Below are 72,089 nucleotides of genomic sequence, written 5' to 3' on the forward strand. Positions count from 1 at the left end.
AAAACTCAAAATCGACCAATCGAATCACGAATTCCTGCTATGGGGAGCCTAAGAGACTTACCCACGACACTTGTGAAGGTTAGTGGCCGCCGGGTGATGAAGGAAACGGTGGGAAATCGAAGAATTCTGGCGTTCTTCACTTTTCAACCCTAACACCAAAAGACATCCAAATCGGCTCAAATCCTTCGGGAATGAGCAAACAAATTGGAGGAATGGAATGCTTGTGAGCTTGTGATCGCAATGGTACCACATGCATACCTCGATTCGGCTCCTAGAGCGCGGATTTGAGGGAGAAAGGGAGAGGGGCTTGAGAGAGTGAGAGAGGGAGGGGGCTCCCTTGGCTTGCACGGGAGAGGCACGGGAGTGAGGTGGGGCTGCTGTGGAGTTGGCAGCCGAGTGAGGGAGAGAGAGTGAGGTGTGGGGCCGGCCAGCTGGTGGGTCCCACATGCTAAGGAAAAAGTCCGCTTTGACTGCAAAATTCATTCTTTTCGCTCCCGAATTCGATTCTCTCATCCGATTGACATGAAACGAATTGCGCTGGAGTTATAAAACAAAATTACACAAAATTAAACATAATGCTTAAGAAGCATAATTATGCTTAATTATGTGATTATGGAATTTGGGACGTGACACCACTCTAGATTGAAGGAATTTTGTGAAGCTATCTATCTCTTTTGACATACGTTTAAGGGGAGAAAGTAGTGAAGATATCACTATTAGGGCCTGTGACAATGCATCATCGATTTTGTTGCATAGTCATATACTGCTATTCATGGCAGCAAAGGATATGAAATCCTCAGATGTAAGATAATTACATAGTCTTTTCATAGCTTTTTTTATTCAATACAAATATCCGATGATAAATTAATTTTGCTATTGCATACTTTTTTCATAACTACTTTTATTCAGCAGGAATTCAGCTTATCGGGTGGCAATATCGAGGACTCTGCACTCTCCAACATTCGAGCACATATCACCTCATTCTTAATGACCGAAGTCGTCTCTTCGAAAGGCAAGTTCTATTGTAGGGAGGCAGGGCTCTGACTTATGTAATTTGTGGTTGCACTTTAGACTTATGTAATTTGTAACTATCTTGATGTAGACTTGCACCGTTATACGTTTCGAGGACTTTTGATTATGTAATTTGTGGTTGTATATCTCGTGACTTGGCCCTTACAATGTGGATATATATCTTTAAATGAATAGTGATTATGGCATGAATATATCTGGATGTGTCTTATTTGCAGGAGAAGACGGCTGTCAAATCCTGACATTGCTGCAGGATGCAGCTAGAAAACTGATAAATCCCTTCGGGGGATGAAAAATATCAGTGACAGATGGTAAATTCACCCGTCACTGATGACCGAGTCTTAGTGATGGGTAGTTTTCCAACTCGTCTCTGAAACTCAGTCATTAGAGACAGGTTGGAAAGATACCCGTCACTAATGACTCATAACACCCTGACACTGATGACTCGGTCACCAGTGATGGGTTGTAGCTACCAGTCACTGGTTCTAGATAATTAGTGACGGGTGGTAAATACATCCGTCACTAATGACTCGGTTACCAGTGACAGATTGTTGTTAGCACCTGTCACTAATGATAGAGTCCAAAAGGCGGGTTAGAAATGTATCGTCATTAATGACTTAGTAACCAGTAACAGGTGGTAACAACTCATCATTGATAACTCAGACAATAGTGACGATTTATGGTTAACCCGTCACTAATGACTGAGTTCCAGAGATGGATCGAAAAACTACTACCCGTCACTAAGGATTGATAATTAGTGACGGATGATACACACCCATTACTAATGATAGTCATAGTGATGGGCAACAGGCTTGCTTAGGCCATAAGAGACGTATTTTAGAGATGAATTTAAATTATAACTCGTCACTGATGATTGTCATTAGTGACGAATCCTAACTCGTTACTAATATATTATCATTAGTGATACAATAAAAATAAGTTACAATAACTATTATTAATAATAATAATTATTCGTCACTAATGTAATATTCTGCGAAACGGTCGTCCGTATCCTGAGTCCTGATCGTCGTTAGCCAGAACGCATGCATGGCACTACACAAGGCGGCGGCGACGCACGTCGTCCGCCCGGCGCCGTACGTGCTCGTTGCATGCACCCGTCGGTCCAGACAGATGACGCGCGCGCGCCTATACGCACCGGAAAGCCCGGCGCCGTGGCACAAATGAAATGGATGTGGATGTGAATGTGGATGTGGATGTGGCTGTGCGCGACGTACGTTCGTGTCTGCACCTCGTGCGTGCGCGAGCGTACGACGGCCGTACGTGAACTGAGCGCGCGGCCGGCCCCCAGCGCCGCGCGCGGCCAGTGAATTGCGTTTCGCCCGCCGTGAATTGCGTTGCGCGGGGTATGGGCATTGCGGTACGGACGCATGAGTACGTGGATCGACGCATGCAGGAGTCGCAACGGCAACAACCGTTGTATCGACCGATCCACATATAAGTGATAGTGTTTCTCCCATAATATTATATTGAATACACGAAAATAATGTTGTTAGATTTATCTAGGAATACAATTTACAATAGATATTTTTGTAATGTATTCCTTTTTATAGATAAAGATAAAAAAGTGAAAAGAATAAACAAGCTGCAATCAATGACGTATGAAGTATCTTTCTCTCTAACTTCATAAAATTAAGATATTCTCGGCAAAAAATCTAAAATTAGACAATATATGTGACCGTATTTACCAAATAGACAACATATCAGCGTATTTATAATTTTAGTATCCGTATTCGGCACACCGCGTGTCGAAAATGGCACTGTAGCCCCTATTCGGCATACGGTGTGCCGAAAATAGCACTGTAGCACCATATTTGACGCACGGTGTGCCAAAAAAGACACTTTAGCACCATATTCGACACACGGTGTGCGGAATACATCCTCCGAAAATGAACAGTACCGCGGATGAACAGTAACAGCAGTGCGTTTAAATTTCGTTTTCCCTCTTTTTCAAAACGGTGGTCTTCTGTTACTCCAAAAATGTTAAAACTTTTTTTTACATATTCCATAATCTATGTGCAACCCATTTTAAATGGATTCACCAAAAAATCCTTTGTATATTTAAAACTAAAATTCTCCAAAAAAAACTACTTTTATAACTTGTAATAATTGTTAGTGTCTCAAATAAATTTCAAAAAATCTAGAACAATTCACTAATATTCTTCTTATGTAATGGAATAATTTCTAAAATTATTTTCAGCCCTAGTTTATATGATGAAAAAGTGAGTTCCTTTGTAATGCTTTATTATGTAAATAAAGCATTACAAAGGAACTCACTTTTTCATCATATAAACTAGGGCTGAAAATATTTTTAGAAATTAGTCCATCACATAATAAGAATATTAGTGAATTTTTCTAGATTTTTGGGAATTTATTTGAGACACTAAAAATTATTACAAGTTATAAAAGTAGTCTTTTTTGCAGAATTTTAGTTTTAAATATACAAAGAATTTTGCGGTGAATCCAATTAAAATGGGTTGCACATGGATTATGGAATATGTAAAAAAAGTTTAACATTTTTGGAGTAACAGAAGACCACCGTTTTGAATAAAAGAGGGAAAACAAAATTTAAACGCACTGCTGTTACTGTTCATTTTCGAAGTATGGTGTGCGAAAATGGCACTGTATCCCATTTTCGGCATACTGTGTACCGAATACGGTGCTACAGTGTCTTTTTTGGCACACCGTGTGCTGAATAGGGTGCTATAGTGCCATTTTCGGCACACCGTGTACCGAATAGGGGCTACAGTGCTATTTTTGACACACGGTGTGCTGAATACGAATGCTAAAATTGTAAATACACTGATATATTGTCTATTTCGATAAATACAGTCGCGTATATTATCTAATTTTGGATTTTTGCCGATATTCTCCTATGATTGCAATGTCATGCATGCCGTTTTGTGGGGAATAAAATCTACTAGGTGACAAGGAGCAACATAATTTTGATTTGACGAGCACACCTTCAACCACTCTTCTATTGGTAGGCTATTGTTTCATATACCAAATGTTATGTCAGTTAAAAAAAAAAACCTGGAAGTTGGGAAGAATCTGAAAGCAGGACCCCTAGCTAGATGCCTTTGTCAAATCACTGTGTACCTTGATGTGATAGAAAGATTAATTGGCACAGAATAGGGCTAATGAGGAACTAATAATTAAATAACTAATTAAGGATTTATCAGAAATATGGTATATTCTAAAGATAGATTATCACCGTACACGTATCTTTCATATAATATAATAGGTTTCATGACCGATGTAAGGTAGATAAGATATGCGTCATTATTCTAGGCAATTCATCATATTCAACAAGGAAATGATCTTCGAATGAAGAAGGTTACACTCTAAAAATGATACATCTCCTTGACCCGGCTATAAAGAGGGGATGGGCACGTCCGGGGATGAAGTGATTTCAAGCGAGATAATCGGATTCCGGACCATAGAGAGAGCCATTGAACCAAGAAAAACAAGAAGCCAGATAAGCAATGCAGAACAAGCTTAGTTGGATAGGAGTAGAAAATAACTTATTGAGATCCACAACAGAGTCGTTCCATAATTAGATTCATCCGACAAGGGTTTCAGGATTTAGAACATGAGAGAACTCGCTGAAATCCTTAGGATTAGATCTAGATGCACCCCAATTATAATTATATTTTTTCTAAGATTAATCAAGAGGAAAACATGATGTATAACTATTATTCTAAGGAAGACTTGAACCTATATAAAAGCTTATTATTCTCTTCTTCAATATATACAGTTGATAACCAAGTATCCTTACTTTAAATAAATATTTGCATAATTAACTATAACAATAGTGGCCAACGGCAAACAGTGCGGCTCCTATTATTGTTGCCTTGTTCGGCCATTCTTGTGGCTGTACACTTGGACTCACTATGATTCTTTAACAAAGATCAACAACCTTCTTTTTATTTTCTTTTTCATGATGCCAGTTTCCCACCATAAATTGACACCATGTATGATATTCTCTAAGCTTCTTTGCTGAGTGAGCATTCGGTGTTTCTAACATATGCTCAAGCAATTCTATTACTATAGCGTGGCACACTTTCTACAGTGGACAAATAAGAAAACATTTACCACTGTCTAGGGATGATTCCTGATAATGAATCCGGGGTATATCGAATGATGGACATGTTGGTCTACGTTTCTACTGAATGTATCTCGAACTAGATTCAAGAACATAAGGATTTATACAGGTTTAGACCTCCCAGGGGACAATAGCCCTACGTCCTATTTATTGTCTTGTGAGTTGGGTGAACTTGTTACAAAATGTGTTCTCTTGTCCTTACAGGTTCAGGTTGCTCCCGGGGGATAATAGGCCTGGTCACAGCATCTTGCTTTGCGACCAGGGGGCTGGTCGCATGAGCCTCACCCTGGTCGCGCGATGCAGTTGTGGTCTTGACAATACCTGTTGTTGGCTGACACTTGGAAGCGTAGGACCCACCTCGTGGGGCACCCTTTTGCCTATTACACCAACAGTAGCCCTCCACTCCCTCATGGATATGGTGGATTGAGTGGTTCGCCGCATGGGTTCATGGTCGCTGCATGTCACGTGGTCGTGGACGAGTCTGGTCGCACCCATGGGCCTCAGGTGATCATAAGTTTTCCCAAGGAGTGATCACTGCATGCCACGTGGTCGTGGTTGGGTCTGGTCGCACCACTTAGGTCCCAAGTGATCAAAAATTTGCCTAGGGAGTGGTCATCGATGCAGCCCACATTAATGATCGACTCAGGAAACCGTATCCCAAGAGGGGTTAAACATCCACAGAGAGAGAGAAACATGGGAGAGATAGAGAGGAAGACATGGGAGAGAGAAATATTAATTGTTATTGTAGTAAAAATGACCCTATTAAACTATGATTATGATTTTGATGATTAATGATAACATAGTCATTGGGACTAACATGCTTGTCAAGAATATATGTTAGTAGGTCTCATGGATGCAATATATGAAGAAGCCACCAAAGACGGGATAAAGTTTGGACTGAATTGGACAAGTCCAAGAAAAATGACTACACCGAATAGTCCAGTGCTCAGGATTTTGTACACACCAGAGTATTCCCCCAGGATATGTTATATTCACCGGATGGTCCGATGCATAGAAAGCTATACACACTGGAGTGTTTTCACTCAGAAGAGAAAAATGAAGACCTCGTCGGATGGTCCGGTGATCAGAGTACTACACATTGGATTCCTACACCAGAGCATTTAACCGAAGTTGTGCAAATGAGGAAAGGAAAGATTTCAACACACCGGATGGTCCGGTAATGAAGAAGCCAACACACCAGAGTGTTTTCTAGGAAGATGTCAAAGCGGAGACGGTCAACACATCGAAATGTCTGGTGATCAGAAGATCTACACACCAGACTAATTGCACGGAGAAGAAGTGGCTCGGTTTGGCTCAAGGCAACGCACCAGATAATCCAGTGATGGAAGTGAAAGATACACCAGACAATCCAGTGTTCAGAATGTATTTGAGTGGGGTTCTAACGGCTAGCTGCTGATGTTGTACTCACCGAATAGTCCGGTGCTTGTACTACTGTTGTCACCAGATGGTCCAGTGTTCATAGTAAAATAGAGCCATTGGAGCAACAGCTAGTTAGCGGGTTTAAGGCTATAAATACTCACCTACTCGGTCATTCGAAGGGGCCAAAGTCTAGAGAATGTCATACACACCTGAGAAGACATCCAAGCTATCCAAGTGCTTAAAATGTTCATCTAAGGCAATTAAGCATAAGATTAGAGAATGATTAGTGCTTATAGGCCTAGAGAGAAGTGTTGCTATGTGTCAGTAACTTATTGAACCTCCGACTTAGTGTGGAGCGGCAGCAAGAAGATTGTACAGGAACGCGGAGGCCCTTATCTTTATGACTAAAGCTCTGAAGTGAAGACGACGTACAAGTGATCGGAAGAGAGGTTAAGGGTAAGACCTCGCCTTGGTGGCTTGGTGGCTCATCGTGCTTGAGGTCTTGTCTTGGTGACTTGATATCTCAAGAGTTGTGACCGGAAGAGACTTGGTGATCGGCAGTATATCCTTTGTGGAGCTCCATCGTAGACTAGGGGCGGCTTGTGTGCTACCGATACCACGGGATAAAGTTTCCTTGTGCCTTCCTTGTGCCGAGTGTGAGGAACGGTGACGTCCTAAGAGGGAGGTGAATTAGGATATTTAGAAACCTAAGTCAAATTGGCTCCAAAAACTTCACAAGATAAACCTATCTCAATTTCTACATAAATATATTCTAGGTTTATCTAGTGTGTCTACTCTACTGCTCAAGAGGATTATAACCTACTCTAGCAAGATAAATTGCACGTATGTAAATGTGGAAACGTAAATAAGGTAGAGAGACAAACTCGACACAAGAGATTTTTATTCTATGGTATCGATGGCATGAATGCCACCCCTAGTCCACGTTGGAGGTCCATAAAGGATATGCTCCCGGTCAGCATAACTCTTTCGGTCATGGCTCTTGAGGTACCAACTCACCAAGGCAAGGTCTCAAGCACGATACGGTGCGCGGCGACCACGAGAGAGGAGAGGTGCAGCCAGGTGGCATGAACGATGACTCTGGTGCCGGTACGGGGCGGCTACAGCGGAGTTAATTGGATGGTGGTGGTTTGTGGTTGGACGGGTGGCAGTTGGCTCGACGACGAAGTCTAGTGGCGGTGGCCCAGTGTGAGCGTGCACGCGGGCGCTAGAGGAAAAAGAAAGAGGCGACCGGGCCTGGCTAACGCGCGCGCGGACCGCAGGAGAAAGGAAAAGGGAGTGGGCCAGAGGGGAGTTGGGCCATGGGCCAAAGAGAGAAAAGAAGAGAGATGTAGTGGGCTGGCTGGATTGGGCCCAAGAAGAGGAGAAAAGAGGAAGGTTTTTGGAATATATTTTTTTTAAAATGATTTGAACTGATTTCTTTTGCAAATGTAGGAACGAGAATGGCGACTAGAGGGGGTGAATAGGCATCTCAACAAATTTCTTTCAAAATAGATGGCCTTTTCTTATTTCTCACACAACGCACCTCAAAACGCTCAAACGAAAGCAAAAGAATTAGAGAGACAAAGTAAGAAGACTACTTCCATGGCAACATGACTCCACAGATGGAATATGAACCATAGGTTCCATTCAGGACCATTAATCGAACGGCCGTGGCGCCTTCTTGACTTAGCTTCGCCTCGACGTAAGCTTCGTGATGGTGCCACATACTCCTCCAGTCCTCCCACGGTTTTGAGGCCAAACCGCGAAACCACCTGCACGCTTCTCAAAGCGTGACTCACCGCCTTGCTTACACCTTAAGCAAGCGTTTCGATGTCGACGCGTGTACTCCGTCATGTGATCTTGACCGCCGGTAAGTCTCTCCCGCACCCGATCCCTCGGGCTGCCTTGTCACTTGCACCATCATCCCCTTCGCTTGACTTTATCAACACGCCGTCTCCATCCGCCTTCAATGCTTTGCTTGACCTCCACGTATTCAGCTAGGATCACCCTTGACTCCGCCCGACCTCCTTGATCGTCTGGCACAAAGCACTCCGCTCGGCCCCGATCATCCCGCCATCAACGGCCAAGTTGCATCCATCACCTGCACACCATGAGACAAGCAAACACATATCTCCAACTCCAATTCCAATTAGTACATAATCATTATGCTCAAATAAAATCTCAAATCAATTCAAATCACATCAAAGCTCATACAAAACCGAAGATCATCAAGCCAAATAAATGACAATGTCAATTACTCGTCACAAGAAAACCAATGCACATTACAACTTGGTTTCTCAATCTCCCCCTTGATGAGTGCATTAACAACCCTCAAAACACAAAGATTTTTGTTTGAAGAAATTAAAACAAGATAAACTCATTCAAGTGACCAAAAACTCGAGAAAGAGCAAAATATGTCACTTGATATAAGAAAGGTTGCAAAAGCCTTAAGAGCCAAAAACCTCAAAAGAGCAAGAAAAACTCAAAAACCCCAAAACACATCCCTTGTTGAATATTTGAGCATAAAATTTTTGGGCATATTTTCTCCCCCTTTGGCAATGCAAACATCAAGGACAACAAACTATGCAAAAGATGTGCAAATGAAATGCAAGCCTACAAAGCTTCACATATAGATCACAAAGCACTTGCAAGAACTAGAGATGTCAAAGCACTATGAGAAGTAAACAATATAACTTAAATGCGCACAAAGTCTCGAAGTGAGTTCATGTCACAACCACTGGGAGTGAAGCAAGTTTTAATCCTGTTGTTCAATTATCCAAAAGATGTCACCACAAAAGCATCCGCAGTTTCATGATCAGTGCAAAGATTAGAGAAACTAGTGTTATGTCAAGTTCAAACTAGGCAACCAAGTTCAACCCGACGGAATATGCAAACACCCACATATCAATCCAAGCCTTAGTTTGATAACATAAAAAAGAACATTCTTAGCACATTAAAAAGCACAAGTTAACTTTCTCATTGATCATTTAACTATCCTCAAGTGAGTTTTAAGCAACCATGGGTTCACTTCTTTGGCAAACCACATGAAGCCTTAAGCCACCGTATTGGATTCAATTTTAGCTCAAAACTTGATTATTCATTTTATTAACTCAACATAGAATTTCAACATGTGCAATTTTTCACAAAGCCAAAATAATTTGTGCCTTTGTGACGCAGAAGAGCACATGCTCTCCTAAGAGTTAATCATGGGCTAAACATTAACATAGACAAAGGTCAAAGACCCCCAATCCGCTGAATTGAACAAAGCGGCCTAGCACAAGCTTTTCAAAAAACTAGCCCTAATTTAAGCACTGATTAAGCTAAAGCAAATACTCAAGGGTGACAAGAGATCATGTTCGAATTTCAAGTTTATTTTTTAGAAAGAGACTAAGCTTGCATAAATTGTTATACATCCACTACACTTAGCACAAATTCACAACTAGTACAAGAAAGTGCAAAGAACATATAAGTGAAGCTTGCTAACATGATTATATTACAAAATACTATGCAATCCAAATGCAATAAAAGTAAGATAGAGTATGTACAAAGGCAACTCCCCCTCACACAATGCTATAGGGATGACACACACCAAGCTCCCCCCTCAGAAAGGCAAATCTTGTTGCATCTAGAGGTTTGGTAAAGATATCGGCTAGCTGGTATTGGGTATCTATGTAGCTCAACTCAATGTCTCCATTCTCTTTATGGTCTCTCAGAAAGTGGAATCTCACATCTATGTGTTTGGTTCTGGAGTGTTGAACTGGGTTATTGGCTAAGCTTATAACACTAGTGTTGTCACACAAAAGTGGCACACTCTTGAAATTTAACCCAAAATCCCTCAAGGTAGCAACCATCCACAAAATCTGTGAGCAACAGTTAGCAGCAGCTACATATTCAGTTTCAGCAGTAGATTGCGCAATGCTAGACTGCTTACGAGAAAACCAACACACAAGAGAAGTACCCAAGAAATAACAAGTACCAGAGGTACTCTTCCTGTCAATTCTACAACCAGCAAAATCCGCATCCGAAAAACCTCGAAGAGAAAGCGAAGAGGAAGCAAAAAACCAAAGCCCAAACTCGAGAGTGTGCTTGAGATACCTTAAAATGCGCTTCACCGCTTGGCGGTGAGATATCCTCGGTGAAGCCTGGAAGCGAGCACACAAACAGACGATAAAGTGGATGTCAGGTCTTATCGCCGTCAGGTACAGAAGGGAGCCAATCATGCTCCTGTACTCCCGCTAGTCCACCTCCTCACCATCTTCATCCGGATCAAGCACTATCGAGGTAGCCATCGGTGACGCCAATGGCTTTGCATCGCTCATGTCGAACTTCTTCAGCAAATCCCTGGTGTACATCGTCTGATGGACGAATGTATCTTGCTTGCATTGCTTGATTTGCAGCCCAAGGAAGAAGTTGAGCTTGCCCATCATCGACATCTTGAATTCCCTGCTCATAGTTTCTACAAACTTGGCCACAAGTGCATGAGAGGAGCCAAAAAAATGATATCATCCACGTAAATCTGAACAAGTAAGAAATCATTTCCATACCTAAGAGTGAACAAAGTTTTATCAGCTGACCCCATCACATACCCATGCCCTAGCAAGAAAGACCTAAGCCTATCATACCAAGCCCTAGGGGCCTGCTTAAGCCCATACAAAGCTTTCTGAAGCTTGTATACTCTATGTGGGTATTTGAGGTGCTCAAAGCCTAGGGGTTACTTGACATAGACCTCTTCCTCTATGAAGCCATTTAGGAAAGCACTCTTGACATCCATTTGATACAACTTAAAATCTCAGGATGCCGCAACTGCAAGAAAGATTCTAATGGCTTCTAGTCTAGCTACTGGTGCAAAGGTTTCTTCAAAGTCTATCTCCTCTACCAGAGTAAAACCCTGAGCCACTAGTCTAGCCTCGTTTCTCACTACAGACCCATCCTCCCCTTGTTTGTTTTTGAAAACCCATTTGGTGCCTATGGTGTGAACATTAGAGGGTGACTTTACAAGGACCTAAACTTGGTTTCTCTCAAAGTTTTTAAGCTCTTCATGCATGGCATTGACCCAACTCGAATCAGACAAAGCATATCCAACATCATGGGGCTCAAAAGAAGAAACGAATGAAGAATCAGTAAAATGAGCATGAGAAGCGGACTTGGACCTCGTTACCCTCTTCTCAAGATCTCGAATCATCATGTGTGGAGGGTGTCGCCGCTGAATGTGTTGAGGGGCCTTACGCCTAGAGGTGAACTCCCCCTCAACCTGTGCGGGTGCAGGCTTGAGAGCAGCTGAAGTGAAAGTAGAGGCTGCAGGACCCTCTGCTGGAGTAGAAGAAGCAGAAGCAAGCCCTGGAGCAGGTGTGGTCGAGGGAAGTAGTGGATCATCCTCGTCATCACCGAAAGCTGGAAGATCACCATCTACAAAGATGCTCTCGCTCATCTCCTGATCACCTGCATACTCAAAGGCAGAACTAGCACAGGGGGTTGATTCATCAAAAGTCACATCACAGGATTCCATGATGGTGTTAGTGTCAAGATTATAAACCCTGTAAGAATGACCATGAAGAGAATACCCCAAGAAAATACCATCAGAAGAACGCAACTCGAACTTGTCAAGATTGCCACGCTTTAGGATGAAACAACGACAACCGAAAACTCTCAAATGTGAAACCTTCGGCTTCCTCCTAAAGCGCAACTCATAAGAAGTCAAATTTAAGATCGAGCGTAAGAAAATCCGATTAGAGATATAGCACGCTGTGCTAATGGCCTCAGCCCAAAACTTCCTAGGAGTCCTATGCTCATCGAGCATCGTACTAGTCATCTCCACCAAAGTCCTGTTCTTTCTCTCAACCACGCCACTCTGCTGAGGAACGCGTGGGAAAGAAAATTGATGTTCAATGCCATGTTCAAGGCAGAAGCATCAAAGAGATAGTTCTTGAACTCGGTGCCATTATCACTACGAATTGCTTTCAATGCACCAGGAAGTTCTGTGAACAATCTCAAAGCTAAGCTCCGAAAGTGTGAACACACCGTCTCCATCCGCCTTCAATGCTTTGCTTGACCTCCACGTGTTCAGCTAGGATCACCCTTGACTCCGCCCAGCCTCCTTGATCGTCTGGCACCAAGCACTCCGCTCGGCCCCGATCATCCCGCCGTCAACCGTCAAGTTGCATCCATCACCTGCACACCATGAGACAAGAAAACACATATCTCCAACTCCAATTCCAATTAGTACATAATCATTATGCTCAAATGAAATCTCAAATCAATTCAAATCACATCAAAGCTCATGCAAAATCGAAGATCATCAAACCAAATAAATGACAATGTCAATCACTCATCACAAGAAAACCAATGCACATTACAACTTGATTTCTCAACAAATATTTTTGGAAAATGAATTTTATCTAAAAACTAGGATGTTACACCTGTCAGACCATTCCACTGCATTAAATGCGACAGAACTGGTCACAACAACTCTATCCGCCCCACGACCATGCCTCAGAGAAAGTAAGAGCCTGGGGAATGAAAATACTCGAATGGGCAGTATTAAATGAGATTTAAGTGGTTAGGTGAGGACATGCTCAGCGACCAGTAAAGGCTGGTTGCAAGATCTTACTTTGCCACTAGAGAGCTGGTCGCACAAGTCTCGCCCTGGTCACACGATACGCCCGTGGTCTTGACAATATCTATTGCTGGTTGACACTTGACGGTACGAGACCCACCTTGTAAGGCACCCTGTCGAGGGTAAATCCCTGACAGTGATTCCGGGATGTGTTGGTGGGTGCGTGAACGGTGTTTCAGGGAGAGAATGTGTCTATTCATGTAAACGAAGGATTTTGGGACACCGGGAGTTATACAGGTTTGGGTCTCCCGAAGGATAACAATCCTACGTCCTGTCTTTTCTATGTTATAGTAGATCTCACTTAGTTACAACAGTGTTCTAGAGGATTACCAGAACTGATCTGTCGTGCTTTACAATAGGGTCTTCATCCCTTTATATAGTAGGGAGAGGGAGAACTAACATGCCGGTTCTACACATATGGCCTCTTCTCATTCTAATATCTATCTCAGGTCATCATTACGGAGTATCGGGCATGTAACTTTGCTCTGACAGCATTGTACATCGTGTAGCCGCGCACCGTCTTTGCCTAGCCTGTAGAACCTTATCCTGCTGCATTTAATACGACGGGACAAAACGATGCACTCCTGCACCATTCCTGTGTGCTTGCCTCTGCGCGTCGTCCTCGTCCACTTGCCTCTGCGCACTGTCTTTGTCCACTTGCCTCTGTGTGACATTCTCGTCCACTTGCCTCTGCGCGCCGTTCTCACCCATTCGCCTCTACTGAATGGCTGATAACATCCCATCTGTCGTGCGGCGCTGCGCCGGCCTGTAGAGTCTCACACCGTAGCCTTTAAGGCTACGGGACGGGACACGCCCCTCTGCACCGCCCACGACCTTATCCATTGGGGCTGATGCCTGGTGAAGAGGATTGCTTGGGCAAGTGTCCAATTAGGTCCTGCGACCAGGGGGGTTGGTCGTGGGTTTGTGTGAAGATGCGGCGGGATTGGTCACTTGAGGCTTTGCACCGGTTGGCGTAGCTCATCGACTGACTAGATTTTTTAGGAGATGTTCCCCTAGCTGTTTGCGCCCTACGTGGGTCCGTTTAGCCGGGGTACCTCTTTACTTGGTACACCGACAGTAGCCCCCAAGTTCCCCCGTGATCGTGGTTCGGCTTGATCCTACCACCTGGGTCCCAGGGCCAACGCAGTTTGCCCCAGAAGTGGTTATTGTCCCCGTCCATCCTCAAAGTTTTAACCTTTGAGCTCCACATCATTGGGGGAGGTTTCAAATGACCAGAGGGATTCTTGGCTTTTTCTGCGTGCCCCTTCGGGTTTCGAGCGGTTTGATTGTTTGTTGTAGTCTTTTTTAAAGGACGAGTGTTTGAGGGTCCTCCGAGTCCTTCTTCTGCATTCTTTCCTTGTTTTGAGCACTCTTGTGCCTAGAGTCCGGTTTCTTCGTCCCGTCTCGCGCTCGGCTCCATAGAGTAGACGGACCCAGAGGTCATGGCAAGTTCCCTTCCTACCGGAGAGGTTGACGATTTTGGATGAATCGATGGAGGGGGTTTTTCTTCACTCCCCGGATCTACCAGTCGTGGTGCTTTCGGGCGAAACTTCTATCGCGGTCGTGATCACGAGATCAGGGATGATACCCGCCCAAACGGTGCCTGCGACTAGCAAGCCTATGCCGTTCTTTCAGAAAGCCAGCCTCTGTAGGGCCGTCTCGCTTTCCTGCCTGAGCGAACCCCCTGGCCGATGTCATTGATATTTCAGACGACGAGGGGGGGGGGATTGTTTGGAACCTTCTGGAGAAGAAGATCGATGAGGAGGAAGAGTTGGAGAAATTAAAACGAGGTCTTCGGGGCGTGCTGGGGCTGGTCAACAGCCTTAGCAGGGCTTTTGCGTGGGTCGCGCATCCTGGCCCCTATGCTAGTCGCCGCTTGACCCCGGGAGTAGCGAGCTGCCATCCCGGGGAGGAGTATAAGGGGTTCCTTGATTTGTCCAGGGGTGGATAGAGGTGAGTGTATGGCGGATTTTACACGTTAGCTTCACGCTGGTCTCCAGGTTAGGTAGTGGCCGTCAAACGGTCGAACGCTGTGGTCGGAGGTCCAATTTACGGCGAGTCCGTTTTTGGTCAGGAGGTCCTACAAAACAAGGAGTGTGGTTTTTAATTTGAGGACTTACATGTCGCATTCTACACTCGTCCGGAAGGTCCTACAAAAATAGAGAAACATGCCCTTTTCCGAGCGACCCGACACATAGAACCTGCGCAACAGGGCAATATTTCAGGAGTTGTATAACTCACGGCCGTCCTCCATGGCTAACTTGACCGTGCCAGATTGGGTGACATTGACCACCTTGTAGGGTCCCTCCCATTTGGGGGGAGAGTTTATTCTGACCGGTCTTATTCTGAATTTGCCTAAGGATGAGGTCTCCTACGACCAGTGTTCATTATCGTACCCTTCGATCGTGGTAGCGTTTGAGGCTCTGCTGATACCGGGTGGCTCGAATCAGAGCACGATCGCGGAACTCTTCGATCAGGTTTATGTCGTCCTCTTGTCGCGCCACTTGGTCATTGTCTGAGTAGTTGTTGACTCGGGGTGACTGGAGGGCAATTTCGGAGGGGAGCATGGCTTCCGCGCCAAAGACCAAGAAGAAAGGGGTTTCGGCCGTGGCCCAGCTGGGGGTCGTCCGTAGCGACCAGAGTACCGTGGGGAGTTCGTCCACCCAATGCTTTGAATAGCTTTTAAGCCGATCAAAAACCCGGGTTTTGATCTCTTGTAGTATCATCCCATTTGCCCTCTCGACTTGTCCGTTGCCTTGGGGGTGAGCCATAGATGCATAGCAAACCTCGGTCCCGATTTCTTCGCAGTAATCTTGGAAAGCACTACTGATGAATTGAGTTCTGTTGTCCATGATTATGCGGTTTGGACTGCCAAACCGCACTACTAACCCCGTATGAACTTAATCGCTACTACGGCGGTGATCTTCTTGACGGGCTCGGCCTCGATCCACTTAGTGAATTTGTCAATTGCTACGAATAGGAACTCAAAACCGCCTGGGGCCTTTGGGTATGGTCCCACGATATCGAGCCCCCAGACAGCGAAAGGCCAAGAGAGTGGTATAGTTTGCAGTGCCTGGGCTGGTAGGTTGGTATTTTAGTCGTGGTACTGGCACGACTTGCACTGTTTCACCAGCTCACAGGCATCCTGGAGGGCAGTGAGCAAATAAAATTATTGCCAGAACGCCTTTCTGACCAGAGTGCTGTATGAAACGTGGCTACCACATATGCCTCCATGGATATCAAAGAGCACTGTGCTCCCCTCTTCCTGAGTGATGCATTTCAGTAAGAGGCCGTTGCTCCCTCGACGGTAGAGCTATCCCTCTACCAGGGAGTATCTATGGGCTTGTCGTGAGACATTTTCTGCTGACGCATCATCGTCAAGATTGCTCGGTTCTAAAGGTAGTCCAAGATCTGATCCATCCAGGTTGTACCTGAACCGAGCAGGGCGACCACATGATGATCACCCGAGGTCGACAGCACTGAGGGAGGCATTGCCTCCAAAGGTGTTGCCTTGGGTGCTCCGTTTTTGAGCGGAGCATCCCCGTCACCTTGGCCCGAGGTCGTGGTGGATGGTCGTGTGAGTCTTTCTTTAAAGACTCTGATCGGGACAGATTCTCAAGAAGAAGCTAGATGGGCCAGCTCATCGGCTAGGAAGTTGTCCTTATGAGGGACGTGTTTGACCTGAAAGCCGATGTAGCGTCGCTCTAGTTTTCTCACTTCGGTGAGGTATGCAGTCATCATCAGATCGGAGCACTGAAACTCCTTTTGCACCTGTTTTACAACTAGTAGCGAGTCCCCTATCGCTAATAATCATTTAATCCCAAGTGTGGAGGCTGCTCGCATTCTGGATAAGAGGCCCTCATATTTAGCAGTGTTATTAGTGGCTAGAAAATACAATTGAATGACGTACCTGAGGATGTCACCAGTGAGTGAGGTCAGAACCACCCCAGCTCCAGCTCCCTTCAGCGTGAACGACCCATCAAAATGCAAGGTCCAGTGCTCGTCTGCCTCCGGTCCCTGTACCTGCTCGAGCTCAAAAGACAACCACTCGGCTACGAAATCGGCTAGCGCCTGGGACTTGATAGAAGTTCGGGGGATGAACTGAAGGTCGAATCCCCTAATTTCTACTGCCCACTTTGCTATTCTCCCTGTTGCATCTCTATTATGGAGATTTTCCCTAATCGAGAATGAGGAGATCACCTTCATTTTGTGAGCTTGGAAGTAGTGTCTGAGATTGCGAGAGGCTATCATGATGGTGTAAAACAGTTTCTGAGCCTGTGGGTATCGAGCCTTGGCGTTGTATAAGACCTCGCTGACGTAATATACCGGTCGCTGGAGGCCCTCTCGCTCGGTGATCAGGACCGCGCTTGCGACCTGTGGTGTGGCGGCAACACAGAGCAAGAGCTCCTCATCGGGCAGATGCGCGGTTAGTACGGGAGGGGTGGAGAGGTACATTTTGAGTTCTTGGAATGCCGTTTCTTCCTCTGGTGTCCACAAGAAGTGATCGTTTTTCTTCAGGAGTTTGAAGAGTGGCAGTCCCCTTTCCCCCAGCCTTGAGATGAACCTGCTCAGGGCAGCAATGCATCCTGTTAGTTTCTGGACTTCCTTTAACCTGGTCGGCGACCGCATCTGGTCGATGGCTCTGATCTTGTCGGGGTTTGCCTCAATCCCCTGATGAGATATGAGGAACCCTAGCAGCTTTCCAGACGGAGCCCTGAACATACACTTATCTGGGTTCAGCTTCATACGGTACTTCCGGAGATTATCAAATGTTTCTTAGAGGTCAGCGACTAGGTCTGTCTTGATCCGACTCTTGACGATCACATCGTCCACGTATGCCTCGACGTTCCTACCAAGCTGTGGTTGGAGAATGAGTTGAATGCATCATTGATAAGTGGCGCCGGCGCTTTTCAGGCCAAAAGGTATTTTTATATAACAAAAGACCCCGAAGGGTGTGACAAAAGCTATTTTCTCTTCATCCCCTCTACACATGCTAATTTGATGGTACCCCGACCAGGCATCTAAGAAGCATAACAGGTCGCTGTCAGCAGTTGAGTCAACTAGCTGGTCAATTCGAGGAAGGGGAAAAAGGTCTTTCGGGCATGCTTTATTTAGGTTGGTGAAGTTGACACACATCCTCCACTTACCATTGTGCTTCCGGACCATGACTGGGTTAGCCAGCCATTTCGGGTACTGTACCTCCCGGATGAAGCCTGCCTCTAGGAGCTTGTCGATCTCCTGTCAAAGTGTTTCCTTCCAGTCGGTCACGAATCGGCGCGCCTTCTGCCTGACGGGTCGTGTGTTCGGCCGTACGGATAGCTTGTGCTCAATCACATCCCTGGGGACTCCGAGCATATCAGACGGACCCCATGAAAAGACGTCCGCATTTGCCTGGAGGAAGGTGATGAGCGCGAGTTCCTATTTGGGGTCCAGTGAGGCCCCAATATTGACGGTTCGGGTCGGGTCGGTGTCATCCAGGCTTACTGCTTTGAGTCTTCGTCTGGGCTGGCGATGACTTGGACTTTTACCGGGCGTCTGCTGGGCTCGGGTCTGATGCAATTGCCCATACTTCCCGGACCACCGATTTATACTCCCTATTAGAGAAATACGTCGCAGCACCTCCGAAGATGTGATGGACCATGTGGTCAGCCTGTTGGTATCCCAGTGCTGATTGGTCGAGGGCAGCCTGATCTTCATCGTTGTCGCCGCGCTGGTGCTTGCGCTCTCCGAGCTCCTGGTCGATGATGCCTCGTACAACCTCGCATTCGGTTAGGTCGTGGGCATTTGTGCGATGGATCGGGCAGTAGCCCCGACCTTTTCTCCCGTCCTTCTTTTCGAAGCGTCGGCGTGTAAGGCCGGCTTGTTCGACTGCCAAGACGTCGGGGGATCCAGCTTTTCGCTTGCTCTTCTTATTCTTTCGGTCGGCTCCTTTGGAAGAGGCGGGCTGGTCGGCCGCCGGGCGCGACCTGTAGTCGATCTGCCGCTCTCGGGCCTCCGCAGCTTGTGCGCATTTGTTTGTGAGCTCGAAGAGCTCAGTGGTGTTTCGGATCACCCGAGTGGCCAGCTTCTCGACCATTTTCTGGTCTTTGACCCCCCCTTTTGAATGCTATGACCATGGATCCCCCGTGATCCTTGGAATGGTGTTCCAGCGCTCAGTGAAGCATCAGATGTAATCTCGTAGAGACTCTCCTTGTCGCTGTCGAACCTGATACATGTCGTCCTCGACCCCTGGTCAGGCATATGTTCCCTGGAAGTTGGCGACGAACTGGTCGCACAGGTCTTCCCAAGAGTGAACTGACCCACGGGGAAGATTCATTAACCAAGACCGGGCGGAACCGGTCAGGGCGGTAGGGAAGTAGTTGGCTATAACCTTCTCGTGTCCTCCGGTGGCCTGCACCATGGTGGTGTAGATCTGTAGGAACTCTTCCGGGTTGGTCGAGCCATCATACTTTTGGGCTAGGACCGGCCGTTATTTGTCTGGCTAGTGCACCTCTCGTAGCCTGCCGGACAGGGTGTTACACCCCGTCCCGTAGCGGGGCGCTGCCCGTTGCTAGACGGCGGAGCCAGGGGAGAGACGATGGTCTCTAGGCCCTGGTGATGGGGTGGAGCCGTCTGATGCTTCCCTGCAGGGGGAAGGCGTACGGTAGGGATGCTTGCCCTTTTCTAATACCCGTCGGGCCCTATTCTCCTCCTCTTTAGTGGCCACCTGGCTCTGGATTACGCCACGAAGGTCACGCTGGCGCATGGAGTCGCGTAGCTAGGAGGGTTGGCCACCCCGACTCGGTGGTGGCCCACTGGTACTTCCCATTGTTGGGGGAGCACGGGACCTATTCTGCCGCGGGCCCGGCTGTGACCCATGGCGACCGCGACCCTCACTGAACCTTGTGAAAGGTGCGGTGCACGCCGACGTGGTCTGGGGCAAGGCGGTTTCCGCCAGGAGGGCGAGATCACGTAGCCAAGGTGCCGTTGGCGAGCCTTTTGGTACGGGCACCAGCGGGTGGCTAAGGAGAACCCGTAGGGTCTGGAGGTTCTGTGCTGGCGTTATGGTCTCGTAGTCGAGATGCTGGGCGTGGAGTGGTGATAGGTCACGAGGTGGGGATCCCCTAGGGTTGGGGCGGTGCGATGGCCTGGGTGAAGATGCCACCGTAGAAAATGCCCTGTGCAAGGGCTCCTCGGGACGGTGCTGGGAATGCTGGGGCTGTCTTGAAGCTCCTGCCTGTCCAACGTCAGGTTGGTTTCCCCTTGGGCTTAAAGCCGGGGTGGTTCACCGCCGGTGTTTGAGGTGTGGGGCCCTCTAGCGCCCTCTGCGGAATGGGCCGCCATGCAGACCTCGCGTTGGGTCTCGAAGCTCCCTGATTCTGGCTCAGTGTCCCATACTAGGAGTACACCTTGTTCGTCCGGGTGGTATCCCATGACGAATACGTCGCGGCGGCCGAGGTCCTCGAAGCGGGACTCAGCGGTTGCCGTGGATTCGACCATGGGTAGCCTGATCAAGTTTTCTCAAACTTACTGCAACAACGAAAGCGCACCCCCCTACCTGGGGCGCCAAATATCGAGGGTAAATCCCTGGCAGTGATTACAGGGTGTGTCGGTGGGTGCGTGAATGGCGTTTCAGGGAGAGAATGTGTCTATTCGTGTAAACGAAGGATTTTGGGACACTGGGGGTTATACAGGTTCGGGTCTCCCGGAGGATAACAACCCTACGTCCTATTTTTTCTGTGTTATAGTAGATCTCACTTGGTTATAGCAGTGTTCTAGAGGATTGTCAGAACTGATCTGTCGTGCTTTACAATACGGTCTTCATCCCTTTATATAGTAGGGAGAGGGAGAACTAACATGCCAGTTCTACACAGATGGCATCTGCTCATTCTAATATCTATCTCAGATCATCATTACGGAGTACCAGGCATGTAGCTTTGCTCTGATAGCATTGTACATCGTGCAGCCACACGCCGTCTTTGCCTATCCTGTAAAACCTTATCCTGCTGCATTTAATGCGACGGGACGGAACGGTGCACTCCTGCACCGTCCCCGTCTGCTTGCCTCTACGCGCCGTCCTTGTCTACTTGCGTCTGCATGCCATCTTCGTCCACTTGCCTCTGTGCACGATTCTCACCCACTTGCCTCTGCTGAATGGCTGACAACATCTCATTTGTCGTGCGGCGCTGCGCTAGCCTATAGAGTCTCACACCGTAGCCTTTAAGGCTACAGGACGGGACACACCCTCCTGCACTGCCTATGACCTTATCCATCGGGGTTGATGCCTGGTGAAGAGGATTGCTTGGGCAAGTGTCTAATCAGGTCCTGTGACTAGGGGCTGGTCGTGGGTTTGTGTCAAGATGCGGCGGGATTGGTCGCTGGAGGCTTTGCACCGGTCGGGGTAGTTTATCGACTTACTAGATTTTTTAGAGATGTCCCCTAGCCGTTTGCGCCTTATGTGGGTCCGTTTAGTCGAGGTACCCTTTACTTGGTACACCGACACATCATTTACTTATTACACCGACAACCACCATAGACATGAATGTGATAAATGGACCAACCTAGCAAACTTTTCATTCATGCCATTTTTTTTTATTTTTTATTTGCTGGACAGAGAACAAAACACCAGTTTTAGGCTCACTGTATGGAAAGAGACAACGAAGACAAGCTATCTAAAGAAAAGATTCATGTACAGTTAAGGTTGCAATGTGTATTATAATGGAAGTATGGCTTTGGCCCTCTGACGCTGCAAATTGTGGCTGGCCGAAAATAAAGAGATTGGAGAATCTATTTGGGAGTTCAGAACTAACTAACGACCTTTGCAAATTCAATATATGTACGCTTATTCAACTTTCATGATTGTTTGGCAGATCAGTTAGATCAACACAAGTCCTGTCTCGACTTCGTAGCACGTCCAACCGGCAGGTGATCCACTTGACACTTGTAACGCAAAGCAATATTTTTTTAAGAGATCTCCCGCATACGACTCAAGTTGGTTAAGAATATCTCCCGACATGAAGAGCACCCCTACACATACAAACAAGATATTCACACAATTATCCGCAGCGCATGGATTGTCCCGTTGAACAAAGGAAATACACAGGAATATGGCATAAATCAATAATCTTGCAAGAAAACTGTTAGGAGTAAATTCCTATGTTCCAAACATGATCTCAATGTCTAAGAACAGCGTATAAGGATGTGTTTGGTTTTTCGAATCTTTCCTATATTGATCCAGTGGATACGTAGAATTAAAAAAAAGTTTGCTTAGTCGCCTGTGTCTAATGTTGCAGTTTTGTCTGACAGGTACAAATATACGACATCATTTTATTGGAGGATCACTTTGCAACCTGGTCCGATGAATGCAGGCTTTGTATCTATTTAGGTAGGCGGATCCATTTTTTAGTATTACAAAATCATCTTTATATGAGTAATCAATCATAATCTTAACTTTTGTATCAGCTCATATAATTTCAAATTCAATCAAGCAAATAAAAACTATTTTTTTAACAAACACTTTTTTTTCACTCAGCCTATTTATAAGATACAGCTCTTCAAAACCTCATTCTATAACCAAATACATGATAAAAAAATCATATATACACACTGACTCGTAGCTTAAGCCATAGCATAATCAAACATTAACGCTTTCTTTCGCTCTCTTTTGAGCTGCCCAGCGGCCAACTTGGGAGAAAGAGACATTCACACATCAAGTCACCACGCCCAGCGGCCACTTGCTTCCCTACTATTGCTTTCCGGGCCCATTCGCCAGGTTTACCAGTCACCGACATCTGGGCCCCATCTATCACGTCCCCGACCCGCCACGTGGCCCCCTCCTTCGTCCTATAAATGCCCGCTACCCCCTCGGGTTCCCACAGTGCCACGACCTTACCTCTTCTCTCTCTAAGCTTCTCTCTCTACTTCTTTCTTGATCGGCAATGGCGAAAGGCGGTCTGAGCAAGCTCAAGTGCATGATCAAGCGGTGGCACTCGTCGAGCCGCATATCGCGCACGCCGTCGGGGTTCTCGGCGCGCTCGCCCGACGCCGCCGTCGGCGCCGGCTGCGGGTTGGAGGACTCGTGGAGTCGGGGCGTCGCGGCCTCGGCCATCGTCAGCGCCGGCGGCAGGGGGTCTGCGTCGTTCCACGGCGCCGATGGCGTGCCCCCGGGCCTCCACCCGGTGTACGTCGGCAAGTCGCGCCGCCGCTACCTCATCGCCGCGGACCTCGTCGGGCACCCTCTGTTCCAGAACCTAGTCGACCGCTCGGGGGGCGGCGTGGGCGGTGCAGGCGCTGGCGGCACCGTCGTCGGCTGCGAGGTCGTGTTGTTCGAGCACCTCCTCTGGATGCTCGAGAACGCCGATCCACAGCCGGAGTCGCTCGACGAGCTCGTCGAGTACTACGCGTGCTGACCGACCGCCTTCTTAAGCCTGTGTCCACGGTGCCGACCGCCGCGCTGAGGCCGATCGAGCTCGCCGGAGCTGGAGGCTTCTCGAATGGGGTATTTGGGTAATCCGGTTCTTTATTTAAGATTAGGGGTAGTGTTGTAATATACGCGTACTGCGAGGGCGAGGAGTAAGACATGTGGAGATTTAGTTAACCTTGGGTGTTTGTGGTAATTTAATCTCGAGATTAGGAGTGTAATTACCGTTTGCCCAAGATGATGCTCTCTCGGGGCAGTTAATTATTTCTCTAATGCTTCATGTAATGGCTTTGCTTGCTTCTTCCTTCTCTGTTTCTTTTGAAGAGAATTGAATAAGATTTTAGGAATCGAGTATCGATGTACATTTGATCAATGTATAAACTCCATTCTATCTCATTTCTTTCCTGAGAATTTTTCTTCTGAGATTCTTTCACCTGGGCCATGCATATTGACAGAATGGATCACATATAGTTTTTAAACAAATGGTGAGCATAAGGCTTCATTTGATCTCCAAAAGATTTTGGGCTCCTCAGTAGAAGCTGAAGCATGTAGGCCACACGGTGCATTCTGTCAATATTAATACTCAAATGCAATTAATATTAGGTTGTTTCACACATGGAGAGAAATGGAAGTCAGGGACCAAGCAAATAGGGGTTCATTGAAGAAAAGTATCACAAGCGAAGATCAAAACAAGGGTATAAAGATCTTAAAATCTGACAGGCGCAAAGTTATTTGCTAGAAACTAAGGATACTGGAATTTCGCAGAATATCCTCTATTTTCACCCCAGTCTGTTCCACAAAGACATAACAGCTAGCTTGTTCATAAGCCCAAAAAAGCAACACCGATCCAATGATTAATTAGCCATCATGTGAGTGCTGAAAGCAGCATAAACTTGATTACCAAATCTTTGTATTCTAATAATCAGAGGGTTTAAATAGGAGTTTGGTGCACATCATTAGATGAGTTCCAATACTAGCTGTCACGGCCCTTCCTTTGCATGGTGTGTATGCATTCTTAATCATCTGTGCTTGATCCGTTTGATTGACTGGATGATGGCAACCTATGAGACATGCATTTGGACACACTAACTAGGGCCCATTTGTAGGTAGGTAAGGAAAAGCATTTGGTCCCCTGAAATCGTTGTTGGACCATACATGTTAAGTTATATAATATGTTGTTCTAATGTAATTTTCATTTTAGTTTGTTAGGAGGTGTATTCGACACGTATCAGAAATTTTATAGCTTGTATAAATCTAAAAAGCGTACCTCCAAGTGTATCAAAATACTAATATCCCCTTGTATTATCTAATTCCTGTCAATTACTCCTCTCAAATATTTTGGCCAGGTCCAAATAGAACATGAACCCGACAAGCAAACTAGAGATCCTATTTTGAGATACTCTGAACTGATCATTTACATGCAACTGACCCTCTGGTACAACAAAATTAGATGGTAAAATGCTACTGCCAATGATTGATCCAGTGGGACTCGAACACTAAAGCAATGTTAGGGACAAACATAACACCCTCACTGTTTAATTAAAAAGCTGGTAGACCAATACTTTGTTGTCAGTTTTACTGTTGCAAATTTAAAGAAGTGCTAGATCTAGTTAAGAAGAGGCTCGGCCCTCCCTCTAACCCATTAATATAAACTCATACGAGCACTTACTTTAATTCATTTATTTTCGTTTAAGTATTAAATTGATTAAGAGCACCATGGCATGAGCGCCACTCTGCAAACCGTGACAACTAGGGCTGTATCTTAAAGCATGACACGGCAGGGCGACCTTGTTAGCTAGAAGGATCCCCCAACCACAATGGCACACCCTTTTCATTAATTAGCTTCACTAAACGTTAAGCAAAATCTATGGTCCTGGCCAGTACAGTTTATTATGGGTTTTCAGAATGTTCGGCTTCACAATTGACTCGCAAAGATGGTTTTGACGGTTGGTTCCTACGTGCAGTGCTGTATCGCCGGCCCGCTCAATCAGAAGTTAGTTGGCGGCTCGCTCCAGGTAGGTCGCCAGTCCGCTCTCCAAACCGACCCGTCCGTTACACTGTCTGTGGCACCATGGTAGGTTCGGTCTATTGCAGTCTATCCAATTAGGAGTGCTGCTTGTAGTGTTGATCACCCTCTTGTAATTTAGGATGCGCACATTAGTGATCAAGACGTCGTTAGTTTGAAAGTACTTGATGCATTGGTAGCTACGTACTAGCTTTGTACTTAACTTGACAATCTTGTGTGTTTATATTGAATTAAGATTGATCAGCAGTTCTGCACCGCTAACAACACCACCCTCCTTTTAAGATCATCTCTAAATATATATATAGCTATTATATATAAGAGTTATACATGTCATTAACAAATAATATTGTAGACAACCTCTCTAATAGCTTAAATATAACATTGTCTGTAAAATTAATATATACCACTTGCAATAAATTGCGAATGAGTAAACTATCTACTAGTTAGCAGTCTAACTTTATCTCTCCTCATTATTCTCTTCTCCGTATAAACAAAAATATGATATGGGCAATCTTATAGGTAGCTGACATGTATTATTAGAGACATCCTAATGTCCTATGTGGTAGCAACTAAGCAATTAATAGTGGGAAAATGATGGATGTAAGCGTCCAATGATAGTTGGGGGCCTCATTGGAACGCCAGGAGATGCACAGATCGTGCTTAGATATGTTCATTACGGAACCACAACATGATCTGTTTATATAAAGCAAACACTAACTAGACTAAGGTCTCGTTTGTTTTTCTCCTGGATTTTGGATTGTGGACTATAGAAATTCGCTTTAAGTGGATTATGATTGTGCCATAATTCAAACATATATTTGTAGAATTTACTTTTAAAATTTGACTGTTTGTTTGTAGAATCTATAATCCAGTAACAAACAAACAAGACTAATTTATGCGTATCTCTGAGATCGCGACGCTGTAGTGTCGGCCAGCTGATGCTTGGTACCGGTATCTCCCTCGCACAGCTAGGATGCGAATAATGTTGGAGAGAGAACATAGAGAGATGAGCTTCTGACGAGGCGTTGCGTCGGCTTCAACGCTCTCGACCAATTAATGGATCAGAATGAGTACTTACGTGCTGATATTTCACAGCATACGTTCAGTGTTCATGAACCTTAATACAATCCTGATTAAAGAGAGCAATTTGTTGAGGAACAACGACATTAGCACCTCAAATAAGACAGATTAAGTGTGTCTGTACTTCATGAACGAATAGTCTGTTATCGGGTCGGGCGATCAGATTTAGAGCAGGGGAAAATGCAACCAGTAGTGACCGACCAATTAATTTCAGGCTTTCAGCAAGCGATTTTGTCTATTCTTCTCAAATAGAGCTGGTCCAATACCTGGTGATTAGAGCATCAGTGTGGGGTAAAGTGCAGTCAGTGACCAATCGGTTTCAGCAATTAACGTATGCGATGGAGACGGGCCTTGTGGCCCGTGAGTGCCTATATGCATTCGTGCGTGCGTCCATGGCAGCGTGCGCTGAAGGCGTCGCCACGACGATTTCGGAGATGCATGCGGAATCTGGCTGCTTTGGCGTTTCTAACATCCTATGCGTTTTGTCCCACGGAGAGGCCGGAGAACGGCAGCACGTTCATGAAAAAACTAAACATCATCTGCTAAGCTAAGCCGTTTGGAAAGTAACGCAGCCGTGGCCTCTGATGCGTACGTACTCGGTTGTCGTAACGTAGAACAGTGCGTCGTATGATTGCACCGGCGCATTTACTTGCGGTTGCACCGTCGCGGTTGCAGCCGTGACGCACCATGTGCGCGCAGCGCGGAACACGGGCGCAGCGCGATAACAATGCGTGCGCCCCGGCCCCGGCCGCGCGCGTCCAGGCGTCCACTCCGTATGGCCACTTGTGCGTGTACATGCGGCCGCACCGGGGCCGTTAGCGCACGACGCCCTCGGCGGCCGCGGGCCGCGGGTCTCGGCGTCCGGTGCCACATGCGTACGTGCAGGGCCGGCTCTGGGCAAGGGCAGCAGAGCGACTATATAAAGAGAGATTATGATTTAATTCAAGCCATTGACGGAAGGAGTCTATGCCTTTGGTTGTGTCCAATCACCTCTGAATTCATCCTCTCTCTTTCACAAAATCAAATAGTAAATCAATTCCCTTGTATTTTTCAACTTAATTATGTCGCCGTAACTAATTGAGAAGAAAATTTCGACTTCATAGATTCCTAATCTACTCAACTTCAATTACTTTCATCTGTAGTGGCTCTACTTCATAATCCGTCAATTAGCCCTTACATACAAGGTATTACTTCTTTCCTTCTTATTTGAGGCTTTGGCTGCTACGATATTCTATAGAAAAATATTATCTTAGTAGTTAAATACTACATTATTTACTTCTTAATGTATTATCATCGTAAAAAAACACATCTTCACAGTGAACTTCTAAATATACTATATATTTAATTTTTAATTAAAATTAAAATATAAATGTTACTGTATTTTCTTTACCGAGCTTCCAATTTTTGTTTCGCCGCAGGACCACCGGGCGTATGTGGCTGTCCCGTTCGTTCCCACGTACGTACGCCCGCGCGCGCGCGTACGTCTCGTGGGCGCGGGCACAGTAGTACTGCCGCTGCCCGTCTACTCTACTGGCCCAGTCGTGACGTCTACGCCACTGCATTTATGCCAGCTCGCTGCCCACGGCCGGTAGGTCGCGTTTGCCTTTCGCTCGTCGTGCCATATCGGCGCGTGTGCCTGTCGGGGCAGAGCGAGATTAGCGCAACCGGCCAAACTGATCAGACTTCTGTCACGGTAGAGACGCAGTCAGGCAGAAAATTAAGCAAGGTTTTATTGCTAAATCCTGCGTCGGTTTGCAACTACAGTTACATCCTTCCGACCACTGATTGGAGCCGGATATGTACTCCATGTTTTTTCGACACGCGCACGCCGAGCTAACGCCCGACACCCAACAGCAGTCGAGGTACACGGACAGACGGATGGATACGCCATCACACATCAGACATGCATGCACCAGCCCAAGAACATGGCGCGTGCGCAGGTGCAGTCGTGCAGACCTTGCAACGCCGGCGATGGGCCAGCCAGGGACGAGGACGATCGCCCCATCACGGGCCGGCCGACCAGTCGGCAGACTGAGTTCTGCAGCTACACGACACTGTCGAATCCATGGGGGCAAGTGCCTTCACTCCGAATCTGCAGCACCTACCCTTCGCCACGGGCATTCAATCGCCCGCGAGGATGGCGCGGGACCGCGGGTAGCTGCAGCGAAGCAATAGGAGCCATATTCAGGAGCTAGCCTAGCTAAGTGCAGCCATGACCAGTGACCACCGGCTAGGCTACGTTTTTATTGAACTTGGGGTACGGTCTAAAACTGGTAATGCTTGTGTTTATCCGTTCAGGAATAATCATACTGCGCGGAGTACGTACATCATTGAAGGAACGCACATGATCACAGTGTATACTTCATTGAAGGAGCGTACTCTCAACATCGGTAAAGTTAATTATGCAAAAATTTATTTGAAATAGGGATACTTAATTATTAATTGTGCGTATCTTCATTAATTGTGCATATTGAAGATGAGGATATCCGATTTTATAATAATCTTATTTCCTATTTTGCTTTGATTAATTAAAAAAACAATTATAATAAAGCTATATCTAGATCTAATCTTAAGGATTTGACAAGTTCTCTCATGTTCAAAATACTAAAGCTATTGACAGATTAATCTAATCGTGACTCGAATCTGCTATGTAACTCAATAGGTTACTTCTGTTTCGATTCGACTAGGCTTGCTTCATATTGCTCGTCTGGTTTCTGGCTTCAAATCTTGGCTCAATCAACCTCTCTCCTGGACGTACCCTCTCCCCTTCTTATATAATCGGGTCAAAGAGGCGTACTATACTCGGACTCTCTATGTATAACATTTCTAGATTATATTACTATCAAATATCTAGACGACTCTTCCCTAATCTGCAGATGATTTTTGTATAGAATACAATGAATTGTCACGGGTATCTAACATGTCTTATGTACCTCATGGCGGCCATTATGAAACATACCGTATCGGATGAATGACATATGTACGATGATGATTCATCTTTAGTATTTCTAGTAAATTCATAATTATTTAATTTTAAAATCATCATCAGCTAGACCCTAATTCCACTCAAAAGATGGTGATTGGATTACACATAGTCAGGAATCTGACCGTACTAGAACTCACATATTTAGAAATTATTCCTGGCCAAAAATTGTTCTTCCTAATCAGGAATCATTTTTGACTGAATAGACCTTTTTTCTAGTTGAAAACATCATCTAACCGAATAGAGTTCTACTTGTAGAGACCTTCCTAGTCGGAAATTAGCTCTGACCATAGAAGCCTAAGTGTCATATTCTCTTTTTTACGTCCTTAGAGAATATTGCATTAAATATGTATAACTTTGAGGAAAATTGAATCAACCATATCACCTATGAAGGTAACTTTGGAATTCGAACAGCCATGGATATCGTTATTGAGGTAGTTAATGCTAACGTCCATTATGGGATAGTTATTAGATCACTCTCCCTTATAAAAAGGAGAGGACCCCGACATTATATTCTCAATCGCATTCGCACTCTCGAACTCTTTGCTTTCGATCAAATCTTTTCCTCGGGTGCTTTCGATCAACCTCCAGCCACTAACTCTTTCAATGGCATCCTTCAACAACTCATGGGCCACCTCTAAATCCTCGGGTGCTTGCATCTAGAAGCTAGAGAAGGAAGAATTGATCTTTCCTAAGAGTTTGATCCCTTGGAAGTAAGCAATGGAGAAGTTACTTCTGACCTAAAACATTGAAGAAATCATGGTGTTTGAGGCCTTCTTCCATTGCTGCTTCTGCCTCCCTGCTTCAGATTTCTTTAAAGAGATACTTTCCTTCTATGGCATCATGCTCATCAACCTCATCCCTAATTCAATCATGATTCTGAGCATATTCACTCATCTCTGCAAGGCCTTCATGGGCATGAAGCCACTCATAATCCTCTTCCACTACTTCTACCAGCTAAACCAGTTTTTAGCTTTAGGAACGCACGGGTTCAGCCGGCTTCTACCTTTGTGAGGGCTACGTCGGTGAGTACATCGACATCACCATGAAGTCTATTGCAAGTGGTCAGGATGGAACAAGCGGCGATTCTACTACGAGTGTTGTGTGTTATGCACGCTCGAGGACATGGCTATTCGTCCAAAGCAAAATTCTAATTGGCAACAACCTCCTATCGAGGTGAGCTAGCAACTTAAAGTTTTCATCAACTGCATCAAGGGCCTCAGGACTTGTGGTCTAATAGCCTATGACATGGTGCTGGATTTCATCTTGCCTCGCCTTATTTCATAGAAGTCTTGAGTGCATCTAGCGTGGATGTACTTGGAACGCCAAGACCCGACAAGAGACAACACCGAAGGTAAGCTTGTTGTCTCCTTGTTATTGTCCTTTATACACTTGCAAGATTTAATTGTATTTATCTTTTTTGCAGAGCTATCATTACTGATCGTGAAGAGGAGAGTCAAGTTTCTCCTCGACAAGGCTCCGATAGAAAATCGGGAAGATGCCCAGACATCGCCATGTGACTTGTCGCGCGAAGTAAGGGTGACGAAAATTCAAATAGTTCTTCTTTCACCTTTTTTGTATCTTCGCTATTAACCTCTGAGTCATATAATTTATTATTAGTCCTTGCAGGTTCTTCCTTGGATTGAAACAACTTCAGGAGTCAACTCGATAATCCCTCTAACATGGGATCCAGTGGTAGAAGGAGAAAGAGTACAAGGTTTCCCTTAGTCCAAGGTAGCCCAGCCTTGACCCGAGCAAGGAAGAAGGCAAGGGTCGTAGCGGATGTAGAGATGGAATCTGAGGATGTGACTATCTGCATCATCCTTGATCCAAGCCCTGCTTCGAGCATGGGAGCTATACCTGAGGTAATCCTCAATCCCATGTATTTTAAGTCCATCCTAGTCTTGTAAAAAGACTTGAACAACTCTGAGTGGTTCTCGTTGATAATGCAAATCCAAAAGGACTTGAGTGCGCCTCAGGCATAAGCATTAGGGGAAGCAAAAGATGCCCCAACCGCAACATCGATGCCCCCGACAGAGGAGTCACTAATGATCCCCACTTCTGAGTCCAACATATGACCTGCCAACTCAAAAGTTTCTTCAATGAAGGTGAAAATGAAGCCCTCTTTTAGGCTGAAGATTAAGCCGCCAAGGTAAGTTTCTTATCTTGTATTTAGATCAAGTCTTTTTTTTTTGGTTCTTTTCCAATATTCTTATCAGTATTTTCTCTACAACCATGTGTCTTTGAGCTTAGTTAATGTTTTTCAAGGTGTGTCGGAGGCACTAGATCCCATTGCTACGCCTACAATGACTGCTACAACAACTTGAACCACCACCATATTTGATCCTGATGAAGTCCTCCTAGGAGTAACGGAAGAGATTGTGGTAGTTGTCTCCGAGAAGGGAGTGCTACGACTATGATTGAAATCCTCACCAGTCCATCAACGACTGGTGGTGAACTCAACGTCAACCCACTCAAGGGCTGGTTATTGCCAAGTTGGTTGGAGATCATCAAGCAATCTAGCTCGACTTCCCTACCAACTCTTCCAGATGATAGTGCTTCGGTTGTCATCCAACTTAAACTTCCAAAAGCTCTTATCTTAGCCTAATTATTTTCTTTACATTGTAGGCCACTCTCAGCTCTGCGACATCTTTGAAAATGTTGTATGGCCGACGTGCTGAGCTTGAGGCTTGTTAACACCCATTATCTATTTTTTAGCATCAGTTTCTCTTAATGTATTATCGATAAATCATCATTATTATTGATTATTGTCGTTGACCTTGATGGTTTTCGTATATAGTGTTGTTTGAGCATGTATTACAGAATCAATAGAAAAGATGAGGCACATTTGGACTTCACTGGAAAAATGATGACCATCCACCAGGACTTGGGCAACTTGGGGGCCAAGCCAGGAGTTTGCCGTATGGCACTAGGCATGGTGCCACATGGCACTATCTTCCTAGGGGCCCTCTCGGCCAATCCAATGCCGAGCATTTTCCCCTCGCATAAGTCTTTTAGAAGCTACTATGATCCACTACTCAAGATACTTCAAAGCATCAACAAGGAATCCAAAATCACCAGAGTTTTAGATTTATCCTCAAAAGTCTATCTCAATAAATCTATGTGCATTAGGACCACAAAGAAGCTCATGGGCATCTTCTTGAAGGAGGAAAACTGACATACCGGAAGGCGGTGGCCGCCAGTGTAGAGGTTGACATGTGCCCATGGCATAAGCCCTTACTGCACATCAACCGCTAGGGTTTTATCCTAGTGGCCGCCACTGCCTCCCAGCACTATAAATAGGAGATGCCCTACATGACCGGGGATCAAAGGTCTCATGTAGAGAGCCAATCTTGGTGAAACTCACTTCACTTTAGCTTTAGTTGTCTAGGCTAGTTTAGTCTAGTCTAGACAGTCTAGTTAGAAGTTCTAGTTTTAACTAGATCGAGGTTCAGAGACAAATCTACCACCATCCAGTTATGCCACGATGGTGATTATATTGATATTCCAATGAAATATTATCTATTGTTATCTTGAGTTAGTGATATTGTTTTCTCTCGATCATAATTATCATAAGTATGCTTTGTTATTTAGCTAGTTCACAACTAGATGATTAGCTAGTATATATAATCATGGTGCTTAAATCTGTTAGTCAAAATAATCATAACTAAGGTATAACCTAAGTGGGTATGTTGCTAGTCTTTACTAAGCTTAACCTGGTTAGAACGTCTCTGGTAGATCCTGGATTCTACACACCTTATAGACTTCCAGGAGCTGTTTAGTATTTTCTAGTAGCATATCTATCTGCTTAGGTTGTATTTAGTAAAAAAAATGAGAGAATTGAATTACCCTACGACACTATAGGGAATTAGGGGAGTTTTTGAGAGCTTGGTAGGTGATAATCAAGAGAAATAATAGATTTAAAGGTGCCTCTCATAAATCATGCAATTGCATCTTTTGGCTACGAACCACAATTATTAGCTACTGATATAGAACTTAATGCATATATAACTATAGCTTGTAGATCTATGTTTTGTGTTGTATCTACTTTCTCACAACCTTTACAACCACCGCCATTATCTCTTGTGTAATTACATTATGTTGCATGTTTTATTTATATATTTTTTTTCCAAAAATTGCAAATATGTGTGTCCATTTGAAAAATGACGGATCTATACACATGTTGCCCATTCACTGGGTGACAAGAACACGCCACATGTTGTTTAAAAAAAAATGTATGACCGGTAAGAAACACTATTGAAATTATCATGATTTTTTTAAAAAAAATATTGTGATGTAGAGGATGCTATCATCTAACTCTCCAAAAATTTCATACAAAAATATGATTTGTAAGATAAAAAAAAAAGACAAACTTCTGGGATGCTGAATTTTGTCCTTTTTATTTATCATTGTACAAGTAATTATTTGAGTTGAACTTTTTTTTTGAGCGCTAGATTATAGAACCCTCAACACCATAATGTTTTTTAGAAATTTTTATGAATATTTTCATAGTGTTTTGTATTGTGCAAGCATTAAAATGTTGCATTTTTATTTTTAAACTTATCACCCCGGTGGATGTGTGATAAGTTTAAAAATACTCTCAAATTTGAAAACACTATCGAAATTGTCATAAAAAATTCTAGAAAAAATTTGTGTTGTAAAGGATGCTATAGTCTAGTGCTCTAAAAATTTCAACTCAAACAATTACTTGTGCAATGATAAACAAAAAGGACAATTTTCAGCAATGCTGAAAATTATGATTTTTGTTTCTCATCTTACAAGTCTTATTTTTTGTCTGGAATTTTTTTGAGAGATACATGATAGTATCATCTACACCACAATATTTTTTTAAGAATTGCATGACAAATTTGATAGTGTTTTAAATTTTGAGAGCATTGGAGCATGACATTTTTCCCATTCAATGACTGATTGGTTCTCGTCGCCCACTGAACGGGCAACTGCTGTATAGATTTGTCATTTTTCAAAATGGATGCACATACTTGCAACTTTTAGAAATAAAAATATATAAATAAAAAATTCCGCTGGAGACGATGTCATGAAGATATTCTCTAAAATGGGTGGATGTTTATTAATAGAATTGATTCTTGATTTATTTCCTTCATGTTTTGGTCACGTGGACTATTGCTATTTATTGACATTTTCCTCATAACCGTTGGCTGAAACCTGTATAACGAATGATTGAGTGCATGTGTGATGCAGAGGTCGAAATAGCTACAATATGGTGAAATTATCATAAAAAACATAGCTACAATATTAGAGAACAACATCTCTATTTTCAAAAACATTTTTCACAAAATTGCACCTTAAGCATTGCCTACAAATCCAACGTCCAATGAGTGGGCCCACTGGTTAGCTCACAACGATGAAATGACGGCATTGCTGGTTTTGTGAAACATTATGTGAACAAAAACATGATTCTGTCAAACTTTATGCAAATAGAAGTGCGATTGTTTGAAATGGTTGCTTAAAGTATGTTTTTCTAAAGAATTATGCAAAATTGTGGATAGCAAAGTAAGGCATGTATTTGAGCCTAATGTGTGAACTGATCGAGAAAGCCTTCTGGCTTTATTTGGGCTTTATCTGGTATCAGCTTCACCTTCACCCATTGGACGAGGCTAGTGCAGCCCGCTAACCCATCAAGATCCAAAACCCTACAAGAATAGGCTGGATCGTGTGAGGTCGCGCGGCCACGTCTCCAGAGTGCAGGTGCGTCGGACAGTTGTGAGGGCAACAGAGGATGCAGAGGAGCAATTTGATGCAGCTCACAAAGGAGATGTGGATTTCCAATCTAAGGAGGAGGAAGATGTGATTGAAGTAGATTTTGAGGAAGTTGGGGACCAGGTAAAGTCACCTTGGATGGTTTTTGTGCAGTTCTACTCAAATCAGCCTTTTAGGGTCCGTGCTTTGTTTGAGGATATGGCTAAAGCATGGATATTAAAGGAAAGAATGGAATATAAAGTTCTGAAGGAAAGAAAATTCCTGATTGAATTCAAAAGTGAAGAGGGTCTCAATTTTGTAGTGCGGGGTGGTCCTTGGTTACACATGGGTGATACTCTCATTATTGCCCCTTATGATGGAAAATCAAGGCCATTGATGGTGAAGTTCGATAGTATTTTTCGCTAGGATAATTTCTGAATTTGCCACCCTTAACAGGTGCCAATTTTCCACTGAGGTTGACATGCGGGCCATCCTGAGTCTATGAAACTAGGCCCGGGTGGCAAATTGCCTGCCACTTGGTGGTTAAGAGTGGCAAATCCTGAAATGCCCCTATTTCGCTATGGGTACAAATTCATGATTTTCCATCGAACATGATGACACAGAACATGGGTAATCTACTTGAAGATCGGCTCAGTAAAATCCTTGATGTTGATGTTGAATCTAATGGTAAAACCAATTGATAAGCCTTTACTGCAAAAGTTGGCAATTAGAACTAATGGAGATAGGGATGTGGCTCGCTATGAGCTAAAATACGAACATGTTCCCCACTTTTGTGTGTGTGTGTGTGTGTGTGTGGAAGAATAGGACACTCTGAAAAAGAGTGTTCTCAACCTCAAAAGAATGGCCTAGGTCTTTTCTTTGGCACTTATTTAAGAGGTCCTCCTTTCAAAAAGTTTGACCATACAACATGGGTGGTGGACCCTTATGTTCCAAAAGATGGTGCTTTTAATATTAATGTTGGAGCTAACTACCCTAGGAGGGAAGTTTTTTCCTCTAGTGTCATTCAAGAGAGGCAGTCCAAGCAAGAGACAAATTTCAAATAATTTATCTGCATGTAATAGTACAAAAGATAACTCAAGATTGACTGGTGGTGCTGTCTTTCAAAACCAAAGCATCCAAGTGAAGACTGTAGATCAAAATATGGTATTGTATCAAAGTGTCAAACGTAAAGGGGACGCTATGGATGAAAGGGATTCTTTTCATAAATCCCATGGTGACCTTGATTTGAAGGATAATATAGCAAGTATGAATATTGAGGACCATGATGTTTGTGGGAATGTTTATGGGAAAGAAGGCATTTTACATCACGTCACAGCTCTTACAGTGATTCCCTTTAAAGGAAATGTAATGGGTACTGAAAATCTTTTGAAGTTGGGAGGATTTAAGAGGCAATGAAGAATAGGGGAAGGCAATGGAACTTCTATTTTTGAAATGAGGTCGGTGGGCTCCCTTAAAGAGTACCACCGGAAGCCATGAAAATCTTAAGCTGGAACTATCGTGGGATTGGTGACCCCGGGACAGTAAAGGAACTTTGTGATCTCGCGAAGGACTATGACCCCTTGATTATTTACATCATGGAAACACAAATATCTAAATATCGAGAGGAGAACCTTCGGTAGGTTTTGATGCTTGTTTTGCAGTTAGTAGTGCGGGTCGAAGTGGTGGTTTAGGTCTTTTATGGAAAAATGGTTTTGATGTTTCCATCCTGAAATTCTCAAAGTATCACATAGATGCAGAAATCAGGGAACAAGGGAGTGCTCCATGGAGGATATCTTTTGTTTATGGGGAACCAAATAGATCTTTGAGATTTCGCACCTGGGATATTTTTAAACAAATGAAGAGTGACTCGGATCTACCTTGGCTCTATATTGGGGATTTTAATGAAATTCTCAGGAGGTCTACCTAATTGATGGCTTTCAGGGAGCAGTAGATGTGTGCCAGTTGTGTGATATTGGATATTTTGGCATGGACTGGACTTTTGAGAAAAAGGTTGCTGGTGGTCATCTTGTGCGTGTCAGGCTAGATAAGGCTTTGGTGTCTATAGAGTGGTGTGCTTATTTTCAGTTAGCTGTTGTTCATCACTTGATAGCAACTAAATCAGACCATTGTCCTATTCTTCTTGCACTCCAACCAGAGGATAGAAGCCATTCACTCCATGGGAGAGATAAACCTTTTCGTTATGAATTAATGTGGGATACAAATAATTGTTTAGATCCTTTAATTCAACAAGTTTGGAAAAAAAAAGTTAGCATTGCAATACAATTAAGGAACTCAATGATAAGCTGATTCACCTTGGAGAAGAACTTGTTCTTGGGGAGAAAATACTTTTGGTGCAGTTCGCAAGGAGCTGAGAATGCAGAAGAAAAAACTTCAAAGGATGCATGCTGATCCAACCCGAATACAGATATCTGATGAAGAAAGGAAAGTTGTGGAACACATTATTTTGCTAAATTACCAGGAGGAAATCATGTGGAGACAAAGATCTCGTATTTCTTGGGTCCGAGAAGGCGATAATAACACCAATTTCTTTCACCAATGGACGAATAGAAGAAGAGCTAGGAATAGAATTTCTAAGCTAAATTGGCCAGATGGTTCTAAATGCATAGACCTGTATGAAAATGCATGGTATGGCTGTTGATTTTTACAAACATCTTTTTCAGTCAGAGGGTACTACAAATATGTCTCAGATGCTTAATTGTATACCTAGGAAGATCACAGATGATATGAATAACTTCTTGTGTACTCCTTTTGATAAGAAAGAAGTGAAGACATCGCTTTTCCAAATGTTTCCAACAAAGGTGTCGGGTCCTGACGGCTTTCCAGCTCATTTTTTCAACGTAACTGGGATGTTTGCGGTGAAGATCTTTCTAGGATAGTGCTGAAAGTTCTCAATGGAGATGATTTACCAAATGATATTAATAGTACGTTTATTGTTCTTATTCCAAAGGTTCGGAATCTTTATCCTTCAGCCAGTTTCATCCCATTACCCTTTGCAATGTGATCTACAAAATTATTCCAAAGCATTGGCAAATTGGTTCAAATAGGTGCTCCTGGATATCATCTCTCAAGAACAATCAACTTTTGTCCCCGAAAGGATCATAACAGACATTGTCCTAGTTGCTTATGAATGTCTGCATCATATGTGTACAAACCGATCAAAACGTAACGCTTTTTGTGCTTTAAAGCTGGATATGGTGAAGGCTTATGATCAGGTGGAGTGGAATTATCTTCAAGCAGTGATGCTAAAGCTTGGTTTTAATCATTGTGTGATAAAAAAGATTATGAAGTGTGTCACTTCAGCTTCTTTTTCAATCCTATCTAATGGTGACAGATTAGAAGATTTCAAACCGAGTTGAGGAATTAGACAAGGAGACCCTATATCCCTTTATTTGTTCTTGCTTTGTGCAGAAGGTCTTTCATGTATGCTCAAGGGAGAAGAAACGGTAGGCAATGTTCAGGGAATCAAGATAGCACGCTCAGCTCCAAAATTAAGCCACCTCTTGTTTGTTGACGATAGCATTTTGTTCTTTGAGGCAGCAGCAAATAATGCACATGCAGTTCAAAAAAATTTAAAACATTTCTGGGTGGCATCAGGTTAGATGATCAATCTTGCAAAGTCTTCTATTTTTTTTAGCAAGGGTTGCTCTCAGAGCATCCGAGACAAAATTAAAGCTATACCACAGGTGCAAAATGAATCGTTGAATGAGAAATATTTGGACTGGCCAACAGATGTGGGTACAGCAACAAATGGTGTTTTTAGTTAAATAAAAGATAGAATTTGGGACAAAATTCAAGGTTGGCTAGAGAGAACGCTTTCGGCATGCGGAAAGGAAGCGTTAATAAAATCAGTGGCACAAGCTATTCCAACTTACACAATAGGGTGCTTCAGATTGTCGAGAGGTCTTTGTGATCATATTAATTCCTTACTTCTTAAATTTTGGTGGGGAAGTGAAAATGGGAAAAGGAAGACATCCTGGGTTGCATGGTATAGGATTACACAACCAAAGTATACGGAAGGACTAGGCTTTTGGGATATTGAAATTTTTAATCTAGCTCTTTTAGACTGGCAAGCATGGAGATTATTGATCAGGCCTGAGTCGCTTTTTGCTCGTTTGCTTAAGGAGAAATATTTTCCAACTAGAGATATTCTTACTGCTAATCTAGGTAATAACCCATCTAAGACATGGAGAACTATTTGGTATGGTGTGTAAGTACTTAATCAAGGTCTAATAAGGAGAATAGGTGAGAGATAAAGCACAAGTATTTGGAACACTAACTGGTTGCCTAGGACTGGTATGCTTCGGCTTGTATGCCCACAAGAGTGTAACCCACCTACTAAGGTTTGTGAATTAGTTAAGTACACTACAATGACATGGAAAGTTAATATGGTGTACAAATTTTTCTTTGAGATAGATAGTGAAGCTATTTCTCAGATTACTTTAGGTTGGTCAAAGCAACAGGACTGCTGGGCCTGACACCAAGAGAAGAATGGGATGTTTACAGTGAGGTCAACCTATCGCATGCTAATTTAGTCAAAACTAAGTAGAGAAGATTATTTTGAATGTCGTGCAACATGTTCTGATTCAGCAGGAAGGAAGAAGGATTGGAAACAATTATGGAACATGAAATTACCATCAAAGATAAATATTTTTTGTTGGCGCCTAGCTCTGAACTCAATGCTGACTGCTAGCATGCTCAAGAAAAGAAATATATCTACATCAAGTGCCTGCAGAATTTGTGGAGTACATGATAATACATGGGAACATGCTTTGTTGAATTGCCCTATTATGTCCAGATACGTGTGGGCTCTGTTAGATGATAATATTACAGATGTTATAGTCTCGATGCAAATATCTGACTTGTAACATTGGGTCTTTTACATGTGTCAGAACTTTTCTGAAGGGGTTGGTTTGAGGATTTTAATTACTTGTTGGGCAATCTGGCAGGTCAGGAGGAAAGCTATATATGAAGGAGTTTTTCAAAGCCCGCTCATGACTATTGGTATTGTCAACAACCTAATGAAAGAGCTACATGTGGCTGATTGTATTGAATAAAAAAGGAGAGGAAATGAAATCTATGCTCCTAAATAGCATAAATGGATTCTACCTACACCAGGTATGTATAAAATTAACGTTGATATTGTTGTATCTCGTTTAGGACACATAGAATCAGTCGCGGTGGTTTGCCGAAATGATCGAGGTGAGTACATTGTTGTAAGTGCTGTAACTTGTACACGATTGAATAATCCATAGACACTAGAAGCAATGGCGTGCAGCGAAGCTTTGACACTTGCAAAAGATTGTGGAATTCAGAAGTTGATAGTTGCTTCAGATTGCCTAAGTGCGGTACGAAACATCAAAGAATCGCCAAAATGCAACTATACGATGATTTTGCAAGATATCCAGGAGAGAGTAAAGACTTTTGATTCTGTACAAATTAGGCACGAAAGCATGGAATCCAATAGGAAAGCTTGTAGTCTTGCTAGATTTGCTTACTCTCTGAGTGTTGGTCATCACTTGTGGTTCACTGTATGACTTGTTTTTCTGAATGTAAACACTAACCCAGCAGATGAATAAAATATCTGCTTTCATCTTAAAAAAAAAGTCCAGGTGCTCCGTAAAACGGACGAAAGCCGCCACGAAACCAAGCCGAAAGGCGGTGGACGCGGCAGGTACGCGGCGGACCGTGCATCGTCCGCGCCCAGCACGGGGCCGGCGATTCCATGGTCGGTCCAGGGAACGGATCAACGTGAGGACTGGACTTGGTTGCTGCTGCCGTCGATAGGGTCCAGTCGACCAGGATAACGTAAAGGTAACATATGGCGAGTCAATGGCGAGCGTTCGACGCGATCAGCCGTGACTGCCGCCAGCCTGACAGAGCAGAGAGAACGGTGTGATTGGAGCAGGAGACATGCGCAATTGTTTTCTGTTTTCAGATCTTCACGATCAGTCAGAGGTATGTGTGTGACTGAAGCAGAATACGGGGAACAAATTACAGAACCTTGGCGACATCAGAAAGCTCACGATAAGTTCCAGCTCGTTTGAGCTGTGGAAGCTTCACAAACAGGGCAATGTCATCTCAGTCTCACAATAGCAAAGTTCACCAGGTCGGAAGGAATTAATAGAACAAAGTACCATCACAAACTACCTGAATTCACAACGAGTTACTACTTACTAGTACTTGGCTATTAGCCAGCTCGACAGATCAATTGAATTCTTGACCACAATGTCTAAGTGGAGCCTAGACGCATCATACATAGCAGTCTTTGTTCTTCAAAAATAAAATAAAATTACGACAGCATACAACACAGTGCAACACAATCTAGTCTATGAAGCATGATGCATCGCTGGTTCTTGCTCGAGCCCCATGGCCGGGTTCCCTTCTGCAACAATCAATGCAAACACATCAGAAATGACTCCATCGGGATTGAATGGCTAAGTCAGTCACCTGATCAGCGCCAAGGTTCGTACCGTCGGCGTCGGTGTCGGCGGCGAGGCTCTTGTCGTGGCGCTCGACGCACTGGAGGATGTACTTGAAGGTCTCGGTCTCGCAGGGGATGGCGAGCGCGCCCTCGTGCCGGAACCCGAACTCCTCCTCCGCCTTCTCCAGCAGCAGCCGGAACACGGGGTGGCCTAGGTAGCTGGTCGGGATCACGAACCGCCGCTGCTCGGGCCCCACGTACACCGGGCAGTAACCCCGCGGCACGTCCGGCGGCGGCTCCGGGCTGTTGCAGTTCTCGTCGTCCGAGTCCACCGTAACCGTCCTCTGCAGCCGCCGCAGCACGAACGGCGGGATCGCCGACGCCGCCTCCGGGACCCCGTGCTCTTCCTGCTCCTGCTGCTTCGCCGCCCCCAGCGCCATGATCTGCCACTTGTGCAGCAGCTCCCGTAGCCGCACGATCTGCTTGATGCCCGCCGTCACCTTCGCGCCGTCGTCGCCCATCACGCAACCTTCACCCAGCAATGGCGTTCTTGGATCTCGAGAGAGTACTGTGACAGCTTAAGATGGAACAAAAACGAGAGTCTGGCATCACGCAGAAGCCTGGACGATTATATATAAATCAGGTCGCTCACGAACGTACTCCATCGATCAGGGGTAACATGGCGGAATAAAAAAGATTCCTTTGCGCGGATTATTTTTAAAAAAATGTCTGATTAGCTAATAAGCGCGGCATGTCGCTCAAGAATACCCTGTGTTTGATGATCCATCCGGCTAAGCTACTCTATCTATCTATCCAGCTTAGCTTGTTCAAACTTTTTCGGTGGCAATGATGGAGAAACTAATAGAATTAGTGCTGCCTTGCAAGTTAAGCGGGAATATTAATTAGCTCACAGTTACAAAACAGTATACTCTACCATCTTTAATTTTCTGAATTTTTTTTGGATGTTTCATTTTCTGAACTGGAACAACAAAAGCCGGATGTGTGCTGAAGATGTCACACCGTGCCGGAACGTACAAACTTTTGCAGTTTATATATCTATATATATTTTAAAACCCCGGTATTAGACTCACGTATCTATTTGAATAATGCTTACAAAAGATAAAGAGATACAGAGCTTAAAATTTTAAGAAGATATAACAACCATTTTGTTGTTGATGGATACACCGTATACTACTTAAAAGAAAGATCTACCTTAATAAGATACACGAGAAATAAATCTAAAATTTGATCCTAATAGACATAAATATAATCACCTCCACTAACCATCAAAGTCAATACTTTTACACTTTACACAAGAACATGCTTGCATAATTGTGTTGGATCGAGGCCAGGTTAGCGATGATTATGCCGGTGCATCTGTGTAGCTAGTAAACTATTGCACGGAAGTTTCATGTGCTATTGTTCATGTTCATTTTTGCGACATGACACGGCAGGAACAACAGTCCCGAAACACTGAGTGCTGCTATCACCTCTTGAAACAATTTTTAAGCAGAAAAGAGAAGCAATCGCAATAACTAATGACTTGGGCCGGGGTGGCTGGCTGGCAGATTAGTAAAAAAGGATAAAGTATATTCCCACTTCACATTGCTTAACGCGCCAACAAACAACCGACCAGTTAGCACATCGGCAGTACAAACCATTAAATACTCAAACTGTGATCGATCGGGCTCATGTTTTTATCCCGTGACAAACTGAAGTCCTTCATATAATAAACAAAATCAACTCACCAACTTACCATGCAGCGCACTTTCTGCTTCATAAATTACTATGCAAGTCACTTACGTGTTCGTAGACGATGCTAGCTAGATCTTAAGATTAGGCCACAGCACTACCACAGAAAAGCAGCTCATATGAGATCTCTTGTCTTTCATGGTTTGTTTGGACAGTATGTCTATTCCATCCACTTCCAGCACGCTTTTGAGCTTGCATGTGAGCTCAGGAGTGGAGTGTGCTGACACGCAACCTTAATTCTCCAATATTGTCTTGATTAGTGTCTTGCTAGCAACGACGCCCTTGTTCAGACTATTTTCCATCATATTTTCTTAATTTTGTTTTCTTCTTGATTTCCTTTTTCATTCTCATTCTCTTTATTTTTTCTCATCTCCAACAGCTTCCTTTCGAAAGGAATCGCGAAGGGAAAAAAGATAATCCCATCCTAAAGGGAATGACCTTAGGAATCCCTTCGTGATGGGAATCGTAAAGGAAAACTATTGGAGTGCTGAAGGAAACGAAAATCCCTTCACGACGGAAATCTAGATCGTGAAGAGAAACGGTTGGCAATGATCTCAGGAACAACCTTCGGCTGATGCGTCAAGGTACGCAGGAAGAGCTTTGGAGCCCTTCCTACAAGTTCTGTAGAATTTGTCATTCCATGTATCCATGATGATGAGGGCAAACAGTGGTGTACTCTTGGAGTCTCTCCCATGCTTTGATAGTGGTCTCGTTAGTGCGCTAAGTGAAGCCGATGATCTTGTTGCGCAGCTGTTGTGTCTTGCGTGGTGGGAAGTAGTTAGTGAGGAAAGCACTAACCAAATTATCCTAAGAGTTTGTGGTTGTTTTCAGAAGTGTGTTGAACCACTGGCGTGCCTTTCCCATGAGAAAGAGAAAAGTTGTGCGTTGACATCATTCCTATTGAGGCCTTTCATCTTGAACGTGTTGCACACCTCCAAGAAATTTTCCGGATGAGATTGACGCCCTCTTTCCCGGTGAACTGAGACTAGCCAACCATGTTGATGATATTATTGGTGACTTCCTTGTACTTGACCATCGAGATCTTATCCAGATCTGGCGCTCCATACCTGTTGATGGCCTTCTCAATGGGTTCTCCCATACCACCTCTTGGTTCTTCGGGTTTCAGGGGCTGCTTCCTTCATCTGGATGAACATTTTGGCTTCTAGTCCTTCAGGGGATCTCCTTTCAATGGCATCATTGTGGTGCTTGATGCAGCAACTTGTCTTTGTTGGGCCCTGGCTTGCTTCAGCGACAGGTCTGGATCATCCAAAAAGTTAGGGGGCTTATTGGACTTTGGCCCTGATATTCCTGTTTATGTTATCAGAAAAATAGGATATGTGCAATATAGAAGAAATAGAACTAATCTTGAAGGATAAAGGAGAACACCCAAACGGTTCAAGTTGTCGATCCCCGATAACGGCGCTAGAAAAGCTTGTTGATGCTAGTTACACGTATAATATTATTACCACAAGCACACATGTCGTCTATTGCCTTTCACTCAGAGTATTCTAAGGTTATCATATCCACAAAGATCAGCAAGTAAACCAAATAGGAGTAACTACTTTATACTAAAAAATAACTTTATTCATGAATGTAATTGCATAAGAGATGATGATGGTTGTTGTAATAGTTATAAGAAAGCAAATACAACATAAAAGATAGATCTACAAACTTTAGCTAGATATGTGTTAAGTTCTATCTCGGTAGTTAATAGTTATGGTTCTTAGCCAAAAAGATGTTATTACATGATATATGAGAAGCATCTTTAAATCTATTATTTCTCTCAATTATCACCCACTAAGCTCTCGAAGACTCCTTTAGTTCCATGTCATGTCGTAGGGTAATTCAATTCTCTCGCTTTTTAGTAAATACAACCTAAGCAGATAGACTCACTACTAGAAAATAATAAAAGGTTCCCGAAAGTCTATAAGGCATGTAGAAATCCAGGATCTACCAAAGATGTTCCAACCAGTTTAAGCTTAGTAAAGACTAGCAATGTACCAACTTAGGTTATACCTTAATTACTATGGTTATTTCGACTAATAGATCTAATTACCATGATTACATTTACTAGCTAATCATCTAGTTGTGAACTAGATGAAGAATAAAGCATACTAATGATAATTGTGATTTAGAGAATAAGATCGCTAACTCAAGATAGCAATAGATAACACTTCATTGAATTATTGATACAATCACCATGGCAGCAGATCCAGCTATGAACCTCAATCTAGTTAGTACCCGGAAATCTAACTAGATTGCCTAGACTAGCCTAAACAACTAAAGCTAAAGCGGTGTGAGTTTCGCCGAGATTAGCTCTGGACTTGAGGCCTTCGATGCCTTGGACTTTGAAGGGGGGATCCCCTATTTATAGCCCTATAAGGTGGTGATGGCCGTCAGGGGCAAAACCTAGCTATGTCATGAGGCATAGGGGGGGTGGGTGTCGTGCGGCACACGTCAGCCCCCGCGCCGAGGCGTCACCAGCTCGGGCAACGCTAGCGTTGTGGGCCTCGACATGCTGATGCCGAGGGCAACACCAATGACGAGGGCATGTATGGTAACGTGGGCACGAGCAGTGACTCTGCTACCGCCAGCCCTTCTTCGCCATTATCCACAATGCCGCTCTCGATGGCAGACCGAGCAAGAGGGGAAGGATCTTCTAATATTAGTTAGTGTAGGTGATGGCAGTTCGGATTGTGGGATTTTATGTAAATCCGGATCTTCTGTAGTTACTGGTTTTTATTTTGTGTAAATTTATGAAAGGACCAGTTAGCAGTTGTGCCCACGGCACCGATAAAGAAGGCTAGGATAATGTAGCCTTGTGTTTGAATTTTGACGCCACCTAAATGTAGTAATAACATCTTAAAAGGAAAATATCATGTAACATTGGCATAAAAAATAAGGTATATAGTGGTAAGAGGGTTAGGTCACTGGCTATCTTAGTGCTTTGGTGTCCTGGCTATCTTTCAATTTTACTATTTTTTCTATCTTTTTCGGCCTCTAGAATAAAGTATCACTAACATCTTGTCTCCCATGTTCCATTGGTGAACTATAAAAGATAGCTATTATCTTACACGGCTACATACCTGTGGGAGATAATTTACAATAATATCTGATGATATTGATGAAATATAAGGCACTTTTAGGTTTAATTTAATTCATAAATAATTCATAAGTAGAAACTGATAAACTGATATGACCATATCATCAGAGCATAATCTAGACATGTGTACGAAATCACTACATATGACTAGATCTACTATACTCAAAATTAGGAACTGCAGGAAATAAAGTACGAGAAACATGATTTTTACGTACGTCCTGCGTGGTAGAGGCTGCTGAAGATGCTGGTTGCACCGTGTTGATGGCACGATCGATCCTGCTGACGACGCACCGAAATTGTTGACGATGACAGCAGGCAACGCCCAAGCAACCAGGAAGACGAGCCGTGGTGAAGAACTTTAGCAGTCACGCGGAGTGCTTCTCAAAAACTTTATTCGCCCTCTCTCGATGCAAGATCTCAAGAGCGAGGGTTTCGGAGACCTGCTCTCCCGGTTGCCGATGCACGCCGACATCGGGATGGAGTAAACTACAACGATAGCACAATAGAAAGAGAAAGAGACAAAACTCTAACTCTTATATAGACTCACTAAATGAGAGCGTTCCCAATTTTAAGGCTACTCTCAATTAGCAGTCTATGTTGTACGTGTTTCTAAAGAGGTGGGGGTCCTTGCATATATATATGGGGAAAACCCCCACCTCCACCTCCATTAGCAATATGGTACTAATAAAGGGTGGGCCTCAATATGGGTCACCTCTTCACAATATGGGTTTTTGAGATTTATTAGGAATTATTATATGGGCCGGCCCCAATAGTTCTAACAATCCCCCACCAGATCTCAAAGTCCCATAGAGAATTATCAGTTTTCCACTGTTGTTTGATATACTAGTGTTTTAGTGGAAACTGTTAAGTTGAACATCCATCTAGAATATCAAGCTACACTCATTCACAACTTGAACAATAGACTATGCCTTGAATTGCAGGTTTTGTGCAAACAAGTTTCACTTAAAGTCATAACTGATACTTGGCTAGCGGTAGACTGCCCCGCAACTGGAGCATATAAGTCCTACTCCATGGTCTCTTCATGAGTTTGCTAGAGATCACCCAAATCTCATAGACTGCGACCAATAGTCAGACTCATATAGGTGTGTTATTTCAAGAATGCCCTGTAGGTCAGCATCTTTGCTACTTAAAGCCAACAGAATATATTAAGGTATTAGCCAACCTGCCTTACAGATATCTAAGAGTATTGTATCTTCACTTGAGTGGGTCAAACAATAAAGGTGCTCTCCTCTAGTTAGACCAATAGCTTGTTCTTCTCAGGTCCTAATTCACGGGATCTCCGATCACATAGGTTGGGTTACCACTATGTTATAACTCACATGGGTCTCATACCCATCTCCTTCGATGCATTATCTATCACACTCCATGATAGTCTCTTTGTAAAGGGATCTGCCAGGTTCTTAGCCGTTTGGATATAATCCAAGGTTATCACTCTGGAGTTTCTCAATTTCCTAACAGACTTCAATCGTCTCTTTCTGTTCCTTGAGGACTTGCTATTATCTTTAGAACTATTTACTTTGATAATAACCGTCTGATTATCACAGTTTATAAGGATAGCCAGTACCGGTTTCTCAACCACAGGTAAGTCCATCAACAACTCACACAACCATTCTGCCTCAACAGTGGTTATGTCTAATGCAGTGAGTTCTGCTTCCATAGTTAACCTCGTCAAGATGGTCTATTTGCAAGACCTCTATGACACAGCAGCACCACCTAGAGTGAATATATATCCACTTGTGGCGTAAATCTCATCAAAATCAGATATCCAGTTTGAATCACTATAACCCTCTATGACCGATGGGTACCCGGAATAGTGAAGACCATAACTCATAGTATCAAGCAAATAGTGCATGACTCATTCAAGCGCACACCAATGTTCATCACCCGGGTTAGAAGTAAAGCGACTCAATTTGCTCACAGCAAATGAGATGTCAGGCCTTGTAGCACCAGCTAGGTATATGAGTGATCCAATAATCTGAGAGTATCTCAGTTGGTCCCTGCCACTTTTCTTATTCTTTCGAAGTATCACACTATGATCATAAGGTGTTGGAGAAGACTTGTTGTCCTGGTAGCCAAAGTGGCTCAAGACCTTCTCAACATAATGAGATTGTGTAAGAGTAATCATATTCTCTTATTTGATTAACTTTTTGATTAACTTGATGCTTAAGATTACATCAGTCTCACTCAGATCTTTCATATCAAAGCTTTGAGATAAAAAAAGATTTAACCTCATTAACCACGTCAAGGTTTGCCCCAAATATCAGTATGTCATCAACATACAAGCACAATAAAACTTTCTCACCCCCACCATGGTGATAGTACACACATTTATCTGCCTCATTGACCGAAAAGCCTACAGATGTTAAAGTTCTGTCAAACTTCTCATGCCATTGTTTAGGAGCTTGTTTAAGGCCATAAAAGGACTTCAACAACTTATACAGCATACCTTCTTTACATTTTATTATAAACCCATCAGGCTGTTTCATATAAATTTTCTCGTCCAACTCTCCATTAAGGAAAGCTGTCTTAACATCCATCTGATAAATGATGAGACCATGTGAGACAATCAAGGAAAGTAGTACTCGGATAGTAGTTAATCTCGCAATAGGTGAATAAGTGTCAAAGAAGTCTTCACCTTACTTTTGTGTATAACCCTTGACCACAAGCCGAGTCTTGTACTTTCCAATAGTACCGTCGGGCCTAAGTTTCTTCTTGAACACCCACTTGCAACCTACAAGTTTGCATCCATAGAGTCGTTTTGTGACCTCACAAGTTCTATTTACAAGGATGGAATCCATTTCGCTCCGTACAGCCTCCTTCCAGTAGTCTGCATCTGCAGATGTAAACGCTTCTGAAATAGATTTGGAAGTGTCATCCACAAGGTACATGATGAAATCATCACCAAAAGACTTTGCAACCCTTTGTGTCTTACTCCTCCTAGGAGCTTCACTGTCATCCTCCTTAGGATCTTGCTCATGTACTTGTTCAATAATCTCAAGAGATGAAGTAGGTTCAGAGATTATCTCAGAAGATAGTCTAGACATGCTATGTAAATCTTTCATAGGAAATATGAGCTCAAAAAATATTGCATCACGAGACTCTATCATTGTATCGACATGCACGTCAGGTCCTCAGATTTAACCACTAAAAACCTATAAGCAATGCTCCGATGAGCATATCCCAGAAAGACACAATCCACTGTTTTAGGTCCGAGCTTGCGCTTTTTAGTTACTGGTATATTGACTTCGCCAAGCATCCCTAAGTGCGCAAATAAGAAAATGATGGCTTTCTCCCTTCCCATTCTTCATATGGGGTTTTCTCCTTATCCTTGAGAAAAACTCTATTCAGGACATGATATGAAGTCAACAGAGCCTCCCCCACCATACCTTAGATAATCCCGCAGTGTCTAACATGGCATTAAACAAGTCAGTCAATGTGTAGTTCTTCCTTTCGGCAATCTCATTTGATTAGGGTGAATAGGAAGGCGTCCTCTCATAAATAATCACATATTTCTCGCAGAATAAATTGAAATCACTAGAGAAATACTCTCCACCACGATCCGTCCTAATTCTTTTGATCTTTCTCTCTACTTGATTCTCAACTTCTGCCTTGTAGATTTTAAAATGGTCTAGAACCTCATCTTTTGTTTTTAACAAATAAACATAATAATATCTAGTCGTATTATAAATCAAAGTAATGAAATATTTTTTTTCATCATTCATCAACACACTATTTATTTCACACATATCTGAATATATGAATTCTATAGGAACTCTAGTTTTGAAGTAGCTCTGAATGTTCTGTTTGTATACACTTTATAAGCAGGCGTGTTGGCCTTTCAGGACAGCTAGCTGAGCTAGAAGCTGCTTTTGTTTAGTCTGAAGCTAATCTTCTGTGCCAGATTCCTAAAAGAAACTTGCATACCAGAGGTGAATCCAGCCCGAAAATTGAGTGGGGGCATAATAGTAATTGGGCATTTATAATTTTTTTATAGGTATCTTCTCACTGCGCGGTCTACTTTGAATGTCTTTTAGGATACGAAACAGGAGTCGAACTTCCGTCGGCTCCCTCTAATGAAGTTTTGCCACTGGGATATAAGCCCGTTTGCGGGCATTTGTAATTTTATGGGGAAAAAGTTTTAAGTTTATTAAAATCTACTAAAAACAAGAATTTGAACAGAAGCATGCTTTTCCTGGTCCACCCTTGTGCATACCTGGTGTGTGCAAAAAGTGACCACCGACTAGCAGAATTAAGTAGGAAAAATATGAGCCGTTGAATTAATGAATTTGATGCTTTTCGGGTTCCATCATGAGGTGGTGAATTTGGAGAAGGAATATGCATGCAATGCATTGCCTTGAGAAAGTGCCACACCGGTCCGTACCTACAGCTGTATCTATGCTGGAAAGGAATAAAGATCGATGGCCGGGCTCGAGAGGGATAACCTAAACTAAAACTTCAAATGCTGCCGGTGGACGGCTGGGCTAAGGTCCTGCGTTTTTTTTTATTGTTACGATTTGAGTTTTATAGAGAAGTTTTTTCTTGTTAAATTATAGATCGTGGGATTTTATATATAATATAGATGGTAAGAATCGGTTTTTAGATTGTGACGGTTTGTTTTTTTTTTTTACTTTTTAGCTAAGATTCATAATCAGAATAAAAAAATATGGCCTAAACCTGTTGCTTTTACCATCCTTGGGCCTTAGCCCGATCCAAATAGAGTATGTTAGCCCACGGATCATGCCACCATGGGCATGAATCCTACAAGTGCGGACGTTAACGGATCGAAACGTGGACTTTGGTTTACTTTCCGGCACGGCCCAAAATGTTTATCTGATCTTGCCATATTGCTTTTGTTTTTTGGAGAGAAAGAGGTGTTGATTTGTAATAGTAAATCACTGAATTGGATGCGAATGTTTTTCTTCTATCGTGCATCGTTTCTCATAAGTTGACGAACAAAGCAATGTCTGAAGAGGATCCAATCCGATATAGGCACAGGCACAAAAACGCCTAAATATCTCTCGGTCAACACAAGTCACAATCGATCTGTACTGAAGGAGTACGTGAAGTGACGGCATGATCATCTCAGAGAAAAAGAAGGGGAAGAAATTAAAGTGCAGGCCAGCACAACAGCGCAAAAGCGTAACCGAAAATACTTCTCAACCCCTATTCGGTTCCTGCAAATTCTGCAGCCAAGCATCATATCGTCGACCACGACTAACCTGATCTCGAAATGATCGATCAATGCAAAATATATTTCTTTTATGCAAGCTGTTTTCAGGGTACTTACTGGCTCTGCTCGTGGATGTTGTTGCAGCATGAGAAAGCCGATCCGGATGGTATGTTTCACATTGGAGGACATTGCCATGGAGTTATTTCCAAAGCACCGGTGGAAATTTAATAATAGGCTTTGTCATGTTTGACATATTCAGTCATGTAAGGGTTTATTTTCTCCTATAAACTCAGCTTTGATGTTAAAAACTGTAATAAGAGTCAAGCTGCTTGCATTGCAAAATATAGGGCATGTTGACACAGCTTTACACTAGGTTTTTAACTCTGCTCTATAAATCTACAGTAGAGTAGATCTGTTATAGAGTTAGAGTTGTTTGACTAGCAGTGTGGTTACAGATCTAGGAATGAGAGTTTTTTTTTTTTGGAGAAATTGACAATGTACCCTTATAGTGTTACATGTACACTGTTTTTTTACATATAAGTATTTGTGATTATTTTGTTGTCATTCTAATTTTTCTCACAGTTATAGATTTTATCAATCAAAATGTTGTGTTTCCAATTGAATTATACTTTTATGAGAAAGTATATAAATATTATTATTGAGTTCCTAAAGAAAATGAAAACACCACATGACATGATTGAATCTTGAAAGAACTGAACAACAGAATGGAGTAGGAGGCCAACTGCTAGAATACTCCAGTATTACCCAATATGAAGTCTAACCAGAATACATAATCACGACTTCAACGATTAACTATAATATCATCCAGGTAGTCCCGATATATGTTTTGTGCCCAAGATCGAAACACGTGTCTTTTTAACTTAACATCACAACATAGCTTAATAAAGAGCGAGTAATTAAACTTATATTACATGTTCTTAAGTATTTGAAAACTCTCACAATTTACAGCAAAAGAGCTAGGAGGATACTAAAGCTAATCAAATGAGAAAATATGCAGCGGAAGCTAAAACTATAAACAACAAAAGAAGTATGGAACTATATACCCTTAGGCTCCATGACAAAAGCATGACATCTGAGTAGTTGCCTACTCATACCCGCCACCACCCTTGGCGGACGTGAAGTAGCCAAGGATCAACTTCTCCTCACCAGTAGCACTTGAAATAGCAGCGTGAGTACGAAGGTACTTACAAGACTTAATCCATAATAAGAATTTATAAATAACCCAACTTCAAAGATTATGTATTTAGATGTTAGTAAGAATACAGCCATATGATTAAGTGAATTGATGCAAAGCACAGTTTAACATAAACATATGAGCAACTATACTGTACCCAAAAGTATTATTCTAAACCATAATCACCAATATAAACATAGATACAACTGAAACCATAATATACATAGGTGTGAATAGAACCATCTCAACATATCCACCACATCATCCCAAATTTGAAACTCTACGACCGATACGGATAGACAAAACTATGCTCATGACCGAGAGCATGGTGTTTTACACCCTACAGGAGATGCTCCTTTAACCACACGGCTTGAGGACCATACGGCTCATGTGACCACATAGGTCCACACTAGGGGTACTTATGTCAACCTTTCTCATACCCAAAATTACTCACTTGCACATACCCCTATGACAACGAAGTTACCACGAGCGTGTCTCGGACACATCCGGTTCCCCGCCACCTTACTTTTCCTATTATTTTTTTCTTACGCGTCATAGGGACACACGGCAAGCGTTAGCACGACGTATGATATTCGGTTTATCTTACCATTAGATCGACATGTGGTGAACATAAAAAGTACTAAAGCCAACGATACCGATGAACGATTTTAAACGATAAAAGCGATCTATAGCATCTGGGTTCCTCTCCCGACCTACCCCGAGAAACTCCACATCATGACAGGAGAAAACACCCCTAACACCGCTCACATCTCGCCTCATCCTCACTACTCATCCAACCAACATCATAAATCCAACATTGTTATCATTGTGATAGTAATTAAAACATATGCTCACGAACAATGAATTCATTTTACTGCTCAACTTCTACCGAAGAACCTAAACATGGCTAAACAATTCGGTTAACCTTTGAATTAGACAACATCAAGTTAAACCCCGGTTACAAGGATATAGATTATCAATATCTCAAGACAAAGGATGTAATGCATTAATATATGTTCTACCCATACCAAAAACTGACGTCAACTCGATAACATGCAAATATACATAAATCATATGTTATCATAATAGATACATATGATCAAAATTAATAGGAGCAATATGTTTAGATGCTTGTCTTGTTACTTCGGTGACCACCTAATGCTATCCACACAACACTCGTAGAATTATGGTAGATTGGTGTCGCCTTCGCCCACGCTCGTGTCACGTCGGTTCTTCGTTCACTAAAAAAACACATGCAATGATGAGCATGAATAAGGTGCAACAATGCATGCTACAATATACATAACAACATGTTAAGAGTGCAAGATATACGAAAGAATAGCAAAGTTTGCAATCTAAACGACTTCATAAAGCTAACAGGAGGCCGGAGACTCCGGGTTAGGCCAGAATGTTCGGGTGGGGCTCCGAGTGAGGGTGCTTGGTTAAAATCCTGTGAAATACCCGGACCCTTTATGTTTAACCTAGAATATCCGAGTTGGGCAGACTTGAACTTCTCAATGGTTTTCCATCGCTGACTCGACTCACATGCTAAATCTATCCTACATAGATATGGATATACAAAATACAAAGGTTTGTACACCCAAAATGCATAGCAAACCCTAACGATTTCCGAGGACAATTCAGCGGGAGTTTCACTGGGCTACCCAAAACCTCCGGGTTCTACCCGGACTATCCGGGTTGCTACAAAGAGCATTTCTTCACGGGGAGAAATAGTCAATTTGATTTGCGAGCTTCCTTTGTCCAAAGAGAAAAGGTTTTGCACTAGTTTATGGACTCTAAACTTCATCTACCAACACAACAACTTGATTCCATGACTTAAACTCATCCAAAGCCTCGAAATCGCTCCTAAGCATCAAGAACACGAAAAATATTGCAACTTCACGACCGAAGCTACAAACTCAGAATTTATCCAACCAAAACGTGCATCCTTGCCATGGGAGCTTAGGAGACTCACCCAAGATGCTTTGTCGAGGTTGGTGACCGTCGGGGGAAGGTGGAAAAGCTCGATAAGAGGAAGAATGCTGGTGCTTCTCGTGCTTCAATCAAGAACACCAAAACGAGTCAAGAATGGCTCGAATACTTCAAGAAAACACAAATTGGATGGATAAGGAGCTTAGGAGTTAAGGATCGTATTAGTAATATATGTATACCTTGATTCCTTCTCTTGAGATAGAATTTTGGGGAAAAGAAGAGAGTGCTTGAGAGAGGGAGGGACTCCTTTGGCTTGGCCAGTTGGAGAGAAGAGGGAGCTTGGGTGGGAGTGAGGGAGAGAGAGGAGTAGGTAAGGCTGCTACCCAAAGGAGAGAGTGAGTGGTTGACCACCCATGTGGGCCCCACATGTTACAAAAAGAAATTCATTTTAACTACGAATTTTTTCTTTTCTATCATGAATTCCTTTCTCTCATCCAATTGACTTAAAACCAAGTGCTCTAATGCTTTGAAACAAAATTACTCCAAATCAAACATAATGCTTATAAAGCATGATTATGCTTAATTACATGATTACGGTTTTAAAACGTGACAGTTACATTCATATGCATCAGTATTTTGAATAATTTAGTAGTTCCTTTCATTTGACATTATCATTTTGACCTTAAACGGGCCTGTAAACCGCCTAGCAAGGGCAAGAACAATGAAAAAAAGGAAGTAGTGATAAGGAAATACATTGTCAAATAAATTGGGCATATATGCAGGGTTCCCCACTCCCGTTTTTTTTTCTTCCCAAGTAACAAGGGCAAAACATTCAACTGTAGCCTCTTCAGATGCATACCACTCTGGCAATTGGCAGATTAGAGAGCTAACAACCTAGCAGTCTCAGTCGCAGCAGCTCAAAAGGTGCGATGTTTCAATCAAAAGGAGCAAAACTTCCAACTATGGGCTCTTCAGATGCATCGCTCTACGGCATTGAAAACCAATGGCCTAGCAGGGCCAGCGAAACTGGCTCAAAACGTGCTGATTTTGCTGCTTCTTCAACTGATGCATTACTTTTCTTTAACCATAATCAATACAACTCATCCATTGGGCGAACAAAATTCCCAGGTGTTGCTTCCAACCAAATGCATGAACCTCAGTCTGCCTAAGCCTGATGTCAAACAAGCGGAGCTGCCTGCCTGGCGCCCTGTCAGGAAGAGAAGACATACATAAAGTTTTAGCATGCACCCCTAAGCATTAAAAAAACAAATTGCATAGTTTATCCTATTGCATGTAAGTGGAGATAAACAAGCAACCAAAAAGATCATCCTTTTCGCTCAGCATATCTGTTGGAACAGTAGTTTAGCACTTGTAGATCCTCCCAGTTTACAATTCTAAACTTGTCACAATATTTAGTTTCACTGAGAAGTACAAGCAGATAGTCCAACTTGCAAGAAGCTTGCTTTGTGGGCCAGTGTTTGTAGACTTGCATTGCATAACACAACTTTTCAATTATTGCAGGCAACCAGGTCCAAGGCAACCATAAATTCTGGAGGTGGAGAAATGATTTGAATAATGCCAAACATGAACATAAAAGGGTACTTTTTTGTGTTTCTCGTGTGTATCTATCATTCATCATTTTTTTTCCTTAAATTAACGATAGCATCAACAAAATTCTCTATGAATTTTCATTGAAATGAACCATAATTGTGAAGAAAAATAGCTATATTCGTTTCTACAGTTACAGTGCTTATTGCGTATGCGTAGTATTTATCAGAGCCAGTTGACCATACCTGGTACCAACAAGCTTATCATTAGCGGGCATAGCTAAGACACCTAAGCCTCCTCTTGTGTAGGCTTGAGACCACAGAACAACCATGAAATTTAAGCACCGTCGCACATGACTTCTTCACACTCGGAATCAAGTTCTGATGCTCCTACTCTTCTGCATAACAGAAAACCACCGCTCAGGCATGTATAGCACATCAAATATCAATACTGATAAAATCTTGGGCTCAACTAATTCTCCTAAACAGGAAAAATCTGCAGAAAATACCAATCTTTTTCTTGGGCTTCTTGTCCTCTGTCCTTGACCAGAGCGCCCTGGCAGCGCTAGCGATGAAGAAGATGACAAAAATGCCGCCTTCTTCAACCCAGGCATGGGCTCTAAGCGTGTGTAATAGCCCTAATTTGCAAAATAAATTTTTCTCAAGAAATATTAAATAAATGTCTATAAAGCTCTTTTTGCAAACCAAATAAATGGAATAAAGAAAATGCTTGGAAAAGATAAAAAGAAGAAAAAAAATATCAAACCTCTCTCAGGCCCTATTCCTCTCTCATAGCCCATCTATCCCTCCCCAATCTCTCTTCCTCTCTGGGCCCATCTCCCTCTCTCTCCTGGCGGCCCGCACCACTGCCCTCTCTCCCTAGGCCTCTCTCCCTCTTTCCCTGTCCCGGCCCACCTCTCCTCCTCCCGCCAGCCCGCCCGCGTGACCGCGTCTGCCTCCGCCTCTCTCTCTGTCGCATGAGGTTCATTCGTCAGACACATCTTCTACCTTCAGTGGAGCATTCGTTTTTTTGCCACTCTGAGAAAGTGACAATTGCTCATTTACCACTATGTCTCACATCCACAGACTCAGGGTGATCTGCATGTCATCCTCAGCAGCAATTACCACTTACTTAGAGTGGCAATTAAGTAATTATTCCACCTCTAGTAGGCACCTTACTTTTACGAGAACCGACGCAAGATTGATCTTTTCCCCACCAATCTCGTCGGATTTGACCAAAATCAGGTGCACTAAGTGGACAAAAATCAATTCCACTGTGAAGCCCTAAATCAATTGTGAGAATCATGCACCATAGCATGGAAACTGACCCAATTAAAGTCGACGTGCTGCCAAACCCTAATCCGAGCACCCTGAGCCCCACCCCCCTCTCCACCCTATAAATAGCACCTCCAGGCGCCACCGAGGTATCCAGAAACCCTCCCGCTCCCTCTCCCCACAAACCCGAAGCCCAGGAGCTCTTCTCGACGCTGAAAATGCCCCTTCGCTAGAGCTCGGAGCTGTCCATCGTTCACAACCAGCGCCACACTTTTACAAGCTATTCCAATTAATATCTTTTAGTGACAAAATAAATGATTTGTTTATGAAAATGAGATTTCTTTAGAAAAAACTTGGAATAATCAGTTTTAATTCTTTTTAGTGTTTCTTAATTTTTTTAAAAAATCCTTTTTAATTCCTAAATATTCCTAGAAAATACTAGGATCCTCTAGAAAATCCAAGAAAATTCCTACATCTTACTTTCACCCTTCCAAAGTCATATTTCCACTATCATAACTCTGATCTAGTCGTTTTCTTTGCTAATAATTCACTAAAAATCATAAAAATAGTAAATTGAGTTGTTTGATGTGTTTTTTTTAGCTCTTTCTTGGCTTTTGGTGTTTATTGGCTTGTTTTATTTTGCAATTAGACGCTGACGTCTAAGAGCAAGACTTTGCAGGTTTCCAAGACCAGGAGCTCGAAGATCCCGCTGAGCACGAGGGTGAAGGCAAGTTGTACTTGATGCATTTTGATCCTAAGTTTCTTAATGTTTTCATTTTATAAAGTTGCATGATATAGTTGTCGATGGGAAACCCAAGTTAGGATGTACCTTAGTTTTCTCATACCTACCTTATCGTCTCGGTTTTGATGGGATCAAGGGTAGTACTTCTTAGCTATACTTGGGAAAACACTTGGTTTAATAACTTGATAATTGTTTTATGTAATAAGATAAAATTATGTTTTTGGCAACATGAACTAGGGAATTGAGTAAGAGGTTGAGTTGGTTGCCTAAGGGCAGGTGGACAATAGTCTTGCTCAATTCCAATACGGACCGGTTCATGATGCGATCAGACCAAATTTTATAGTACAACCATAAGCTTAATATAGTTGGACCTGGTCAATTAATTAGTCTCTCCCAACATATTTTAGACCAGGTGGTGGAATGGGGAATGGATGAGATTTCCTTGGAATTATAAGGCGCAAGAGGGGGCTTCCGTTGTTGAGGATATTTGTGTCACTTGACAGTGAAATCTCAACGGGTAGACACTTATTAGGAAAAATTTTGTAAAGACCTTGAGTGAGAATCCTGGTCACACACCTCGAAAATATGCAAGTGTCTAGCTAACACGGGCGTATCGAATAATCACGTCTTGTAGGTAAAGTATACAATCTCTGTATAGTGTAAAACTGATATATCAGCCGTGCTCATGGTCATAAGCGACGAGGAATGCCACATATAATTTGAATATTTTGGTTTTGGAAACTTTGGTTGGTGGTTCATTCATGGTTGGGGAACCATGTTTGATGTGTTAAACTTCGGTTGAGATGGTCAACTTTAGTTGAGATCAAGAGGGTAAACTCTTGAGGTTATTTAACTTCAACATTTACTTTCACTTTATTAAATGTTTTTTATTAAATTTTGTCTTTATGCAAATAAGCCTAATAAGCTTTATTATTGTGATTGCCTTCATTTCATTATTTTACCATAACTTGCGGAGCACTAGATGTATTCACACTTGCTATAACCACACTACTCAGTCGGAAAAATTCTAAAGATTACTCTTAGGATGAAGGAAGCTAAGGTGGTGCTCTACATTAACTGCCTATGGGAGATGCGGATGAGAAGATTGTACTAGTTGTGGTGTTTATTTGCTTTTTGACTCTCGAAGGTCCCTTATGTAAGAACGATTTTTCATGTTAAGCTTATGACATTGTGTTATGTTATCATCTATGAAATTTTTCTATATTGAGATTGATTCTTGATTCAATTTATGGTAAGGTATTGATCTGTTTTTAGATCAGTCTCGACAATGTGGCACTGGTTGCGGGGTCAACCAAGTGTTGGCTCTTGAGATGAGGAGCTATAGCCTGGCAGAGGGTGGAGGTGGGTGGCGGAGGGCTAGGGCAAGTTCGCCAGAGCGAAAGGAGTCGTCGGGGGTGGGGGAAGGGCAGGGCGGGGTTGCAGGGAGCGAACTCGAGCTGAGGAGGAGTATGACATTAGTGACAGTGGTGGGTAATTTTACCTAACTCCATGAGGATGTTGAAAAAAGGGTTTTGTGAAGCACCTCTTCTGTTGTTTCACCAAAATAAATTAGAACCTGGCCTGCTCTATGGAGTTGAGTGTTCTAAAAATTGGTAGAGTTGTGATGTTTGACAGAGCTTCATCCAAATTGTGATGGAGTTTGAAGTTGGAGATGTGCTAAACACCCCATAGAGATTGAAATCTACTTTTCATTATTAAAAAGAAGCTCTAGGTCCATGGAGCCCGTTCTATATGGAAGTTCTACCAAGGTGAGTAGGTGATTATTTCCACATCAAAAATCCAGAACAGCCCGTTCTATATAACAATGTGTTCCCTGTAAAAAGAACAGTAAGTATTTTGGTTCTGCAATCTGCAGTTACCGGAAAAATACGACTTGGAATCTTTACAAACTTTTACCTATAGTATAGTTAATCCATGCATGCTCCCATGCATCTGCTGCATTACCCAGCTAATTTGCTAATTCTGGGCACGTGAACTGTTATATGCTTGATAATATACTGTTGTTCATGGAATAAAAAGGCGGAGTAAATTTCCCAAACCCATCACTTTTTTTCTTAATAGTTACAAACCCATCACTTTTCTTACACATTTCACAAACCCACCGATACTTCGGGCAGAATGTCACAAACCCACTACTTTTGCGTTTTGATCACTGTTCACTGGCACTGTTTACTGTCACAATGATCTTCTGTTATTCAAAAATCAGTGGTTTTCTGTTTCTCTAAAAATCTTAAAACTTTTTACATGTGTTCTATAATCCATGTAAAACCCATTTTAATTGTATTCACCCAAAAAGTATATGTAGAATTTAAACTAAAATTCTCTAAAAAAGGCTACTTTTATAACTTCTAACAATTGTTAGGGCTTCAAATAAAATCCCCAAAATCTGAAAAAATTCATTAATATTTTTCTTATGTGATGTACTAATTTCTAATTTATTTTCAGCCATAGGTTATATGGTGAAAAAATAAGTTCCTTTGTAATGCTCCATTTATATGCAATAATTTTAAAAATACATATAAATAGAGTATTAGAAAGGAACTCATTTTTCATCATATAACATATGACTAGAAATAATTTTAGAAATTAGTACATAACATAATAAGAATATTAGTGAATTATTCCAGATTTTGGGGATTTTATTTGAGATCTTAATAATTATTAGAAATTATAAAAGTAGTCTTTTTCGAAGAATTTCAGTTTAAATTCTACACATGATTTTTTGTGAATCCAATAAAAAATAGCTTGCACATGGATTATAGAACACGTACAAAAAATTCTAAGATCTTTTAGAAACAGAAGAACACTAATTTTTTTAAAAACAAAACACTACTGTAACAATGAACAGTACCATGAACAGTGATAAAAACGGAAAAGCGGTGGGTTGGTTACATTCCGTGCAAAGTATTGATGGGTTTATGAAATATATAAGAAAAGTAATGGATTTATGACTATTAGAGAAAACTGTCACGAACAAATATCTTACAACACAGACATACCATTATATATTTTCAAGATATGTACTAGTACCATATAAAGTTCTTAATTATCTCATACAGTATGATGATGCCACGAGCTAGAGAACAGCCTGCCTGACCCGACTCGATCTCTAGAGATTTCTCCATCGCTACGCCTGCGTGGGGCCCGATACGTGCTCTCGTCGAATGCCCCTCGTCAACCATCCAACAGATCAGAAGCGGTGGGCCCCAGTAAGTGCCGTCTTCTTTCTTCTCGACACGAGGGCTCCCGTGAGCTGTCGCGCTAGAGTTGGCTTTGAGCAGTGGATCTTATCTGCTCCCAGGAAACTCGTGGCGACGTGGGGCCCAGTCCGGACTCCGGAGCGAGCCGGCCCGGCCCGGCCGGTCACATGTGTCCCTAGCAAAATGTCTATTTCGGTCTCGTTTATTAATAGATTTGCTACTTTCGGATTTCCGCGGAAATTGTTACTGGAAATTTTGCTTCCAATGGTGATTTTACTTATTTATCATCTGACACTGACTTCAAACCTTGGACACCCAGCTCGGTCGTCGATTTGGCACACAACGTAATCCCAAGTTTGAATTGTGGATCAAAGTGTATAGCTTAGTTCACCGGTGTCGACGATGATGATTTCCTTGAAGGTCGCTCTCCTTCTAGTACCCTTGCTTCTATCTACATAGGGTTTTGGGGGTGAAAACCTACATTGGGTGGCCGTCGCTTTTAAGTTTATACCCCACGTTGGGTGACCATCGGCTTGACGGCAACGACAAAGCCTAATTTAGCTAGGTATTTTACCTGTTGTAATTGTTATTGTTATTTTACTCTATTTTTTCTTAATTAACTGTGCATTGTTGTAATATTTATTCTCATTTTTCTTAAAATTGAGGCTTCTTCTTACATGAAAGGTCAAAGTTCCTGCCTTTAATTTTTTTTTTAAAAAAAATACTTGGACACTGACTTCAAACCTTGGACACCCAGCTCGGTCTTCGATTTGGCACACAAAGTAATCCCAAGTTTAAACTGTAGATCACAGTGCATAGCTTAGTCCACCGGTGCCAGCGACAATGATTCTCTTAACGTTGCTCTCCCTCTGGTACCCTTGCTTGTACCTATGATAGGGGGTTGGGGGGTGAAAACTCACATATGGTTTTTTAAATGAGCGATGCTAGACATCATGTTCTCCTTAGAGATGTTTTGAAATTCTTGCCCTACGGGTGGCTATTGGCTTAGGATTGATGCTGATCAGTTTGACAGCAACAATGAAGCCTAATTTAGCTAGGTATTTCGTCCGTTATAGTCATGGTTTTACTCTAGTTTTCTTTAATTAATCTTGCATTGGTGTAAGGTTTGTTCTCATTTCTCCTTAAAAATGAGAATTCTAATTACCTGAAAGGTCAAAGTTCCTGCCTTTATTTATTTTATTTTTTTACAAAAAAGAGTACTTAAGTCATTGTTGGCTCCTCGCATTTCCCCTTCGTGTAATCCTAGACCTCGCACCAATGTTGCTTGCGGTTGCACCAGGTGTGTGTTAGTGTCTGGACGTGCGCAACAGACTTGAGGTTCTAGTATGTTGAAAATTTGTTCAACTGAAAACGAGCCAGGTAGCCAACGTTAATTTATTATGATAGTTTTTTTATTAAAAATTTATCTCTTTAGCTTTAGCTTTTTTTATAAAGGTAGTGTCGTTTAGTTACAAAATATATAAAATTAGATAAACAAATAAAAATTATATTAGTAAAAAATTATTTATACTCAAAATTTATACATGAATCGTGCGTCAGATGTAGATAACCTAACTAAAATCAAAATTGACTTTTTCTTGCTTGCTACTTGTTTGATGCGATGACTTTAAGTTATACGATGCTTCTTAATTTATTATCTTAGTAAAAAAATTAAAAAAAAATATTATAAATTTGAACGCTCAAGTGAAAAGTTTGACTTAATTTTTATGTAAAAATATCAAATTTATGATCGAGTTGAACTTCGGATTTAATTCAACGATTATTCCTGGAGATCGCGGGGGCCGGGGCCTGCTTGGAAGCCAGACTCTCGGGCATGGCTTGATGTCTAAATGACCATCCAGTACGGTGCATGCACCTACTAAAATTGGAAGAGTTAAAAGAGAAAAGACCTATATTCATGTGATAGGGATCACACAATTCAAGAACTCAGCCGGGTCCCTGCAGGAGAACAAATTTCACGCTTTCTTAATTGTCATAACTGAAATTTGAAATATCATACCGATTGCTAGAGTGAATTTCACAAAACCACGCTATGGAAAGAGAACCAAACTTCTGTTTGTGTACTTATCGATCTCACAACTTAAAACATTTATATTTCTATTTGCCTATACAGAGTAATACTTGCCACGTAATCATTGACATGCATGATTATGTGGGTGGTGGAGCCAGGAGGAAATTATTATTAGCACACTTAAGTTTCTACCCATCAATCAATACCTACGTACTAAAGCGCCAAGAATCGGTGGCTTCTCAGGCCTTCTTCTACTGTAGCATTGTAGCAGGTGGGTCTGCACTGTACATGTATAGATATATGGATACATATGTATATATGTGTGTGTGTATATATATATATATATATAATTTTCACTTCCAAAAAATTCTAGAAAAATGTAAAAGGAATATTGGTTATATTGATAAATCGGTTGAAACAATCTAAATACAAAGAAAAATATCTACAACTAAAAAAATGAAATAAATTTTGTTAGGTTCGTATTACTGTCGTCTACCTGTTAAAATTATATGCATGCATGAAAATACTATTGTTTTTCCTATAATTAAGTGAAAGTGTTAAATATTGATAAATTCATAAATAAATATTGAGATGTCCAAAATTAGTGAATCTAATTTTTTTAATCTTCTTTTGTCATACTCTGTGAAAAAAAAAGACACGACGTTTGCGCGCCAATCAACCTAGTGTATTCTAAACCTTCTGCTCTATAGTCTACCCCGCCTAGCCACACAATTCGGTCGATAGGTCAGCTTGTATCAGTGATGGTAAGGATACCTCGCAAATGGAAATGGACGTGCTCATGATTGCGACGAGTGGACCCAACTCGTCGAAAATCATGCAAAGGCTTATATGTGTAGTTTTGTGATATATTACATAATGGAATGCACACATAGGAGCTATAAATGTCGTTTATTTATATTGAGATTCATGTTAGATATGAAGATAAAAAATTATAAAATAGATAAGATAATCAACACATAAATAGGTATCAGATAGGTACCCTCGTATGTTTACATCCTACACCCTCCATTGAGAAATAATATACATATGTATTTCTTTTAGATTTAGCCATCGAAGTTAAATTTTGACTAAAATTTTCTCACAAAATATATAATTTATAGTAAAAAATATATAGTGTGAAATTATTTTAGATTATAAATTTAATTATATAATTTTTATATATTAAATATTTTTTATAATTTAATTAAAATATTAATTAAAATACACAAAGTTTGAACGGACGGAGTATTGTAGAGTTGCCTTCCCCCGGCCAAAAGAAAAAGCAAGGTACGAAGAATCCGATACGGGCGCTATAGACCGGATACAGTGAGCTGGGCTGAGCTTTGCACAAAGAAAGATAAAAGACTATCCACATGCCCCCAAATATCTCGTCTAAATGCTCTCTCCACACCCCAAACTCCTCTATAAAACTCCCCTGACCCCTTGTTCCTCCAAGAAGAAAGGAAGACAAATCAAAAGGAAGAACTCTGCACACCTCGCCTCAAGGGCAGAGCAACCCTTCTCTCACCCAAGAACAAATAACATCGAAGCAAGAACCAAAGAAACAGAGGAAGAGGGTCTCTCTAAGCATTAGGCAAAACACACGCTTCACGTTGAACGCGCAGGTCACGTACGTGCATCGGTGCATGGGGCTCCTCGACCAGCTGTGGGACGACACGGTGGCCGGGCCGCGCCCGGACTCCGGCCTCGGCAAGCTCCGCAAGCACGCCTCCTTCTCCCCCTCTTCCTCCTCGGCGTCCGCGGCCGCGGCTGCGTCGGCAGCGGCGGAGGGGGCGGGCGGCGCCGTCGCGACGCGGAGCATCACCGTGCCGCGGCCGCCGGCGCTGTCCGTGACGTCGCCGCGCAGCGAGTCCAGCTCCGCGCCGTCGTCCCCGGCCAGCGGCGCCCCAGACTCGCCCTTCGGCGCAGGTGGCCTGCCTTGCCAGATTCTTTGTTTTCATTGTTTCATTTCATTTCTATGTTCCAACTCTTCTCTTTTTTGTGGTTCATATCAGCCCTTAATCTACATACTTTTGATACAAATTTTGGGGCAGCTTCATATGCATGCTGCTTTAGATCGGTACGGTTGGCGGCCTAAACGTTCATGGGATTGGGATTAATGATCAAAAAGATATGCATGATGCAGATAACTAGCCAGGTTAATAATTGCACTAAACTTTGGATCAAGTGCTTAGCTAAAACAGGAACAAAATCGCAGTTTGCTGCTTTTGTATATGTACCTGATCAGTCCAGAACTTTGGAGATCCATCGCAGATCTATGCTACCTGGCGTACGTGGTTTAAATCCCCGAGCACGCGGCTGATGTTTGTCAATATCTGTATGTTCTCATGGTGCAGCCACGACGCCCAAGGGGGAGGGATGGGCGAAGAAGCTGCGCAGGAAAGGCAGGATGGCCGACGGCGCCGGCGCCGGCGCGGATGCCCCCGGCACGCCGAGGAGCCCCACCGTCTACGACTGGTGCGTGCGTTGCCTCTAAACACAAACCACCCTTCTTATTAGTACTAGCTTCGCATGCACATCTAGCATATCTTACGGTAATCACCTTACCAAAGATATTTTACAACCTGAACGTACGACGATGCCACGTACGGTGATCTCCCGGCAACACAGATATGAAGACTGGAATATGCATCTTGATTGATTTGACATGATATAATCTGATCTATGATCTGTATGTCTCGGAACTTTCGCGTCAGGGTGGTGATCAGTTCACTGGACCGATGAAGTAGCCGGCCGGCCGGGCTCAAGGCGAGGACTGCACAACGAAACCATCAGCAGCGCAAACTGAAGGACGGAACAGAAGGGGCGTCCTCTTTCAGAGCGTCTGATGGCTCTGTCACATCTGTTCGCATTTGTAATTTTGTTGTAAATCTCTGTGTGAGATGCTGCTGATTCTGTAAGCTACTGCTAACTAAGCTCGTCAAGTCGTGCCGTGCATGTCACCGTGTAGATGTAGTTGAAGCCTTCAAGGGAAAGCATGCAATGCAACTTGTCTGTGATGACCTGGTGAGGTTATTAGAAGAGAGAGTGGGGTAATGCTGTTGTGTAACTGTGCAGATGCCTCCCCAGGCTGCTGCCGTGTAAAAAGCACTCCGCGATAACGCGTGGCCGAGCGTTGTGGATATGCAATAAGACACTTTTGTTACCAATATCTTATAATCAGGCCTACCACAGAAATATCTTATCGTGGGGTTGATTGTTTAATGCTTTTGGGTACCAATGATTCAGTCTATCGCATTCCTGACGTCAAATCGGTCGATGGCGAAGTTTATCTGAAAGTTCAATGCTACTACAGTGCTCTTTGTACTGCAAGGTCCAAAAAGGATTAAGTTCGTGATGTCTGACGGGATCTTTGACGTATGCTAGCTGCTAAGCGACGACAAAATTCAGTGCATACATAGCGGTTCGCCGTGCGTTTCGTGGCGCCGGTGCAGGTGATGCACGGATGGTCCCGCCCGAGTGGTTGTCGCCCTCACATCAATCTTGCTCGCTCTGATCTGCTCGTACGGTGGATGGCATGGCTTATACTCTTCATTAAGCAGTGAAAATGGACTAAATGTGTGGCTCCGACATCTAACCGTCACAAATTTAGTGCTGTATCCTGTATGCAAGAAGTACACCCTTCATCTCTATTGCAGTGCTTGCATATATCAGAGACAATAATGCTTAGCAGCTTGCAACACACTGTGACGTAGGACTGGCTTACCCTTTTTTTAATCATGATGCATGTTATCCTGCAAGGCACTGTCACAAAAGAGTGTCTTTTTTACATCCGTACGTCACCAACACACTACTTTAACTATTTTTCAAGAAAAATTTAGCTATGCCATTTTCAAAACGATATTGATAGTCAAATTTCAACTTGTTGACTACATGCATATCAAAACATCTCAAAACAACACAATTTTGAGATTGGAGGCATGAGATTTGAGACATTTAAGTGTAGTCTTCATACATGAGGCACACATACGCCCTTTTATTCGGAATGTTTTCCAATTATTCCTTACAGAAAAAACATATAAAGGCACGGTGATGCTCCGCGTCGCGACGGCGCCGCCCGCCCCCTCCGCCGCCGACGACGCAGCCGCGGCCGCGGACGCCGAGGAGGAAGAGGGGGAGAAGGAGGCGTGCCTGCGGAGCTTGCCGAGGCCGGAGTCCGGGCGCGGCCCGGCCACCGTGTCGTCTCACAGCTGGTCGAGGAGCCCCATGCACCGATGCACGTACGTGACCTGCGCGTTCAACGTGAAGCGTGTGTTTTGCCTAATGCTTAGAGAGACCCTCTTCCTCTGTTTCTTTGGTTCTTGCTTCGATGTTATTTGTTCTTGGGTGAGTGAAGGGTTGCTCTGCCCTTGAGGCGAGGTGCGCAGAGTTCTTCCTTTTGATTTGTTTTCCTTCCTTCTTGGAGGAGTTTGGGGTGTGGAGAGAGCATTTAGACGAGATATTTGGGGGCATGTGGATAGTCTTTTATCTTTCTTTGTGCAAAGCTCAGTCCAGCTCACTCTCTTGTAATAGGTCGATAAAGAATCCTACAAATCACACTTGTCATGGGCCTACAGAATCCTGAATCTAAAGAAGATAACAAGGTTCAAGTTTAGTAAACTTAAAGCTTAGTAGAACAACTGCTACTGTTCAAACTAGCACCATATGGATTGGTACCAGCCGGCGGCCTGTGCGGTTGTGCCAGTTTCCAGAAACCGCTGTAGCACAACAGATAACAGTTTTGGAACCTAGAATTAAAAATTACGGAGTACTACTAGTTGAATCACAATTGCTGTTCAATTGGAAAACGCACCATAAACAGCGACAAACATAAATAAACAAAAATCTTAGCATCAACCACTGCACTTAATTCCTAAAACCAGCAGCAACCTTACCACAAGCATGCCCAGATGCGCCACGAATAATTAGACCATAGGAACCAAAAGAGATCTGCCACAACGCGTGCCCCCCAATGAAAACCACAATGATTAGGAGATCTGGTGTGAAGCAGATCTCACCTCCGTTAATCGCATCAGGTCGACCTGCTCGGGTCAGTTATCCATGTCCCTCACCATCGTGCAAGAACTCCCAAAACACTAGCTTTGCTTCGGCAGTTTGGCTGGATTGGAGCAAGATTGCTGGGGAGGGAAGTGGCAGGGCAGGGCTCCTTATGTAGCGGCCAAGCAGGTACAATGGGGGCTTACAGTAGGTGCTTATGGAAGAAAAAATAATCGGTTTTTTAACTGCAAATATGTTTACTTAAACATCACGGTTTACATTATACTAACAAAATAGTTAATCATATTTAAACACCTATATTCTTAATTTATATTGGACTCTTTTTCTTTAGCCATCTAATCATAAGCAGTTAGTATGGTTCATATCTTAATAAAGGATCACCACCAAAAATAGGGCTTTGTGTTCAAAACTAGGCTTTGGTGGGCTGAATTTTCCGGCCCATAAGTATTGCAAAAGGACAACCTTCTTTCTCTTTCTTTTCTTCGTACTAGCACATATTTTTTACATACATAGAATCAATCTATAATATAGCAATGTATAGAAAATAAATATTGTATATTTAGGTATAGAAGTCAAATGATAAGATATTGAATGTATTTTTAAAATATATGGAAGACAAATATTGGACGTTTAGATATAAAAGATAATTAATATGAGATTAAATGGAGAAATATGAAGAATCTTTATACGATGACCGTTTGATCAACTCGGATGAACGATAAAGATCGTTCGGTTTTATCATAACTCATGTATTTTATAGGAGTATAGATCAAACATAGATCATCTCAAACCTCTAGGAGAAAAAACTTGTGACCTTGCCAGCGATTTTTCTTCACCGAGCCAAGATAGTGTTTGGTCATGGATCATCGTTCATCACTTGTTAGTTTCAGGCTGAAGCATGCAACTCTCTCTGTCTCCCTTGTACGTAGACAGAACCAGCTCAGATCCAAGCAAATAATGTTCTGCAACTCTGATTGCTGCACATGCTGCGATCTAGCTACGACCTTCAGAGCATGCATGCACATGGAGGTAGGCAGGCGTTGTTCATGGCCCCTCCTGCGAAACAAGCAATCAATCGGCTTAAACTAAAAGCTAGTCCTGATGCATCATCGAAGCCTGCATGCATGTGGTCTGACCTACCAATCCATCGGTTCCTCCGAAGGCGAGACACTTCACACCATCACATGCGTGTCTGATTGAGCCGTTACAAGCATTATTAGCAATACTGTGTTTCAGGGAAGGACCTTGCAATATTCATCTCTTCACATTTTCGGGCCTGAATTTTCAAAGAATTTCGCAGCAAGCAGTTCATTCACGCAGGTTTGGGAGACAATTTCCACGGTCCAAACAGGGCATTGACCTTTGGTTAGATTTAATAGAGCATGTCCAGGCTTTTGAGTTTTGACCAAAGCTAGGAGCTCACAGAAGTACCAGGTGTATCAACCCGGCAAAGCCTGCCTAACCTAGGTTCAGACCTTCGGTCACAGTCAAAATTTTGGGTTTAGTTTTAAAAACTTTTTAGGAAATTGCTATTTATTTATCGACAGATTTAGTAGGGTAAAATGTGTCGAATTCCTCACCTCAGGATTGACGAAGAGATTCGTGCCTGGACTCCCCAACCTCCATGAGCTCCGACAAGGTTAGGGTTTCGGGTTGGATTTGGGGTTTGGATTTGGGGACGGGGGATTTAGGGTCTCTGGTTGTAGAGGAAGCTCCGGGGGAGGCCACCGGCCCGACGGTGGCTGTGGGTGGTGTGTGGAGTTGTGAGGTGGCGAAGGTGTCGCCTGTAGCGGGTGGCGGAGGACCGATGATGGGCCAGTGATGGTGAGAGGGTGTCAGGGATGTAGTGGTTAGCAACGAGTAACGATGGAGGGTGGCGGCTCCAGCGGTGAGGGCATCATTAGAGCCAGGCAGGGAGGTGGTGGCAGAGGGGAGCTCAGGGAGGAGGGTGGGGAGGTGTTGCTGGGAAGAGAGATCAGAGGGAGAGGGGTGGTAGAGGAGGGGCGAGCTGCTCTAGCGCCGTAGAGGACGACAGCAAGGCGAGGGGCTGTGGTGTGTGTGGCAGGTGGCGTCAAGGTCGGGAGCAGGCGACGGGGTCGGGAGAGAGGCGATGGGTCTTATACGAATGCTAGGCTAATTTGGGACGTCCGATCTACACCCAAGAGATCAAAATTCGATATATATTTACTCTCAAAATCAGTAAGAGTTGCTTTCCTTTTCTATTGCTCGTTCAGGGGTTTGCTTTGCCGTCCTTTCTGCTCCCTCACAATAATTTACTGAGGATTATCAATGCAGCCTCAGAAAGCAACCCAACCAGCTGGCCAAGAGCTTCCAGCACTGTGCTGCAATGGCGATCATCAATTATTCATTGACATTGTCTGAAAACACAAGGGTGTCAACTGCCTTAACCTTTCAGTAATGGTGTGACTACTCCACTACTCACATCTGCACATGATTGATGGATGGATCGGTGGGTTTCTGAGTTCCTACATTAGTACTGCCTTTTTTCATCGAAGGCGAGGAAACCTAATTTTCATTAACAGAGTAACTGAATATAATCAATACATAGTTTCAAACGTATTGATGCAGATAAAAGAAAGAAGAACTAGTCTATGATTACTAGAGGCAGGACATGGAAACCAGAGTCTAAACAAAAGGATAGTCACCACATAACAAGAACTAAATCAACACAACTAGAGAATCACATAGTCAACAGAACGCAAGCACTCAATCTGCAACCTCCTCATTCTCCTATTCAGCATTGTCTATCACCCACGGACCAACAGCCAAACAGAAAGAGTTAATCAGATCCTAGAAGAGATGCTGAGAGCTAATGCCCTAACCTATAGAAAGGATTGGGAAAAGAGCCTAGCCTATGCAGAGTTCTCGTACAATAATAGCTATCAAGCCAGCTTAAAGATGTCCCCCTTTTGAAGCTCTTTATGGAAAAAAGAGTACAACACCTTTAATGTGGTCTGAAGTTGGAGAACGTACCTTGCTTGGACCTGCCCTCGTCAAAGAAGTAGAGGAGCGTGTTGCAGAAATAAGAGAAAAACTAAAGACAGCTCAATCCCATCAGAAGAGCTACGTAGACAAAAGAAGAAGAAATCTGAACTTCAAGACTGGAGAGAATGTGAACCTTAAGGTCTCACCAATACGAGGAACTCGAAGGTTTCGAGTCCATGGAAAGTTGGCTCCCCAGTATATTGGACCATACCAAGTTTTGAGAAAAGTTGACGTAGTAGCCTACTAGATATAGCTACAAGAAGAGTTGCCAGATGTACACA

At 43.0% G+C, this 72,089-nt stretch overlaps 4 protein-coding genes and 1 non-coding gene across 5 annotated transcripts; 4 read left to right on the top strand and 1 right to left on the bottom strand.

Annotated features, from left to right (window-relative positions):
* Positions 1 to 23,011: 23,011 nt before the first annotated feature.
* Positions 23,012 to 23,911, top strand: LOC133897506 (auxin-responsive protein SAUR76-like). Its single transcript, XM_062338266.1, has one exon. The coding sequence runs from the start codon at positions 23,063 to 23,065 to the stop codon at positions 23,531 to 23,533; it is 471 nt and encodes a 156-aa protein (XP_062194250.1). The 5' UTR covers positions 23,012 to 23,062; the 3' UTR covers positions 23,534 to 23,911.
* Positions 23,912 to 41,484: 17,573 nt separating this feature from the next.
* On the bottom strand, positions 41,485 to 42,554 carry LOC133897725 (auxin-responsive protein SAUR41-like). The gene is made up of 2 exons (XM_062338537.1): positions 41,843 to 42,554; positions 41,485 to 41,754 (listed from the first exon to the last, which is right to left on the bottom strand). The coding sequence occupies exons 1-2, from the start codon at positions 42,312 to 42,314 to the stop codon at positions 41,699 to 41,701; spliced, it is 528 nt and encodes a 175-aa protein (XP_062194521.1). The 5' UTR covers positions 42,315 to 42,554; the 3' UTR covers positions 41,485 to 41,698.
* Positions 42,555 to 44,191: 1,637 nt separating this feature from the next.
* Positions 44,192 to 44,298, top strand: LOC133898012 (small nucleolar RNA R71). The gene has a single exon (XR_009906032.1). It is a non-coding gene; the product is annotated as a small nucleolar RNA R71 (small nucleolar RNA).
* Positions 44,299 to 65,221: 20,923 nt separating this feature from the next.
* Positions 65,222 to 66,953, top strand: LOC133897201 (dormancy-associated protein homolog 3-like). Its single transcript, XM_062337843.1, has 3 exons — positions 65,222 to 65,712; positions 66,141 to 66,261; positions 66,501 to 66,953. The coding sequence occupies exons 1-3, from the start codon at positions 65,430 to 65,432 to the stop codon at positions 66,526 to 66,528; spliced, it is 432 nt and encodes a 143-aa protein (XP_062193827.1). The 5' UTR covers positions 65,222 to 65,429; the 3' UTR covers positions 66,529 to 66,953.
* Positions 66,954 to 67,721: 768 nt separating this feature from the next.
* LOC133897203 (uncharacterized) lies at positions 67,722 to 68,180 on the top strand. The gene has a single exon (XM_062337844.1). The coding sequence runs from the start codon at positions 67,837 to 67,839 to the stop codon at positions 68,155 to 68,157; it is 321 nt and encodes a 106-aa protein (XP_062193828.1). The 5' UTR covers positions 67,722 to 67,836; the 3' UTR covers positions 68,158 to 68,180.
* Positions 68,181 to 72,089: the final 3,909 nt, after the last annotated feature.

Source organism: Phragmites australis, chromosome 17 (genome assembly GCF_958298935.1).
Source record: "Phragmites australis chromosome 17, lpPhrAust1.1, whole genome shotgun sequence".
NCBI lineage: Eukaryota > Viridiplantae > Streptophyta > Magnoliopsida > Poales > Poaceae > Phragmites > Phragmites australis.

Excerpts from the sequence above, each read along its gene's own strand:
- LOC133897203 (XM_062337844.1), top strand. The coding sequence starts at position 67,837 with ATGCTCCGCGTCGCGACGGCGCCGCCCGCCCCCTCCGCCGCCGACGAC.
- LOC133897506 (XM_062338266.1), top strand. The coding sequence starts at position 23,063 with ATGGCGAAAGGCGGTCTGAGCAAGCTCAAGTGCATGATCAAGCGGTGG.
- LOC133897725 (XM_062338537.1), bottom strand. The coding sequence starts at position 42,314 with ATGGGCGACGACGGCGCGAAGGTGACGGCGGGCATCAAGCAGATCGTG. Across the intron at positions 41,755-41,842 it reads CGCCGACACCGACGCCGACG|AAGGGAACCCGGCCATGGGG; the intron begins GTACGAACCTTG and ends TGATTGTTGCAG.
- LOC133897201 (XM_062337843.1), top strand. The coding sequence starts at position 65,430 with ATGGGGCTCCTCGACCAGCTGTGGGACGACACGGTGGCCGGGCCGCGC. Across the intron at positions 65,713-66,140 it reads AGACTCGCCCTTCGGCGCAG|CCACGACGCCCAAGGGGGAG; the intron begins GTGGCCTGCCTT and ends CTCATGGTGCAG. Across the intron at positions 66,262-66,500 it reads AGCCCCACCGTCTACGACTG|GGTGGTGATCAGTTCACTGG; the intron begins GTGCGTGCGTTG and ends CTTTCGCGTCAG.